Here is a 71,723-nt window from a genome sequence, read left to right as displayed (position 1 = left end):
CCCCTAGTTCAGAAAACAACAAGACATTTTTGAAAAAAGGGAGGGTGTAGTTGTTTACGAGTCTCCAATATCTGATTAGATAGAAGACCACAGGTCAGAAATCTATTCTCTGTCATTCATCTCATTATTTTAAAAACATGAATTACTTTGCTCTTGCCCCTTGTCAATTACATATCAATATGATGTATTACAAACCCACTCTTAAATAGATTGCATTCTTTCACATGTAGCATTTTAGAATGAAACACTCTCTCAATGTGTTATTAAAATGAAACCGATTTCACTCCAGAGGTGGCTGAATTATTTTGCTCTCATAAAACTGCCGGGAATACAACTGAACATTGCTCATAAAGTGTTATAGATGCACGATGGAGAAGTTATTTAAAGTGAGTGTTACACACATTTTTAAAAGGAAGGTATCATTGATGTTCAAGAGGCGCCTTGATCGAAGTGCAATTAACGTGGCCCAATTTGGAGCGGTCAGTTAGGCGTGTGCGACCTTGGCTGTCATGTTAGCAGGCCTTAGGCATCTGCATTCGAGGCTGCTTTGATATGCTTCTAGCTTCTCCATGTATGCATGAGCGACTTAAAGATTTCCTGCTTAGGTCAATCACACCAAAAGGCAGACTGATCGCCTGTGAAATACAGTTTCCCCCACAAGGCCGCGTGATGTTGAAACACGTCTCACTGCACCAAGGTCCGAGCTTGTGAAGGGTGTGTGTGTGTGCGTGTGTGTGTGTGTGTGTGTGTGTGTGTGTGTGTGTGTGTGTGTGTGTGTGTGTGTGTGTGTGTGTGTGTGTGTGTGTGTGTGTGTGTGTGTACGTGTGCCTATCAACGAGATCTGTATGTATATTAAAGTGGAGACATTCATTATTCACAACCATGACTGAATTCACACCGGTGAGCTTAGGATGAATCAGGGAAGGGGTAGATTACTTTGTGTTGGGATCTGATGTCTTTCTCTCTTAGATTTTGGAGTGTTTGATGCATTTCGTTGACTTGTTTCCCGAGGAGCATGCAGCACGCTGGGAGCCAACCATTAAGAGCCAACCATTAAGAGCCTATGTGTGTGTGTGTGTGTGTGTGTGTGTGTGTGTGTGTGTGTGTGTGTGTGTGTGTGTGTGTGTGTGTGTGTGTGTGTGTGTGTGTGTGTGTGTGTGTGTGTGTGTGTGTGTGTGTGCATCTCATCCACCTCTAGCAGCACTACAAAGATAACAGAGCTCAAATATGCCTACCATCAGACGTACGCCTCGGGTCAAGGCGAAGACACAGAACAGCATATGGTGTTGAAGTGTCTCCAAAGTGATGCGGAAGTGCTATGGTCCACGGGATCAGTCAGTGTGCAGTTCCTTTTAGTTTGCACACCGAGGCCCAGCACTCCCTCTGAATTCAGAAGGGCTTTGGGCACAGACAGAGGGGCTTACAGCCCGCTGTAGCGTCTAATTGCTTTTTATGGGCCCCTGCTTTTTCAAGTCGTAACGACAAATCAATAAAGCATCTGTAGTGATGGGCTATGTTCTCCCACTTTCCTTTCAGATAAACACTGGATCTCTGCAAATGTCTCCGTTGTTTCAATGTGCAGTGTCCATATTAGGACAGCCTTAACTCCAGAGACTGAGGAGGTCCTCATATGGACATCATACACACTGGAGGATGTTTTATGAGCAGGCTATTTGAACCAATCGCTTGAGGTATACTATAGATGCACGTCGGTTGAATGGCGCAGACAATGAATTTAGTGCCACTTTGTTGTATTGTGATTTGTTATACAAGTTGTGGTTCTATTACTAATGGCACCCTGCACAAACAATGCTGAGCTTCCAAATGCACGGGAGGGTATTCTGGGTTAAAAAAAACGTCTCCTGATGAAGTTTAGTGGAGCTGCTGTTTGAATGTTGATCAGTCCAGTTTTCATTTGATAGAACATAGAAGAGGATAAAAAATGGTGTTTTTTTCTCGACAGATTCACTGTACACAGGCCGATCAATATTCTTCGTAATCTACACAGCAGTGACTATTTGCAAACAACTTGATCATATTGATCGAGCAAACACGTGAAAGATGTGACATGTATATGTACAAGTGTCCATATTCACACCTGACTTGACAGTTCTATCTACTGACGGAAGCTCTTTATAAGAGGCAGGGTTTATCTGTCAAATTAATTTCTGGTTTGTTTGCTGTGTGAATGCAAGGAAGGGGGAGAAATTGATTGATATCCTTCAAGTCAACACATTACAGCAGCACAAACATGAACACTCCATTTTCTACAGATTGACACCAACCAAAATGTTAAAAAATCATGCCAACCTACGCAAAGGACAAACTCACAGCCTGACTTGAATATTCAACCTAATTCATGGGAAAACTCACAGCCCGAACTTGAATAGTCAAGTGTGACTGAGAGCAGCTTCCGATTACTACTCTGTGAATTACAAGAGCAGATGATCACCTGTTTTCATACCCATTCAATAACAAATGGTGCACCCACCTCTCCCTGCCAGCCCTCCTGAGCCATGTGCTCTTCGTATCAGCCCCCCTCAGCCTCAGCCTCCAGCCTCCGGCCTCACACCTCCGGCCATGCAGCGTCACTGCTGACCCAGCCACTATCTGGTCTGCTGGGTTTGATGGAGCCCGGCGAGGCAAAAACAGCACATCCCACCACAACACTCTGAGAGAGGAGGGGACAGAGGAGAGGACAGAGGAGAGGAGAGGACAGAGGAGAGGACAGAGGAGAGGACAGGACAGAAGAGAGGACAGACAGAGGAGAGGGAGGAGAGGAGAGGACAGAGGAGAGGACAGAGGAGAGGACAGAGGAGAGGAGAGAGGACAGAGGAGAGAGGAGAGAGGACAGAGGAGAGAGGAGAGGACAGAGAAGAGGACAGAGGAGAGAAGAGAGAAGAGGGGAGGACAGAGGAGAGGAGAGGAAGAAAGGAAGAGTGGAGATGAGAGCACCGGGCAAATTGTGCAGATGGTTTTTTAGAAAACGTGTACGCCATTCTGAATCCCTGAGCAGTTCTTTGGGAGGAAGATGTCTTATCTGAGATCTTAATAACCAGCATCTCTTCCTCTCTTTTTCCATCCTCCCCCGCCTGCTTGGAAGATGTCTTATCTGAGATCTTAATAACCAGCATCTCTTCCTCTCTTTTTCCATCCTCGCCTGCTTGGAAGATGTCTTATCTGAGATCTTAATAACCAGCATCTCTTCCTCTCTTTTTCCATCCTCCCCCCCGCCTGCTTGGAAGATGTCTTATCTGAGATCTTAATAACCAGCATCTCTTCCTCTCTTTTTCCATCCTCCCCCGCCTGCTTGGAAGATGTCTTATCTGAGATCTTAATAACCAGCATCTCTTCCTCTCTTTTTCCATCCTCCCCCCGCCTGCTTGGAAGATGTCTTATCTGAGATCTTAATAACCAGCATCTCTTCTCTCTTTTTCCATCCTCCCCCCCCGCCTGCTTGGAAGATGTCTTATCTGAGATCTTAATAACCAGCATCTCTTCCTCTCTTTTTCCATCCTCCCCCCGCCTGCTTGGAAGATGTCTTATCTGAGATCTTAATAACCAGCATCTCTTCCTCTCTTTTTCCATCCCCCCCGCCTGCTTGGAAGATGTCTTATCTGAGATCTTAATAACCAGCATCTCTTCCTCTCTTTTTCCATCCCCCCGCCTGCTTGGAAGATGTCTTATCTGAGATCTTAATAACCAGCATCTCTTCCTCTCTTTTTCCATCCTCCCCCCCCGCCTGCTTGGAAGATGTCTTATCTGAGATCTTAATAACCAGCATCTCTTCCTCTCTTTTTCCATCCTCCCCCCCGCCTGCTTGGAAGATGTCTTATCTGAGATCTTAATAACCAGCATCTCTTCCTCTCTTTTTCCATCCTCCCCCCCCCGCCTGCTTGGAAGATGTCTTATCTGAGATCTTAATAACCAGCATCTCTTCCTCTCTTTTTCCATCCCCCCCGCCTGCTTGGAAGATGTCTTATCTGAGATCTTAATAACCAGCATCTCTTCCTCTCTTTTTCCATCCTCCCCCCCCGCCTGCTTGGAAGATGTCTTATCTGAGATCTTAATAACCAGCATCTCTTTCTCTTTTTCCCCCCGCCTGCTTGGAAGATGTCTTATCTGAGATCTTAATAACCAGCATCTCTTCCTCTCTTTTTCCATCTCCCCCCGCCTGCTTGGAAGATGTCTTATCTGAGATCTTAATAACCAGCATCTCTTCCTCTCTTTTTCCATCCTCCCCCGCCTGCTTGGAAGATGTCTTATCTGAGATCTTAATAACCAGCATCTCTTCCTCTCTTTTTCCATCCTCCCCCCCGCCTGCTTGGAAGATGTCTTATCTGAGATCTTAATAACCAGCATCTCTTCCTCTCTTTTTCCATCCTCCCCCCGCCTGCTTGGAAGATGTTCACAAATATGTGAATCACTTGTTTCTTTTTCTGACAGTGCTGTTCAAGGATAGGATGACATCATCGTTCTATTCTTTCTCCTGCATACAGATACATAACAATATCCATCTTAATTAGTTAACCGTTCCTTTCTACAGCTTCTTTCTTGGGTGTCGCTTTATTTCTGTAAATATAGAGACGTGATATGGTATCTTAATTAATAAAGCTATCTAAAGCTCGTTCGGTTCCGTTTGAAATCTCCCTCACGATTCTAGCACTGGTTTATGCATGAAAAATCATTGTAGTAGAATCTGCAGTAGAATCACAACAAAGTTTTGGTTTAGCTTTCATACTGTATTATACTGTCCATATTAGAATAGTCCTGATACGGACACCGTACTATAATCTTATTCTAAAGTATAAAGTATTTCTGCATTTCCATTGCTGCCTTGACCGAAGCTTGGTTTGTGCGCCTCAGTATAGGTTTGGTAGCATTTCTCTAGCTCCAACATCTCAATCCTGATAGGTATTTTAATCATGTATTGTAGGTGCCATTGGTATGAGTGCTACAATGTGTAAAAGTGTATCTTTGGCAATCGTCTGTTTTAATGGGCTCTGCCAGTCTTCGAGTTACTGGAGGTAATAGAGTTGACTGACATGAGCGACAAGTTTAATTTACTCACACTAACTGTCGTTCATATGACTTACACATAATGCACATCTTTTCATCCTGTGTTAAAGGTAAATGTGACAGTAGATGTATCATGTTTGAGGAAATGAGCTGTGACTGATTGGTAACAATGTCAAAGAGAGCATACAATGACAAAAATGGTAGAAGTATGACAGAGTCTATTTATTGATTGATTGATAAGTTAGTATGTGTCAGATATGTCATAATGACATATTGTCAGTGAACCTTGCTTTTATGACCCCTAATGGTTTAAATGAAACCTGATTAAAGTGTCCTCCATTCCTCGAGTTTGAATTATCTCACTTTTGACACCATGCGTCAGCATTTCTTTCACATCATGAATTTAAGGAAATCATGGCCTCTCTATTGCAAAGTTATTGAATCTAGACGGAAAGGTTGAACAACACACTCTAGAAAGACGTTGAATAAGGGAGCGTGAGATTCTATTTACCTTAATATATCCCAGACGAGGGCAGGCTTTTTGCATTTGAATTTTGAACCGCAGAGAGCTTTCTATCACAGCTCTCTGCCCCCATTGCTTTGACTGGGATCAAACCAAATACCCTCCGGTTATTATCAGTCATGCCCCCGCATAATAGCACATCTATTTACAGCGCATGCACTCACAGACACACACACACACACACACACTTTAAATTGTTAGATTACTCTTTAGTCCATACAATTTAGAGAATGCAGAGTATTTCCCGTCACCGCAAGGACACAGCAATCAATATCTCGATACCCACCACTCCACATCTTTCCATTCCACCGCTTCCTGTCTGCCTGCCGGTGGGTAGTCTCCATGAAAGAGACAGGTGTCATACTGAAGCATTCGTAGGCTCTATCAAATTACTTATGCTTTTATATTCCAGTCAATTTTTTTCTCTCATTTTAGGAAACTCAAAAAAAAAAAAAAAAACATTTTAGGTTGCTGTGGATATCTAACATTCAGCTCTTTCTTCAATACTAAAAATGATTCATTCAACCTGATACACCAACTGTGTGTGTCCTATTTGCAGGTACCAGACCGGATTCATCCGATGGCATTGAGGAGTATACCAAGTGCATCGATAATGTCATCCCCACAGTGACAGTACGTACATACCCCAACCAGAAGCCACGGATTACGGGCAACATTCGCTAAAGGTTAGAGCTACCACTTTCAAGGAGCGGGACACTAACCCAGTCACTTATGAGATAAGTGCAATGCCCTCTGACGAACCATCAAACAGGCAACGAGTCAATACGGGACTAAGATAGAATCCTACTACACTGGCTCTGACGCTTGTCGGATGTGGCAGGGCTTGCAAACTATTACGGACTACAAAGGGAAGCCCAGCCGCGAGCTTCCCACTGATACAAGCCTATCAGAGGAGCTAAATGACTTATATGCGCACTTCGAGGCAAGCAACACTTAAGCATGCATGAGAGCACCAGCTGTTCTGGACGACTGTGTGATCACACTCTCCATAGCCGATGTGAGTAAGACCTTTAAACAGGTCAGCAACCTGTCCTTGACTGAGTCTGTAATACCAACATGTTTCAAGCAGACCACCATAGTCCCTGTGCCCAAGAACGCCAAGGTAACCTGCCTAAATGGCTACCGACCCGTAGCACTCACGTCTGTAGCCATGAAGTGCTTTCAAAGGCTGGTCATGGCTCACATCAACACCATCATCCCAGAAATCCTAGACCCACTCCAATTCGCATACCGCCCAAACAGATCCACAGATGCAGCAATCTCCTTTGCACTCCACACTGCCCTTCCCACCTTGAAAAAAGGAACACCTGTGTGAAAATGCTATTCATTAACTACAGCTCAGTGTTCAACACCATAGTGCCCTCAAAGCTCATCACTAAGGTAAGGACCTGGGACTAAACACCTCCCTCTGCAACTGGATCCTGGACGTCCTGATGGGCCACCACCAGGTGGTAAGGGTAGGTAACAACACATCTGCTACGCTGATCCTTAACACTGGGGCCCCTCAGGGGTGCGTGCTCAGTCCCCTCCTGTACTCCATGTTCAACCACGACTGCATGGCCAAGCACGTATGCAACACCATCATTAAGTTTTCCGATAAGACAACAGTGGTAGGCCTGATCACCAACAACGGGGAGACAGCCTATGGGGAGGGTCAGAGACCTGGCAGTGTGGTGTTAGGACAACAACATCTCCCTCAACGTGATCAAGACAATGGAGCTGATCGTGGACTACAGGAAAACGAGGTCCAAAAGGCTCCATAACAGCTTCTACCCCCAAGCCATAAGACTGCTGAACAGTTCATCAAATGGCTACCCAGAATATTTACCCCTATCTACATGTACATATTATCTCAATTACCTCGACTAACCTGTACCCCGCACATTGACTCGCAAAACCGATACCCCCAGAATATAGCCTTTAGTACATATTTTCGTAACTCTTATTTTTCTTAGAACTGCATTGTTGGTTAAGGGCTTGTAAGTAAGCATTTCTACACCTGTTGTATTCAGCGCATGTGATAAATACAATTTGATTTAGATTTAGTTAAATGTCAAACCTTAGTAGCTGAATTTGAGCTCATAGTATATTCAGAAATGCACTTCTCGTTGGAATCCTCAACACATGATCCCTCATGTCTACTCTTTCTTTTTTCTTCTTAGAAGACAAGTAAGCCTGTGTTTTCACTGTAAATGTATGCTATTACTTATCTCCTACAGAGGACGTTCAAAGCTACTGGTACTTATATGTTTAATTCATGTTACACACTGCACTCTGTCTCACCTCTCCCCATAAGGTGAAGACACAGCGTGTTAACTATTTAACACATTTTTTAAGCAGAGAGTACAATCCTTATACAACTCCCTTCGGGATCCTCTCCAGCCATCGCTGTGACAGCACAAAGCAGTGCCAGTCTTTTGTTAAAGGAACCTGCTGACGAAGGTGAAACTCTACACCTCCCCCTTCTCACTCTCTTCCTCTCGGTCTTTCCTTCCTTTTCTACCTACTCTGCCTGACAGATGAGGGTTCAGCCATCCTCCTTTGTCACCATTGACTTCCTGCTTGCTGCTTTTCTGAAAGTGACACAGAAACTCATACAATTAGATTGACGGTGGAAATGAGGATAAAAAGCCCCTTATCAGCACTTCTTCTGATTGCCTTCTCTCTCTATTCTCTCCTCTCATTCCCCTTCCCCCTCATTCTCCCCTTCTCACCCGCCAAGGGAACAATTGTTCTCAGGACATGGAGATGATCAATTACCCACGATGTGTGTCCTCCGCCTCATCAACCACACTCACATTGGATTAATACGGAGGAGAGACCTACTGGTGTTAGGACAGCGCAGTGTCCTCCTGATTTTACCAGTGTCCTGTCCTCTCCCACACAGTGTCAGAAAAAGAGAGCCTAAGGTGACATTACGAGTGTCCTCTCCTCTCACAGACATTATCGGGCAAAAGGAAAAGGCCTATGGTTCAGTGCCTAGATCATTGTTTTGGCAGATGGGAAAATGGTGGCAGGACTGACAGGTGCAGAAAGGGAAAACAATCTCCAGCAGTACAAAGAAGCAGAATATACCCATAATAGGTCATCATAGAACAGTGTTCGGGCTGCAAGCCCCAGCGAATCAGAAAGTCTAGATGAAAGATTCTGATAAGGTCAAACTGAAATGTGAAGGTTGTCTTTTTTATACCATTATCTCACAGTGAGATTACCTCCGATTACATTATACAGCCATAGGCTGTTTAGCTGAAGATCCATCAAGGATTTGGAGACATGGAGTGTGTCGTGGCAGCTGTATTCTAGACAGCATGGTGGTTGCCTGTGTTGAGGAAAGGGGATTTTAGGAGGTAATCTTACAAAAACTGCTCTATGCATTAACTCGTATTAACTGGGTTTTTTTAGGGCCAAGGCATGACATAAATGGGGATTTTGATAATATAAACTTAAATGCCCCTGAAAATAATGTGGATTCCCTTTGCAGCCTGGTCTCATAGACAAGACATAACACAGTAAGTGAAAATCTGGAACACTCAAATGAGTGTGATATGTTACATTTGGCATGGTTACATAAGACAGAAGTCCAAAATTCAAAAGGCACTCGCACATCTGAGCAATCTTATTTGCAGGTGCATGGCAACAATTGACCAAGATGAAGGAAAAAGGAAAGAGCAGTGTGCGGTTTCCTTTTTCCTACATAAGACAGAAGGAAAGGGAAAGGAAAGGGAAAGGGGATACCCAACTGAAAACAAAAGTAGGATACAAGTGGTGTAAAATGCGTAAGTATAAATACTTTAAAAAATAATACTTTTACTTCACTACATCCCCCCCCCCAAAAAAAATTATGTACTGTGTTTCCACTGACACCCAAAATTACTCATTACATTTTGATTGCTTATCAGGACAGAACATGGTCCAATTCACACACTTATCAAGAGAACATCCCTTGTCATCCTTACTTTCTATGATCTGGTGGACTCACTAAACACAAATGCACAAACACAAATGGTTGGGTGGGCGTAAAACACAAACGTCAAGCAACCCAAAGGTTGTGTGTTCGAATCTTATCGTGGACAACTTTAGCATTTTAGCTAATTAGCAATATTGCAACTACTTACTACTTTTTAGCTACTTTGCAACTACTTAGCATGTTATCTAACCCTTCACCTAACCCTAACTCTAAACCTACCTCTTTCATTCTTTAGAGTTTAAGACTAAAGCCCATTGAAATGCATGGAATAACACATTCATAAATGCTAAAAAAGACAGTCAAAAAATACATCTTAAGAAACAAGGTTTTGAAGTGCCTGTCCTAAATCTAGCGATATAAAAAAATCTTGGGAAATATTTTAGGTAGGCACAAAACTGCCTTCATACATCCATTTTTTTTTTTTTTTAAACCTGTACCAGTTTCCTTCAGACAAGGCTTGTGAGACTTGTGGGACTCGTAGGGCAAAACGGAAAGCACCATCGTGTTTGTAGCCCAAACTGTTTGGACACTACCAAACAGATGTTGGCACATCGACAGTACTGACAAGTCTCCTGACACTTGTGTCGTAGAGCAAAACGGAGAACACCATTAAGTTCGTGAGAGTCATAGTTTGTAGGTCTAACTGTTCAAACACTACAGACATTTACGTGAAAATACCAAATTTCGGGGTTTGTCATAGTCTGACAAACATCGCTCTAGCTCTGCAACTTTTCATCGCAGATGCGGATATGAGACACTAGCGGATGTAGTGGATTGAGACACATCCAATGCAGATATCTCTAGCTTAAACTGACAAGAGTTTTATGGGGATTTTTTTGTTATGTAACTTAGATTGACACACTGGTGCGTCAAAAGACTGTAGACGGTTAACCGAACTCGTAACCTTAACCCGAACATTAACCTTAACCCCTAGCCTAGCTAACATTAGCCAACTAGCTAATGTTAGCATTAGCCACCTAGCAAATGTTAGCCACAACAAATTGGAATTTGTAACATAACATACGTTTTTCAAATTCATAACATATTGTACGAATTGCAAATCATAGCATATCATACACATTTTTATTCGTAACATATCGTACAAAATGAACGAAGACATACCATACGAAAAGTAACATATGGTAATTGAAATGACTACGGATTAACATTTACTATGTTACGTCTACCCCTGAGTCCAGGTTGCCCGTTTAGAAGAGAGATGTAGTGTGGACTATTTTGCTTTCTGAGTTGAAATGAATATATAATGTTTAAAACATAGAAAACACTTGGTTGCCCTCGGAAACATTCAAATCAGGGTCAGAATCATATTTGTTTTAATGATAGGACGTTTGTAAATGTGATGAGGAGTTTACATTGGCCTTTTTTGGGCCTTCCTCCACCTCCTCCTCAACTGCTCCTTTTCTTTCTACCCTTCCTCCTCTTCCCTCTTCTCCTCAATCACCTCCTCCTCTATTCCTCTTCCTCCTCTTTTTTCTGCTTTATGAATGACAAAATAAAATCACAGTGTCTCAAAATTAAGTAATTCCTGTAAATTTCGCAAAGGTCGGATTATTTCTTATGTATTAGTCACGGCAACACTAAACATCAAGAGTACCGGCTGTCCTAATTATTTCCTAATCAAAATGAATATTTAATCCCACCGTTGTTGCTTCATCTGAACTCTTTTGGGGCCCCGAGCCATGATATTTTGTGAGGATAATTATTTGTAATTATGGGTTTTCGTTAAAGGCGTAAACAAAGAAAAGAAAATGCGTGAATTCAGCAAATTGCTTGGAAGCTCTGAGTGCTATTTAATATAATGTAATCACGCCAGCGTCTTACAGTATCAACACGTGGGATGGGATTACATGGAATTGTTTGGCCGAGTTAGGATAAATGTCAGGAAATGAACTGTTTGCTTTTGATTTAATCAAAACTTGAATCAGATTTGCTTTCATATTCAATAAAGGGTCAATTGGCCAACTTTCATAAAGCTGCAAAGAAGGAGTTTCATATGTTCTATGGGAATAGAAAAGTATGAGCAAATAGTTCTCCCCAAGTTACTGTTGTTAGGCCTTGATCATTTTGTTTGTTGAAATACTCCACTGAAACGTCCAAAGTGAATTCCAAATATTGAGTTATTGATGTACACACCTCAGGGTAACACCATGCCGTTTTTTTGGGGGGGGGATGGAATAGCCTCCAACTGGTTTTAATGAACAGAACAGTTACTTTGTCACACAGCTTCATTGTCATAGGACATAGAGACATTAACGTGTTCGCCATTCATCACCAAAAGACGCTACTGTTTTACACACTCACACACAAACCCACACACATGCACAACAGTCTTCATGATCTTCGTAGGTTTATGTTTAGCGCACAGTCACGGTATTTTCGTTCTCCAACCTGAGAGCCTCTCTGCATGAGGGGGCGTCAGGTAAATTGAGCAATGTGTACAGATTGAACTCCCCACGGCAATCTTGCTCAAATATGATCATTTGTGTTTCATTCTGCACTTTGATATGTTTAAAGTGGGTACAGTTAGCTAGCGAGGAGGATCATGCTTGATACAGTGCAGTGTCTGCGTGATTCTGCTCTAATGTGTCAGGTATCAAAGCTGTATCCACCAGCGATGAGGGATTCAAATTGATAACCCAGCAAGGGAACCTTTTTCCATCCCAAAATTGTGAGTGAGTTCAGTAGGGCCAGGATCTGCTGAGATTAGAAACTCGAGGAGCCAGGGTTGAAGAGTCTGAAGTGTTGTCTTCTGTCGCCTTTGTTTTGCTTCTTTCTCTCGCGTTTGAATCTTTCTCTCTCACTCTGACAGTCAAGCCGCCCAGTAGATGCTATTCTGGGTGGCTGGTTGGGGATGGGGACGGGGTTTAAGGAAAAACTCACAACATTCGGCTTCCAATTTCGAGATTTAGCCTGCTGATTAAGGCCAAATTTGAACCCCCCCCCGGCAACAGTGTTTTTAGTTGTATGATTTTGGGCTGCTATACATCCCTCAACAGCTTCAACAGATTTTAACAACACATTACAGTGCTCCAAAATCAATATTCAACATATAAAATGTCAGCCCTCGCAGACTGATTTTAGAGTCGTTTTATATGCACCAGAACAGCGTTTTACAGTTTGTAAACAACCCTATTTCCATCCATTACCCAACACTGAAAACATCTCCACTGCTCCACTGCTCTCTGGGTGACTATCCTACAGTACTATTGCAGTTCAGCGTGTCCCTATAGAGAAGAGGAAGGCAGCAGCACAGAAGACGGTTGTACATTTTTATACTTCATACTTTACACTTGTGAGTCCAGTCGATGTTGCTGTTCTTGTATTTCCGTGACACACGCACGACAACAAACACACTTTTCTACACAACAGCGGTATGTTAATGTTGTGTATGATAAATCCAGAAGCGGTGTCAGCTGAGCTCAGTGGGATGGTGGGAGGAGGTGATGGATGCAATTAGCGCCCCGTCACTAATGCATAAATAATGACTCCACTGGAATAGAGTGCACGTACTCTGTCAAAACGCTGTCACATTTCCCTCAGAATCAGCCCTGTTTATTCCCTAATACCCTCCATAGTTCTAACCTATCTTCTCCACATTATGTGATTAAGATGAACGACTGCACGCCACACCATTTCAGTGCACTCTCTCTCCCTGTCACATAGGCACACATACGAGACAGACTGCTGTTAAGCGTAAATGTCATGGTAGGGGGGAAATTACTGTGTGTGTGTGTGTGTGTGTCCTTTGTCTACAACTCCATATTCCTGTATCAGTGGCAGACACAATAGCCAGTCTAACCTAGTCGCTCGACCCTCCCCTCTTCCCCCATTCAACTACCTCTCCTCCCCTATGCCCTCAAATCGCCTCCTGAGCTAATCCCTCTCCCCCTCCTCCCCCTTTCCACTCTTCCCCTCGCCACCTGTCCTGACACACCAGCCTCCAAGGTCTGTCTCTCTGTCTCCCTCCCTCCACATCTTCATGCAGCACACGCACTCCACACAGCCTCTCCTGGCCTGGGTTCACACACACACACTGATTATGAGCCAGATTATCATGTCTTTTTTCCTCTCCTCCTCTTTTTTAAGCGAGAGAACAGACACAGAGCTGGTGAAAAGAGGTGTAAGGTCTTTAGGAGAGAGAGAGAGAGAGAGAGAGAGAGAGAGAGAGAGAGAGAGAGAGAGAGAGAGAGAGAGAGAATTTTCCTCTAAACATATCTCAAGGAACCATGGAGCTCTGGGCGTCTCCTTTAGGCTTGAAGGACAATCCACAAACCAGCGTTGTCCATAGACCATCACCTGCAAGGATTTCTCAATACTTCCTCAAACTGTAAGTAGGCTAGAGTCATTATGTTGACTGACTCAAGTTCTACTGTTTTTTTGTGTTTTTTTTACAACAGAATGTCATTGAAGCACAATAACCCTAATAACGAATGGACCAATCATATACCATGCAGTACGTTATACCACCCTTCACCTTCATATGGCATAGAAGGGGCTCACCAGCGAACAAAGACGAGTTCATTTCTCACCCTCTCCCCTGTCAAAAGGGAATTAATGGTTGTCTGTGACAAGCCCCTCTACAGCCTTAAGAGTACTTTTACACTGTGCTTTTAAGCTGCTTTAGTGATTGAGGAAGTCAAGAGGCCAGGCAGGTCTGTGTGAAAGGAAGTGCTGTGCATGCTGGAAGACAGAGGACTTTTTTTGATGTTACTATAAAAACAAATGACTGTAGGTGGAACAAGCTACTCTGAGAAGCGAAACAGTTGTAAGTTATTTGTGGTTAAAACGCAGATTGTGTCCGGCTTTTGTTTGTGCTACTGCAATATCCATACTTACAACAGACAGAGAAGGTTGTAGCCTTCATCCGAAATTAGCCTACAAAATATATATTTTGGGGGAACGTTCGTTAAAATCGCTGCAGTAGCCGTTCAGAAATATGAGGCAGAGACGAAGGCTACATCATCACGTTGATCAAATTGGTTGCTGGGAAGAGTTCGGGGTAAAGTAACACGTGCAGAATGGTTGATTCGGTTGTGTAGCTCTGGGGAAGAGGCATCCAGAGGGGTGGGATGAGGGCGGAACAGTGCAGTTTGTTTTGGTCACGCCAGCCTATGTTAAATGATTACAAACATATTAGATCCTTTAAATCTAGAAGAGTGGGCTTTACCAGAAGAATAGACTATGCTATACAGGGAAGAGCTACGGTACAGTAGTTATGGAGTGGCAGTCACATAGAGGCTGTTGCCGATATACACAGACTTGAAATCACTGGCCACTTTAAGAAACGGAAGACTAGTCACTTTAATCATGTCTACATATCTTGCATTTACCCATCTCACATGTATATGCTCTGACATTGCTCGTCCATATATTTCTATATTCTTAATTCCATTCCTTCCCTAGATTTGTGTGTATTGGGTATATGTTCGATATCACTTATATTATATTATATATTACTTATATTATATATTACTGCAATGTTGGAGCTAGAAACACAAGGATTTCGCTACACCCGCAATAACATCTGCTAAACACGTGTATGTGACCAATAACATTTTATTTGATTACAAGTATTTCCCTTTATACCTCCAGCTCCATAGATGCATTTCTAATGAAAGCTGATTCTGTATACCCTTACTCACTATAACAATAGCTTTAACATTGGCATCGCAGCATGACAATTAACCTCATCTCATGAGTGTTTTGATGACGGCTCAGCCTCTTAATTAGCTTTTGAATGGCCTGCCTACTATAGCTTTCAACTCAAGGAAATCCATTTGCCGTTAGCTTAGCATCGTGTTGTTACAGTTTATGTTATTTCTTTGGTACTATTTTCACAAGTACAGCATGTGGTAAAACTTCACAACTCTTTGTACAAAACTCAAAACAGATCATCAAAAAATGGCAGTTTTTCAAAACACTGAATCACACAGTAACTTTTTCACCAAACCTAATCAGTGTTTCATCTAGAAATACCTTTCGTATAAAGTCATTTCCTTTCACAATGCACTGCTCACAATACTTTTCATATGATTTGACCATAACTTAATCCAACTGTGCTAACTGGTTAATCACTTAAAGATTTTTAACTGGTTTGTCTACTATATGTGGATTTTGAGAACTACAGAAATAAAAATGTGTGTTTGTAAAGTATAAACATGTAAATGACATGTATGATGCATGATAACCATACATAATGACTACTCGTTATTGCTAATTGATTTCACATGGTGGTAACCACAATTGGCCATCAAATAGATGTAAAAGAGGTTGTGTGAACACATTTATTTCAACATGGAGCAGAATAGACAGCAAGGGAGAGGAAGAAATCAAAGAGCACGTGGACTAGGGGCCTGTCAGAGAGGTGGGCATGGGCCCCATCAAAGAGGTCAGAGAGGTAGGCATGGGCCCCATCAAAGAGGTCAAAGAGGTGGGCATGGGCCCCATCAAAGAGGTCAAAGAGGTGGGCATGGGCCCCATCAAAGAGGTCAAAGAGGTGGGCATGGGCCCCATCAAAGAGGTCAGAGAGGTAGGCATGGGCCCCATCAAAGAGGTCAAAGAGGTGGGCATGGGCCCCATCAAAGAGGTCAAAGAGGTGGGCATGGGCCCCGTCAGAGGTGAACATCAGAGAGAGGGAGGCAGACAGCAGGGAACTATTGTGTCTAATGAAGTCCGGGCCATCGTCGTTGACCATACGGTAAAGAGAGACCATGGTCGAGGCTGCCGGATTAGTTCACCCCAATCTGAAATTATCAACTGTCAATTCAATCATGAGAACATTTTGCCAGGATTTGCAGGATATTCCCTATGCTTTACTGTTACATTTACAGCAAATGACATATTGTAATGCATGTAAATTCATGTTACAGAATTCTTACAGTACTTTCTATTGACAGTATCCTCTGTTCTATGCTCAGAATTGACAGAAGACCCAATGGTGGTGCCTGTGGCCTTGTGCTGATCGACCAGAAAGAGTGGGAAGTGGTAGAAATGGTGAGGGCCAGGAGTGACATATCCTACCGATCCTCGACTTCGGCGATGTCATCTACAAAATTGCTTCCAACACTCTACTCAGCAAACTGGATGCAGTTTATCACAGTGCCATCCCGTTTTGTCACTAAAGCACCTTATACCACCCACCACTGCGACTTGTATGCTCTAGTCGGCTGGCCCTCGCTACATATTCGTCGCCAGACCCACTGGCTCCAGGTCATCTACAAGTCCATGCTAGGTAAAGCTCCGCCTTATCTCAGTTCACTGGTCACGATGGCAACACCCATCCGTAGCACGCGCTCCAGTAGGTGTATCTCACTGATCATCCCTAAAGCCAACACCTCATTTGGCCGCCTTTCGTTCCAGTTCTCTGCTGCCTGTGACTGGAACGAATTGCAAAAATCGCTGAAGTTGGAGACTTTTATCTCCCTCACCAACTTCAAACATCTGCTATCTGAGCAGCTAACTGATCGCTGCAGCTGTACATAGTCTATCGGTAAATAGCCCACCCAGTTTTACCTACCTCATCCCCATACTGTTTTTATTTATTTACTTTTCTGCTCTTTTGCACACCAATATTTCTACCTGTACATGACCATCTGATCATTTATCACTCCAGTGTTATTCTGCAAAATTGTAATTATTCGCCTACCTCCTCATGCCTTTTGCACACAATGTGTATAGACTCCCCTTTTTTTTCTACTGTGTTATTGACTTGTTAATTGTTTACTCCATGTGTAACTCTGTGTTGTCTGTTCACACTGCTATGCTTTATCTTGGCCAGGTCGCAGTTGCAAATGAGAACTTGTTCTCAACTAGCCTACCTGGTTAAATAAAGGTGAAGTAAAAAATAAATAAATATGGCTGTCCTAAATAAAGCGGGCCATTGAGGCGAACGATGACACCTTTGCCAACGTGGCATCCATCAGCATACTAACAATCGCCCGCCTTTTGAAGAGGCACCAGGTACTGTATCTATGAAACACATTTACCTGGTGCCTTTTGAGAGAAACAACGACTGGGTGAAACAACTGTGGGACAAGTATGTTCAGGTACAGCCCTGGTATTACTGTTACTTCACAATACCATATTGGAACTATACTTTAAAAATAACTAACCAAAATATATTTTTGGAGGGTGATGGTGCTTGATGAAGATGTGAACCATCACAAGTATATCTTTATTGGTGAAGCGGGCTTCAACTTGGTCAAAACTCGGCGCCATGGGCGGAACCTCATCGGCCAACGGACGACCATCCAAGTGCCTGGACAACATGGGTGAAACATCTCCATCTGTGCAGCTATTGCTGAAGATGGTGGGGTTGGACGTAGGTCATTACTTGGATCCTACAACACTGCACACCTCATTGTGTTTCTCAATTAAATTGAGCAGGCCTGTCAAGGTGAAGGGGACTCCAATGTCATTGTTGGGGCAATGTCACGTTTCACCATGCAGTTGGTTCAGGCATAGTTTGGGGCCCATCCCAGATTCGTGACCCTATATCTGTCCCAATTCTCTCCTTTCTTCAACCCTATTGAGGAATTATTTTGAGGTTGAAGGTGCACGATCGCCATTCCCATGAGCGTGCCACCCTTCTGGCCATGGATGAGGGATGTGACAATATCAATGAAGAGCAATGTCAAGCTCGGATTCGCCACGCCAAAATATTTTTCCAGCAGTACATGAACAATGAGGATATTCACTGTGATGTGGATGAGAATGTATGGCCAAATGCTCAAGACAGGCTTGATGCAAATTAATCCGTGATAAACAGTAGGTTTTATTTTCATTCATTACATTTTTTAAATGTAATTTCTTACATGTGAATATAGACAGTACACCTACTTTATGTTGCAATTCTATCGGAAAAGAAACCTATATATATTTGCATGAATGATTGTAGAGAATGTCTTCATTGAGCACACCATTGATTACACATTGGAGAGATATTATGGAAATCATAGATTTTCTGTCAATTTTGTTGGATAATGTAAGTGTATTGCCTGATGTGAAAACTGTGTAATCAACTGCAATTTACAGTACTGTTGCATATTACTTTCAGTACTTCTAAGGGCGATTTGAAACACGTATCTTGCATTGTTTGCTATTGGATTAACTGGTAGTTCAAACGACTACATTGAAAAAGATATCATTATGTTGTGTTTTGGTGATTAAACCAATGTTCTCATTACATTTCACAATCAACTTATATTTTGAATCAATGGTTGTGTGGTGAGAGTTTATAATCCAAATGAATACACAGTGACAGGTTTTGAATAGAAGACTGGCTGCGTTACAAGCGTGACCAGTTTGGAGTTTTGTATTAAGAGTTGTGAAAATGTACCACATAATTGTGAATATAGTACCAAAGCGATTATAAAAAAACTGTCAATCAGCTGCAAGCTCACCTCTGATTCTGCTAGCAGATGGAAATGGGTGTTTTGGAATGAAACGAGTCGTTATAGACTAAGAACGTTGTGGACGAGCCGTTTGTTTTGCCAACACACAGCCCTGTCAATGAGGTTCACTGACTGTCGCTGATGGGGATAGGACAGCAGAATTAAATGGTTGGCAGTGTACGTGTGGTCTCACTGGGTGCAGTAGTGCAAAGTAAAAAATACTTTAAAGTACTACTTAAGTAGTTTAAAAAAAAATCTGTACTTTACTATTTCTATTTTTGACAACTTTTACTTTTACTTCATTACATAAAAATAAAAAAAGTACTTTTTACTTCTTATATTTTCCCTGACACTTAAAAGTACTAGTTACATTTAGAATGCATAGCAGGACAGGACAAGGGTTCAATTCACACACTTATCAGAACTTCCCTGGTCGTCCCTACTGCCTCTGATCTGGCGGACTCACTAAACACAAATGCTTTGTTTGTAAATGATGTATGAGTGCCGTCTGGTTTGCTTAATACAAAGAATTTGCTTTTTCTTTTACTTTTCATGCAAAAGTATATTTAAAACCCAATACTTTTAGACTAGCTCATGTAGTATTTTACTGGGCGCCTTTCACGTTTACTAGTCATTTTCTAGTAAGGTATCTTTACTTTTACTCAAGTACTTTTTCCACCACTGTGTGTGTGTGTGTGTGTGTGTGTGTGTGTGTGTGTGTGTGTGTGTGTGTGTGTGTGTGTGTGTGTGTGTGTGTGTGTGTGTGTGTGTGTGTGTGTGTGTGTGTGTGTGTGTGTGTGTGTGTGTGTGCGCGCGCGTGTGCGGTAGGAGGATGAGAGAAAGACAGAGAGACGACTGGTTCCTGGCATTTGGGGCACTGATCTCTACATTCCGGGCTTTCTCAGACACACACACACACACACACACACGACACAGAGATGGATAGAACACGTCACCGTTTCCATCCTGTGCACACCGGGCAGTCTGCTGTGAGGAGGCCTGCACTGCAGAGAGCAGAGAAATAGTTTCCCTCGTCGCCCTATTATTTCACACCCACGAAAATGACTGAGTGATTTATACGATGCGGCTCCACTTGAAATACGAATTTTGTGACATATTGCAAATTTGGCAGGGGAAAAGGATTCAAAAAGAAACTCAAAGATGGTGAGAGTGCCAACAGAGAAGAAGCTCTTTGTAGGATTTATATTAGTGTGTGTGTGTGTGTGTGTGTGCATAGCGTGCGTGCACATGTGTGTGTGTGAGTGCGTGCATGCGTGCGTGCGTGTGTGCGTGTGTGTGTGTGTGTTTGTGCGTGGGTGGGGTTTATTTCATCAACAGACACTTGCCATCTTTTACCCATGATCCCGCTGTGAGGGGGAGCAGGTTTGTATTCACCTGGAAACACAGTTCATTTTGCTCATTGTTTGTCTCTTGCTGCTTTATTTACCCAAACTTGTCCAATTTAGTGGAGTGTAAATGCTGTGTGATGCTGTATAACGTTACGTCTTACTAGAATGTAACGGTTTGATGCTTTACTGAATCAAAGTGGTTTCCAGTACAACACGTGTCAGCCAAGAATTATTCAACCTCATGTACACCATGGATAAAGTATGTTGGCCCTGCGTACAGTGGCCCTAAAGGGAAAGATTTTGTCAATGGTTTCATTCAGGGTCACTCATCATTGCTTGATCCATATTGTATCTTCGGGATTTCATCGATGCCCTGAAGGCCTGAAGGCCATGCCTGGAAATGACTTCTCGTTATAAAATGGTTAGTTCCGGGCCACACATTTTGAGAGTGGTGAGGAGTCTGGGAGGATCCAAGAAAAATGAAATGTTCTTAAAAGTTTGGAATGTTCTGCAGCTGCATCAATAATAGTCTTTCAACAACTCGCATACAATTAATATCCCTTATTTCTTATAGTACTGATATATATTTCCTCTTCATTGTTTGTCATTGTATTTGGGCCAGTGAATATTCTTCCTTTGTGTTCTGTTCCGAAGCTGGTGGATAATTAGGCTTCATTAGTCTGAGTGTGCCAACAACTTTTATTGTTCTTATTTTTCAGACCATTAAACTGAACATTTTGAAATGAGACATGAGAAGATAAACTGGAATGCATCATCAGTTACCAAGTACATCATCTGCAAGGTTATTCAGAATAGCCCCTCAATGTCAACGACTCAGAAACTCAGAAACGAGAGAAACCTAACTTGAGATCCCCCACTACGTGTCTCCCCCTAATTCACTATTTATGATATTATATTCATTATGATTTCAGAGAGGTTCTGTACCAGAACTGAGCTGAGGATTGAAGTCACCTAAAGTCACCCAAAGGCAGCAGCAGATACAGTATACGATTTAATTAGAAAACCTGAAAGCTATTTCACCCAAATCTTTCTGACTAATAGTTCTCACTTCCCACGCTTGTTTTAGTTGAGAATAATATTCTGTCCCTGGCCTTTTGTGGCGCTAATGCTAGTGTAATGATCTGACATATGCACCCAAACCTTGTGACAGAAACTAAAGCAGCTGTTTTGATGTTGTATGACTAGGAAAGCTGGTGCTAGAAACGTGAGAATGAAACAGGGAAGAAGACGTGATGAAAGCAGATAAGGAGCACTAAAGGTTCACACCATATAACCAACTCAGCAGGCCTTGTGATTAGAGTGTCCTCCCTGAGATGAGCATTTTAGGGGTTCGAGCCCCGGTTGAGTCGTACCAAAGACTAAAATGAGACTAAAAAGACTAGCAACAGAAAAAAAAGGTTGCTGCCTTTCTGGCTCGGACAAGACTGCCATGCCGGACTATATCACGTCATTTTCTATGGAGCTTGTGTACTTTGAGGTAACGGTAAATACCGTATTCACTCAAACATGTATGCACACACACTGATACACAACAAAATATTTGTGATAAAATTCACGACATTATGTTCTAAAGCTAAGGATCAAAGGTGTTGAGTCCCACAGAGGGGGACATTCTAACACTGAATTCTGGTTCTTAACAGCCCTCCATCTCCCACTGGCTCATAGAGTTTACACTGAATGCATTTCACAAGCACAGCTGCTTGGAAAATAGGCCATGTAATAGTATTTAATATTCACTCTCTCCCACTCTAGAGCCAATACAAGTATTCTTTGTGTGGCTGCATGTGGCAGAATATCACAATTGCTGAGAGTCACATTGCCAGACCCACCTTGATGAGTCTTCTGGCTCGAGCTGTTTTTACTTTTTTTTTTAAACTCTGGAATGTATTAAAACGCTCTTTCATTTACATTTGATACCTAATTTTGGCAGCTGTGCGTAAAAAAAAAAGCTTTAAAATCTCAATCTTAAGTCTCGAAATGGGCAACGGATCACAGTTTTCCCAGTTAAGCTCATTTCATGAATCAGTCGGACTCTCGGGCTCTCCTCCACAGCTCTGCGAATTCACAATTCGGAACTTTGAGCCTTTTTAATACCAATCCAAGGATAAGAATGGTGGATAGTGAGTCCTGGCTTGATGAGTTCCGTTCTCTCTCTCAACAAAATAATACATATGTGGTTGTCCTCTACATCATATGTGCATGTGTGACAATCACCATACCCAGATCCATTTTTTCACATATATATATATATATATATCTATATATATATATATATCTATATATATATATATACATATATATATATATATATATATCGCATTGGCATATGGGCTCTTCACCATAACTAATGTATCTTCTTGCACCATGCAAGAACCCTTGATAGACGTGGTAATCTACTGAGAATGCACCGTGTTGATTAGAGCTACTCAATGAGAGTGAATGAGTATGTCCAGTCACTGATGGGATGTGAATGCTACAAAAGGAGAAAAGCATCTTGCCGTGATTCACCCTCGATCTGACTCAAGGGCTCTTTATTAGCAATCAAATAAAAATGGAATGTGTCAATGGAAGATTAAGGGGAGGGAGGGAGGGAGAGAGAGAGAAAGAGAGAGAGAGAGAGAGAGAGAGGGAGAGGGAGAGCTGTGCTTTGTCAAGATTTGTCTCCATGCATTTCAATGCTTAGCCTACCCTGCATCATTACAGTTGCATATTCATGAGATCAACATTGCAGAGGATACTTTTTGTTTTTCCCTTCCTCCAATATACATTTTAAAACTTCCTCCTTCAATTGCATTTTGTGTTATTTGTGTTATTTGTTATTTGTGTTATTTGTGTTATTAACACCCCCACTGTCTCTGTGTAAATGGATGTCCCTTTCCCTGCCAGGACAGCAATGCTTTGAACCAATTGGCCGGTAAGGAGAATGTTTTTTTTTTCTGGTTCACTAAAGGTCAATGAACTAAGTAGACCAGACCCAGTTGCTTTTGCATTGATGTCTATGGGAGACACACCCAGTTAAGTAGGCCAGAACTGACCTTTTAATTCTGAGTGAACTATCTCGATTCCTCCACCAACTTCGGTTTCACTCTCACAGCTAAACATCATATACCTCAAAGGGGGAGGAGGGATGGATGAAATGGAGGGAAGAGAAAAAAAAGAAGGGAGGAAGATCTCTGAGAAAAAGAGATCCACTTTAGAGAATGAGAACCACTATGGATGCCGTCCTACACTGAGTGGACAAAACATGAGAAATATCTGCTCTTTCCATGACATAGACTGAGCAGGTGAATCCAGGTGAAAGCTATGATCCCTTATTGATGTCACTTGTTAAATCCACTTCAATCAGTGTAGATGAAGGGGAAGAGACCGGATGAAAGTAACTTTTTTAGCCCAGAGACATTTGAGACATGGACTGTGTATGTGTGCCATTCAGAGGGGGAATGGGCAAGACAAAATATTGAATTGCCTTTGAACGGGATGTTGTAGTAGGTGCCAGGCGCAGCGGTTTCACTGTGTCAATAACTGCAATGCTACTGGGTTTTTCACACTCAACAGTTTCCCGCGTGTATCAAGAATGGTCCAACACCCAAAGGACATCCATCCAACTTGACACAACTATGGGAAGCTTTGCAGTCAACATGGGCAAGCAATCCCTACGGAATGCTTTCGACACCTTGTAGAGTCCATGCCTTAACGAATTGAGGCTGTTCTAAGCGCAAAAGCGGGTGCAACTCAATATTAGGAAGGTGTTCCTAATGTTTTGTCCACTTAGCGCAAGTAGTGAGAGCTAGCACTCTGCTCTCCTCCCACCATAGACAGCTCACATAGACCCATTTCACAACACCTCAGTGTGGTGTGCACTAGCCTTTAAGTATTTCCTCCATCTTGTGCTAAGGGTTTATAAAGAATAAGACAATACATAATGCATCCTAATTGATTACAGTAGGATTAGGGCCCTGCATGATTTGGTATGATATAGACTAAGAGTCTAGGACTAGACTGTTTCAAAATATTGGACTTCAGACTCCATTTCAGAACAGAACAGACAGTCTTATCTGAACAATTTAACGTGGCATTGTGGAACGATAGCATCAATACTGAGGGAGTTGCCGGATTTCAACATTTGCTGGAGCTGTAGTGACACCTACTGAACATGAGATGTATTGTCATAGGGGAGAAGACGCCTAAATCTTTCTGCTCCCATTCTGATCGTATAACCAGCAAATGTGGAAAAAGTGCTTGAAAATAAATGGCTTGTTAACGGCTGTCATCCACGCTAGATCAAACATTGTTAGGGTGACAAAAAAAAGTAGGGTGGATGTGTTATCAAGCATAAACACTTACAGCACTCACTCTGCTAAGTAGATACCTAAATTATGTTATGGTTCACTTAGCAGAAATATACTTAAATAGTATCTGCATTCACCAAACATTACGCAATACTTGGGTGGTGAAATCTCAGTAAACGACCCCGTTGCATATTTTAAGGAAGAGCACAGATCTGCATTGAAATTGGAGCAACATTAGACCCAATCATGTGTCCACAAGTGACATCAATTTCCCCATATTTTGTAGTTATAGACGGAAAATCCACTCCAACTTTCTGGAGATGACAGAATAAATTTAGGAGAAATTCTATACTAATAGTATTTAAATCTGTCTCCATATCATGTGTACTTAAATGCAAGAAGCTTTGTTCGTCTCTGACGGATCTAGCCAGGTAGCGAGCCTAGGCGTTGCCAGTTTCAGATACTGAAATTAACGGTTATGCAATCAACAATAGACTAGAAACAAAAAGCTGATCTTTGCAGTCAATGTTCTAGCATTAAATTAATTTAGTCAAATTAGAGCAGAGGTGCCAATGTAACAGAGTAAGAAATATGTCCTGTTTAATTTGTTCGCCAAAGTTCGCCAAAATTAGTTTCATAAGCATTGAATACATGTTCTTGAGTACATGTTTGAATATTTTTTATAGTTTCAATTATTCCTATTGATAGGTTTCTTTCATGGGTACTTGCCGGACATCCTGTCGTTGATTGACGGTATATTGCACCCTAAGTTTTGCGTACCATTTTCCCTCAAACTGTTTCATGCTAATAGAATTAATGGTAGGTAAGTAATGCTTCTCCACTTCAAGGCACTTCCTTTGTATATAATTATGTCCAAATTGTTACAGAATATGTATGAACTAATGTACAATGTAATGACATGTAGTTTGTCAAAATGTGTTGTTGTTTTTTTTTGGGGGTTCACCTTCATTTAACCATGTAGGCCAGTAAAGAACAAGTTCTCATTTACAACTGTGACCTGGCCAAGATAAAGCAAAGCAGTGCGACAAAAAACAACAACACAGAGTTACACATGGAATAAACAAACATACAGTCAATGTGAAGCAGTGGATGGCGTATTGCTGTAGAATGCTTTAGTAGCCATGCTGATTAAGTGTGCCTTGAATTCTAACTAAATCACTGTCAGTATAGCCAACAAAGCACCCCCACACCATCACAACTCCTCCTCCTTGCTTCACGGTGGGAACCACACATGCAGAGACAATCCGTTCACCTACTCTGCGCCTCACAAAGGCATGGCGGTTAGAACACAATTTTTAAAATTAAAAGTAAAAGTAGTCAAAAATACAAATAGTAAAGAAAAGTACAGATACCCCCAAAAACAACTTAAGTAGTACTTTAAAGTATTTTACTTAGTACTTGGACTCGTCAGACCAAAGGACAGATTTCCACCCGTCTAATGTCCATTGCTCGTGTTTCTTGGCCCAAGCAAGTCTCTTCCTCTTATTGGTGTCTGTTAGTAATGGTTTCGTTGCAGCAATTTGACCATGAAGACCTGATTCATGCAGTCTCCTCTGAAAAATGTATGTTGAGATGTGTCTGTTACTTGAACTCTGTGAAGCATTTATTTGGGCTACAATTTCTGAGGCTGGTAACTCTAATGAACTTATCCTCTGCAGCAGAGGTAGCTCTGGGTCTTCCTTTCCTGTGGCTGTCCTCATGAGTGTCAGTTTCATCAGAGCGATTGATGGTTTTTACGACTGCACTTGAAGAAACGTTCAAAATTCTTGACATTTTCCAGATTGACTGACCTTCATGTCTTCAAGTAATGATGGACTGTTGTTTCTCTTTACATATATGAGCTACTCTTGCCATAATATGAGCTTGGTCTTTAACCAAATAGGGCTATCTTCTGTATACCACCCCTACCTTGTCACAACACAACTGATTAGCTCAAAGGAAAGAAATTCCACAAATTAACTTGTAACAAGGCACACCTGTTTATTGAAATGCATTCCAGGTGGCTACCTCATGAAGCTGGTTGAGAGAATGCCAAGAGTATGCAAAGTTGTCTTCAGGGCAAAGGGTGGCTACTTTGAAGAATCTCAAATATAAAATATATCAGTCAGCTCCAAAATGTAGGTGTTTCAGGTTGGTAATGTTCTCTAGTTGCGCTGTGATTGGCTAAGTGTTCTGTCACTGATGGGGACACTAGGTCACCTCAAAATCTATGGGGAGAGCTCGAAAGTTCAAGCCCCTTGGGTGCTGCCATAGAGTTGCATTAGAAGTGCCTATCCAACAAGTCTCAAGGTCATTGGCCACAGATAAAATTTCATCAAATCACGTTATTACTGTAGCTTTGATTGGACTGATCCTGTCAACATCATACTTTCAAAATCGTAGCTAGCAAGCCAGCAGTCATCATCATGAATCAAATTGATAATCTACTGGCAAATCATTTTTAATCCTTTTCATATATGAAGAGAAATTATAGATAAAACGTATCGGTGCTCATCGGCCATTGGACATAACATTACACAACAAGTTGGAAATCGCAAATTCAACAATGTGGTTTGGAAGGAATCAGTGGATAACTGCAATCATTTTAAAGCAATCACTAGCCTGCTATTCAGTTGTTGGTGTGTGGTCCAAGCCTGTGTTTAAGGGTCTCTTTTCCAAATGAAAAAGGAAACACATTCAACATCGGCCATGATGTCAAACCAGCATGATTTCTGCCGCGTTCAAAACAACTGGACCTCGGGAACTCGATAATCTCAGATTTCAGTGAGTTCAAGACAACTAGGAACTCAGAGAAAAACGGGCCCCCCGACTGGGAAAATACGTTTTGAATAGCAATCCAACTCGGAATTCCAAGTAGGGAACTCTTTCTAGGGCGCCGACCAGAAGATCACTGAGGTCATGATTCGACCTTGTTTTTTTTCTCCAGAGTTCCCAGTTGTCTTGAAAGCACCATAAATCCATAGAATGACAGACGTTTTGATGACAAAAGTTACACAGGAAGGACTGCCGCGCCACGTTCAAGTGAGCACAGCAAGGTGAGTCCAAAAATGTCTTGTATGCTTCTGGATAAATGATGTAATAAGACATGGTGATATGTATACTGCAGGTAAGAAAGTAACAATTAGTGTATGTTGTGTAGTAAACTGTTAGTAGCCCATGTGCCTCACCCTAATCATTTTAATTGGGTAAGAACGTGGGCACCGTTTGTCACCGTTATAGTGTAATTAATTTATTGTTTAGGGTTGTGTAGTGTAGTGGCTTTGCCGGGATGCATACAATTTTTTTCTTTTTTACCCACCAAGATTTACATTATAAAATTGGCACTGATGTTAAGTGTATTTTGGTTGTTTTAACCGTTTTTTCATGCTAAATCGTTTGTTATGCTAGCTCTCGTCCTGTTCGCCATCTCACGTTACACTGTTCGCTTGTTTTCAACGTGTGCGCCCTGTCCAAACCTAGAAGGTTCAACATTTTTGTTGAATTTGTATCATTTTATGTTGTAGCAGTGTGCGAGAAGCCATCAGTCAACTACCACTGCGGTGTATGTTATTGTCTGTCCCAGGTATGTGCATGAATGTGTTGTCAATCGGGTATTTATTCCATGTGATTGCTATTGTACATTTTGTATTTGATAATTTTGTGTGGAGCGCATATGCTAAATTAAAATACTATACGTTCAGAACAAGAATAATATAACAGACTGTTTCATGCTGATGTAATTAATGGCGTGTTGGAAAAGTCACGTCAACTAACACTGCGGTGTAAGTTTTTGTCTGTCCCAGAAATAAATAAATAAAGATTGTATGAGCTCCAGTACTATCGTGTCCATGCCTCAGAAAGGATTTAGAACCGGAAGGTTACACACAGTTGGAAACCAAAGTATAAGATTGTGTAATTAACTGTACCATTAAACCATAACACCAATCAAATAATATTTCTCTGAAGTACGAGGACAACAGTAATCAGATTTATTACAGGAATGCAATAAGATACAATTATCAAAAGAGTACATACCATAAGTCGTCAATATAAAAAGGTAAAATTTTGTCTAAGTCTAGAACATGGCATACACCGTAACCGTGGGCGAAGTCAAAGTGTTGCCAGGAAATGTGTAATTACAAATGACTCAAATTGAATGGAGACAAACATCATTTTATCCTACCCAGGGCGGAACCCAATTTCAATAACCCCCAACGTTTATTAGCTTCACTTTGCCAGCCAAAACAAAGAAATCAAAGAGAATAAAAACATCACACACATCCTCTAATCTAATCATCACAACTCAATCTAAATAATATGAGCGCACAACCGGGCCGCTGCTGCTTTGATGAAACCAGTTTAGTCGAGCAACTCTGGAAATAAATATCTGCTCCACATACAGTACAGTGAGACATATGAAAATGTTCAGCTCTTTATTCGCTAATGAGATTACAAACCTCACAATTCAATTCATACAGTTACATTTCATATGTCAACTCAAGTTTGATCAGTCTTCACACCTCTGATGGCGCCAGGAACTATTCTGCGCAACGTGAGAGATGTCGTTCCGGAGGGAAGATGCAAGTGTGGGAGTGCCTCGCCCCTAAAATGTGAAAACATACGCCCTCCATCCGGACAACGGCATACATCGTGATTGAATCTCACGATGTGTTTTGGCGCCAGCATATCGTCAATGATGCCTCCGTCACAGGTCATCATTGGTTGCTCTATCATTCTCTACCCACTACAATTTGGGCAATTATATCATGTAGGCCTATATCCGTTATGTCTTCATGGTTTTTGATAGCCCTAAGCCCGAGTATGTTCAATCGCATTTATAGTTTTGGTAGTACATTATCATTTGGTCCTATGTCCATAACTGAGGGAAGTAGGGATGCTGAGGGTGCCACAGCACCCCTTGAAAAATCTTAAATAGAACTATATTCCTATGAGTGGCTGATGATAGAATGTAGTGGTCCTGTGTCGTGTGTACTGTATATGTTGCCCCCTACTGGATATATACAGGTATGATATGTATTATGGCACCAAATTCTCTACAATGATTAAAAAACAAAATAAACTGTTGATTTCCTTGTCACTGAGTGTCCTGCATCCTTTATTAATGCATTACATATGAACTAAGTAGGCCTGTAGTTAATATTGCATCAGTTATTTTAGACTGAGGTAGGAAGTATCTGAAGTATTTAGTGTGTGTGTGTGTGTGTGTGAGAGAAAACAGATCACTCACATCACAGGACAAAACAGAACAAATGTCTGATAAAACCATAGTTCCTCACAACGACAGCTCATTTTGGAAGTGGGCTGCTCATTTGATGGCTAGTTTCTTAAATACCAGCCCCTCGTGCTTGGACAGCCTGGGTGGAGGTGCAAGCTGGTGGCACTGATATTTGGCGGTCTCTGCCACGTGCACAGGCTTGTGGGCCTGGCAAAAACTAGCCAAAGCTGTTGGCGGCTGGGTACTCCTCTGTTTCAGCTGTCGTAGGCAGAAGAAGGAGATTATTTCTGTGCCCCCTGTACCCTTCAGTGACTTGCATACAGGCACCTTTGAAATGTTTGTATGCTTTTTTTAAATGTACATTCGATTGGTGGATTCAAATAAAGTATTTAATGTGTGCGTTACAGTTTAGCAGACCCACTTATTGAGAGCGACTTACAAGAGAAATTACGGTTAAATGCCTTGCTCAAGGGCACATTGGCTTATTTGTCACCTAGTCTGCTCTGGGATTCAAACCAGCAACCTTTTGGTTACTGGCCCAACACGCGTAACCGCTAGGCTACCTGCCTCCGTATGTGTGTGTGTCATCTAGAATCAACACTCATGGACAGCACTACTCTGTTTAGTAATGGTCTGGTTGTGTAGATGGTGATATAGTTATGGCTATGACTATGTTATGATTAAACTTAGTGTGGCACTCCACGCTTGTCCTCAACCTGCATTAATCCCTGTTAAGTGGTAATCACTAATTACTAGACTAACATTTAAAAAAAGTTATTTTCTAATCTGATTTAACACATGACCCCCACAAGAAGTCAGAAAGGCCATCAATTCATGCAATGATATTTAATCAATTAGCCAATAAGTTGGTTGGTTTATTTTCTCTTTGAGAAGCGCTTGAAGGGCCTGGACAGGCCTTTTGGAGATCGCCGAAAACATCTTGACAAGGGTATGCTTGCTTTCTCCTGTTGAGACGTGGAGGGAAGATCCTCTGGAAGTGCAGATGTGGCAGCATGTGGAACTATGCTGGGCACTACAAAAGACCGATTTGACATGTACTTTCATTTAGGAATGATGTTGTAATGTACAATGGCATCTATTCTCAGTTACAACGTACATTACATCGATACATGAGAACCAGCAACTTGAGTTTTACATAAGACATTACTAGACTAGATCATTTTTGTTATTTTCCAATAGCTTTTCTTTGTACACCAATATCGACTAGAAAATGTCCTGCTGTATGTTCTTACCAAGGCTACTCTCAGCAGTAGTCTGGTCTTCGGACTCTGAGAGGTGTGAATCCTTATTGTTCCTCTTCTTTGAGGATTAAGTGTTGGAAGAGAAAAAACAACATAACAATAATAACCAAATCTAACACACCAGAAAGATTCCTAAATTAATGGATGGTTTTAGATTTGGGACACTCGCAATTGAGTTATTTACTCACAATTTTGACAAGCCGTTGTAGGAAGGAGAACTTCACTTTGCTAGCCTTCGCATCCTCAGCCAGAGGAAGCACTTTAGATCTGGTGGCTTCAAACAATATTCTTGAGGCGGGCCTTATTACATTAAGGACTTGACAAGAATCCTATCAAAGGTATGGTCGTGTGTCGACACAGCCAGTTGGAGGATTTTCTCTGAGCTAAACTCCTCCAACAGATGTTTGTACTCTTTATGAATCCTCAGGCTCTCTGGATAAGCTTGGGTCTCAGAGGAGCCTGACATTGCACAGAAGACAGCCATTACCATCGGGATCAGGTCTTGTGATGTGCGTGCGACATCAACTGGGGTTTTGGATTTTGTACAGAAGCCTCACCCCTAGCGTGTTGACGAGGCCGGTAAAAGGCATCATCAATGGCTGAGTTGTCAGAGGATTGGGATGGCGGCGAGGCATATTTGACCACATCTGGGACCATCGACATCTGATCACTGACGATTTTCTGAGCTACACCAGTGTGTTATCTTCTTTCTCTCCATCCATGTTGGCTTCAAAGCCTCGGACTACTTTCGAGGGCTCACTTATTGCCACACCGACACAGGAGAGAGATGGCCGAGGGGGAGGACTTGCCACTCATTAAACTGCCTAGGTCAGTGACAGTGGACAAAGATACTTGGAGGGATTCTGGTCCCTCGGTTGAAGATGACACTCTGCTTTGGGCATCAGAAAGTCCATGACCTAGCTTACCATAACTTTGTTAAACAGACTGACTGTGCCACTCACTGAATACTGATGAAGAAGAGGATTTCCTGCTTCTATCTTCGGACGTGCTAGCCGACACACTGACTCCCTGAGCCAAACTCATTGATGCTAAAGAAAGCACAAGACTAGGATGGAGGAGACGCTTCACTGACTCCTCTGCAAACAGCTGAACAAGCTCATAAGCTGTTGGATTCCCAACCTTCTTGTCCTTTCTCTTCAGCTTAGTAAGAACTGTATCGGATGCAATCGTTCCAGCCGCCACTGTCACCGATGACGTTGACTTGGTGAGTAAGATCATGGGAGAGAGCACCAATCCTACTCTGATATATGACCTCCTCCAGTCTAGCTAGCCAAGCTGTCAGATCACAGTAACCTGCCCTTCTCCCTCTGGATATTCCTCCTTTATCATGGTATATGTTATAGCAGACATGGATTTCCTGGCATCACACACCAATGTTTCTGGCTTAGTGGATCCGCTCATGTCGATGACTGGACATCTCACAATGGGTGGAGCAGTCCTCTCTGGTTATTCAGAAGGGATGGGAGTGCCAGGGAGAGCAAATTCACTCTTTTCCATAATTTGGCTGATGACCTTGGAAAAGAGAAATGGATTTCAGGTCCTCACCACATCCACTGCTTACCTTCTCAATGTCCTCCAGCATAATTCCAACCACATTCCCTATTTGTGAAAGCTCTCCTGCAGTCACCGTTTGGTCAACATTTTTCTTTTGGAAATCAGAATATGGCTGAGGATTGCTTTGCCTTGAGCCATTGTTGCTTTGGCTTGTTTTTCTAGTTTGAAATAGTTCTTTGCTTTGACATGCAACGTGCCATTTGGGGATCTCTCTGGGTGCTTGTTGGCTTATCTAATTCAGCTTCCTTCACAAGATCTTTGACATCAACAACAAAGTCGTCAATTCTTTTCGACCCCTCCAAATCCACATCTGTCTGTATGAGCCCAATGGCCACGGAAATCAAGGATCCTGTCAGATGGGCCAGACGTATTCATTAAGCTGGGAGTGCCACTAAATGAATGGGAAGTCTGAACCAAAACAGAGGTAACGCTACAAAACCTTCTCGCTACCATCTCGGCCACAGCCTTTGAAACTTTTGTGTTGAACTTGGCACTTGACAGAGTGTCAAGATTTTCCACCAATGCCTTGCAATAAACTGTATGTTCAGGTTCTCTGGAACAGGAGTCTTCAGCATCCAGGTGCTCCAACGCAAGGTCACTGCCAGATGCCAACATTTTAACTTTCACAGCCACTTCTTAAAGCAGCTTAGACGATTCCCAGATCTTATTTTTTTTTCCATTTATCCAACATGTCTTCAAAAACAGTAATCACCTTGTCTGTCGCAGGTGGAATGCAGGACTCAACATCTATTTCGTCCTCTGGATTGGTGTGATCATTGAAACACTTCTGGACCATGTTGACCATCTGTTCGGTTGCCGGAGTACCAGAGGCAACAGGGGAGGACTGCCCAGAAAGGGTTCTGCTGATAGAGTTGAGCTGTTCAATCACCTCCTTGAAAAGACCAGCAGTCAGCTCAGGTGGGCAAGAGGACATAATCTCATGGTCAGACAGTTGCTCCTGGACACTGCTGATGATACTGTCCTCTGACATCCCTATGTGGACTTTCACTGAGCTCTGGGAACATCAAAACAAACAAGCAATGCATGATCAAATCATGCATGGGTAATCATGCGTGGTGCGTGGGTAAAATCACTGAGGAAGCCAAGCCAAGCCAGCAAAAAGCCATTTTACAACCTGTTGTGATAATTGCGTTGTTTGCTCTGTAATCAATTTGTTCATGAGCCACTGTGATGTACAATAAGGCCGTGACACCAAAAAGACAACAGTCACACAGTGGTGGAATAAATTCAACTACACATATGTTTGTTTCATCACAAAACCAGAGACCAACATCTGTCCGGTGAAATCCACAAAGCAAACGTTGCCTACAAAACAATTATCACCTGCAGCATGGTCAAACAAGTTCTATTGTTTTTCAATAGTTTACTAAACAACTACTGATTTAGAACCACAGCGTTACCGCAAGTCAGCACAAAGACAACAGGAGCACAGCTATTCCAGCACCTTGAGGAAGTAGAAGAAAATGTAAGAGAAATCTACGTTCTCTCTCAATACCATGTTCTGATAGTGATATAATTGTTTTATAGGTCTCTTTGAATAAAACTGTCCACGCAGCCTTTCATCCGGACTACAATATTTGACTACAGTTTCATTGACAACAGATTACAATTGGCCTGCACATCACAAGACAGATGTAGAGAACCAATGCTGTGGCTTATATCTCTACCTGCATCATTGTCAGTGCTCTGCTCCCCTGGCTTCCTGACACTACTATTCCTCTTCCACTCTCTGCAAGTCAAAACACAGAAATGGTCCTATTCAGACCCCTTTAACTTTTTCCACATTTTGTTACGTTACAGCCTTATTCTAAAATGGATTCAATTGTTGCTTTTTTTCTTTCTCATCAATCTACACACAACACCCCATAATGACAAAGCAAAAACAGTCTTTTAAAAAAAAGTTTGCAAATGTATTCAAAATGTAAAAATCACATTTATTCAGACCCTTTAATCAGTACTTTGTTGAAGCACCTTTGGCAGCCTCGAGTCTTCTTCTGTATGACGGTAAAAGCTTTGCACACCTGTATTTAGGGGTTTTCTCCCATTTATCTCTGCAGATCCTCTCAAGCACCATCAGGTTGGATAGGGGGCGTCATTGCACAGCTATTTTCAGGTCTCTCCAGAGATGTTCGATCAGGTTCAAGTCCGTTCTCTGGCTGGGCCACTCAAAGACATTCAGAGACGTCCCCCGAAGCCACTCCTACATTGCCTTGGCTGTGTTCATTGGCCTGTTGGAAAGTGAACCTTCGCTCCAGTCTGAAATCCTGAGCGCTCTGGAGCAGGTTTTCATCAAGGATCTCTGTACTTTTCTCCGTTCATCTTTCCCTCAATCCTGACTAGTCTCCCAGTCCCTGCCGCTGAAAAACATCCCCACAGCATGATGCTGCCACCACCATGCTTCACCATAGTAATGGTGCCAGGTTTCCCCCAGATGTGACGCTTGGTGTTCAGGCCAAAGAGTTCAATCTTGGTTTCATCAGACCAGAGAATCTTGTTTCTCATGGTCTGAGAGTCCTGTAGGTGCCTTTTGTCAAACTCCAAGCGGGCTGTTATGTGCTTTTTACTGAGGAGTGGCTTCCATCTGACCACTCTACCATAAAGGCCTGATTGGTGGAGTGTTGCAGAGATGGTTGTCCTTCTGGAAGGTTCTTCCATCTCCACAGAGGTACTCTGGAGTTCTGTGAGAGTGACCATCAGGTTCTTGGTCACGTCCCTGACCAAGGTCCTTCTCCCCTCAGTTTGGCTGGGCAGCCAGCTCTAGGAAGAGTCTTGGTGGTTCTGGTGGTAATGAAGGCCACTGTGTTCTTCGGGACCTACAATGATGCAGACATTTTTTGGTACCCTTCCCCAGATCTGTGTCTTGACACAATCCTGTCTGAGCTCTTCGGACAAGTCCTTCAACCTCATGGCTTGGTTTTTGCTCTGACATGCACTGTCAACTATGGGACCTTATATAGACAGGTGTATGCCTTTCCAAATCATGTCCAATCAATTTAATTTACCATAGGTGGACTCCAATGAAGTTGTAGATACATCTCAAGGATGATCAATGGAAACAGGATGTACCCGAGCTCAATTTCGAGTCTCATAGCAAAGGGTCTGAATACTTATGTAAATAAGGTATCTGTTTTATATTTTTAACATATTTTCAAAAAGATCTAAAAACCGGTTTTCACTTTGATTATGGGATATTGTGTGTAAATTGAGTGCAAAAATTAATGTAATCCATTTCAGAATGAGGCTGTAACGTAACAAATTCGGGAAAAGTTAAGGGGCCTGAATATTTTCTGAATGCACTGTAGCCTATGCCATCCTATTGTGGATTTGTTTTGGTAGAACATGTACGATCCACTTTTCGCTAATCACTGTCTTACGCTTTGAATTCGTCATCACGATATACTACGAACCCAAAAGCTAAGACAACCTCAGGAGGCTGAAGAAATTTGGCTTGTCACCAAAAGCACAAACTTCTACAGATGCACAATCGAGAGCATCCTGGCAGGCTGTATCACCGCCTGGTACGGCAACTGCTCCGCCCACAACCGTAAGGCTCTCCAGAGGGTAGTGAGGTCTGCACAACGCATCACCGGGGGCAAACTACCTGCCCTCCAGGACACCTACACCACCCGATGCTACAGGAAGGCCATAAAGATCATCAAGGACATCAACCACCCGAGCCACTGCCTGTTCACCCCGCTATCATCCAGAAGGTGAGGTCAGTTCAGGTGCATCAAAGCTGGGACCGAGAGACTGAAAAACAGCTTCTATCTCAAGGCCATCAGACTGTTAAACAGCCACCACTAACATTGAGTGGCTGCTGCCAACACACTGACTCAACTCCAGCCACTTTAATAATGATGGGAAATGTAAAATATATCACTAGCCACTTTAAACAATGCTACCTAATATAATGTTTACATACCCTACATTATTCATCTCATATGTATACGTATATACTGTACTCTATATCATCTACTGCATCTTTATGTAATACATGTATCACTAGCCACTTTAACTATGCCACTTTGTTTACATACTCACCTCATATGTATATACTGTACTCGATACCATCTACTGTATCTTGCCTATGCCGCTCTGTACCATCACTCATTCATATATCTTTATGTACATATTCTTTATCCCCTTATACACACAAATGTAAGACAGTAGTTTTGGAATTGTTAGTTAGATTACTTGTTGGTTATTACTGCATTGTCAGAACTAGAAGCACAAGCATTTCGCTGCACTCGCATTAACATCTGCTAACCATGTGTATGTGACAAATAAAATGTTATTTGATTTGAAGTGCAAGCACTTGTCTGTTTACTGTCTGCTACAATTCTTCACATGGCATTGACACCACAACACACACACACACCATTGTTTCCTATAATGGCTTAACCCTGTGAGACCCACTGTTGCAGCTATGCAAGATTTCTTAATATAATTGCATCCAATATAAACTCAAAAATAATGTCAAAACGTACATAGTTTATGCATCTCCTTAGACCCAGTTGTATCTTTTCAGATGAAAGTTTATTTTTTTAAGCTTCATATGTAGCCTACACGTTACACTCAAGCCATTAATTTCCACAATGAGCTCACCAAAACTCATCCAATAATGTGGCCTAATGCATCACAGTTTGGAGGTGTGTCTTGTGGAAGTCGGACGCCCCCAGAGTCTGAGTCGGCTGACCCCTCCATCTGGGGCGATGACCAGGCGCACGTGACTGACCGGCCCAGATTGCGCCAGCGAGTCACATGAGTAAAAGTGCCTGTGATGGGCCTGCAGCTAGAACAGACAGGAAACAGTTCTCACCAAACTGATGTTTTACTGTGGGAGTTTGGAATGGTTATTATCATCACTGGTTGTAGGTTATGAGTCGTTTTCGTACTTAAGCAGTTGCACAAGGGGGAAAAAGTAAGTTAGGTGGACTGTTGAATTTGGCAGATGTTTCACGTCACAGAAACTTGGGCACATTAAAGAGTGAAGTGTGAAGCACAACACCTCTCACAGATGAGACAGATATCCTCCTTACATTTGCCAAGACCTGATTTAGTTGTTATACATGCACATTCAATATTGTTTACCTAAATAATATGTTTTGAAACACACACACTTGAATTTCTCCCCATCTGTCTGGATGGGGAGAACATTTAAACACTGAATTGATTAAAATGCTGAAAAAAACATTCTGGATTAAAATGGGCTGATAAAGTCTCAGTAGGAGCGCTGAACTAGGATCAGGTCCCCCCCTACGCATTGTGAACTTACTAAAAGGCTAAACAGATCCTAGATCAGTGCTCTAACGGGCCCAGGCATTGGAGTGAATTATAGGGATAATGGTTGACATACTTTCTGAGGTTGCAGAAGCACCCGCCATTTGTTTCCTGGATCGCTGCTCCACCTGCCACTCACATACTTCCCTTCCTCCTCGGGGGTCAGATGGCACGCTTCGATCTTACAGGAGTCTGGGAAGTTTCCTGCGTGTTGTCATCACATGATATAGTAAGAGAAGCACAAAACCTCTAGTCTGTACACTGGACTGCCGTATTTACAACAGAGGCGAAAGATGTGGATGTCTCCATTGTGATCGCTTGTAATCTAACCTGTTACATTGTCATAACTAGAGAAAGGGGATAACTAGTAGTCGGTTGCATAGCTGAATGCATTCAACCGAAATATGTCTTCTGCATTTAACCCAACCCCTATGAATCAGAGAAGTGCAGTGGGCTTCCTTAATCGACATCCACGTCATGGATGCTCGGGGAGCAGTTGTTGTTGGGGGTTAACTGCCTTGCTCAAGGGCAGAACGACAGATTTTTCCACCTTTCGGGTTACTGGCCCAACACTCTTAACCGCTAGCCTACCTGCCCTAATCCTAATCCTAGTAACCAAGTCTTTAACAGAGACTGGAACAGACAATGTATGTGCGTGCGTGTGTTACTCTACCTTTGAAGTGGTTGGTGTCTATCTCAATTTGGCTGATGACTCCGGGATGCCCCAGTCTGAGAACGGCCCACTCATAACCTGGTACCTGTAGGATGCCCTTCCCATCCACCTGTGGAGCACAGTATCAGGTCACCAGATGATACATCAGTGTCGTGTTCACCAAGGAGAAAATGTTTTGCAATAGAGTGAAACGGAGGTACTACCTGAAATTGCCCAAAAAGAACACAGATTTTCTGTAGAAAACATTTAAAAAATGTCTACTCTGAATTGTCCTACTGAACACGATCCGGTGCTATTATGGCATGTGCCAAACTTAGCTGAATTTATTTTGCACTGTTGATGAAGAGCGGCAAGGAAGCATTTCACTGTACCGTTTACACTCGCTGTATCCTGTACACGTGACGAATAAAATGTGATTTTAAGTTACCTGTAGGTTTTTGGGTCTGTCCAGTCGACGGGCTGTCTCCCATCCATCGCCCATGTTTGCAGATCTTCCCAAACCTACAAGGGTATGACGTTTCCCGGTCAACCCAGTCTATAGACTTGATATGTTCATTACCAATGGTATGCACTTCCCTGTATATATATATATATATATATATATATATATATATATTAAGGAACACCTAACTATTCAAGACTCACACTGCTTCTTTCGACAACAATTACAAATCCCAAAGGTACATCATGAGATTGGAGTAAGATCTTTCAGCCACAAAGGCCCAACTGACTGGAATCATTTACCAAATAGATAAATAATGTGTGCACTTCATTAGTGAAAGATAGATCAACAAATGAGATGGACACAGCTGGTTGAAAGAATTCTGCCTTTGTTATATCTGTCTGTGTTATTCAGTATTTCCAAATGAATAGTGCGAAAATAAATATTGCCCTATTTGTTTTTACTTTATATTCCAGTGCCATCTGTACTGAAGTGATTGATTCCTTAATCAGTATGATGACAGAAGCCCCATTGAAATGTTTGCAGAATGACAGCATTGGCATACCAATCATATTCCGGGGGTGGCCAAAGTGGGCGTCGCTGTAGCCCAGACAGACCCCACCGTTGACCAGGGCCACCAGGTCCAGCTGGTCCTGTGTGGGCAGGGCAGACCAGTCTTTCTGCCCAACGCCATAGACCTTCAGTCTAGCAATCCCCCCATCTGCAACACAAGCATACGTACAGATCCTTTATCAGGAATATTGATGAGAAATGATGTAACCAATAGCAGAGTGTCTGACGTGGAGGTGTTACCTGGGTACATGTTGAGTCGTAGGTGGGTGACTCTGCTGGGGTAGTTGATTGGGAAGTAGTTATGACAGGTGTCGGAGTATCCAGGTTTCAGCTCTGTCACAGGAACAAGCTCCTCCCACGACTCAGAGTGCAACTGTCAGTCAAACACAATTGATCATTGATCTTCTCCAGTGTGTGTGTGTACAGTGTCAGTGTAAACGGTTGTACCTTAGCAACTGCTTCAAACTGACTGTCGGAAGCAGCCATGCCAGTGCGGTCTCCCTCCAGGGTCAGGGCTGGGGACTCATCTGATCAGACAGACAAAACACAGAAACATACATGACTATGACTTTTGCCAATTGTAACTGTAACAGTGTTGCTTCCGTCCCTCTCCTCGCCCCAACCTTGGGCTTGAACCAGGGACACTCTGCACACGTCGGTGACAATCACGCTCGAAGCATCGTTGCCTATCCCTCCACAAAAGTTACAGAAAATCTGCGTTCTTACTGGACAAGTACAGGTAGTACCTCCCTGTTTCACTCTATTTTAAAACGACTCCTTCAAGGTATCAGAGCAAGTGACATCACCGATTGAAACACTACTAGTGCGCACCACGAACTAGCTAGCCATTTCACACTGGTTAGTTTGCTGATGCCATGTAGAATGTGGGCCTTGCTAATTCACACCCCGAAACTGTTATTTTCTTGTCTTGTGAAAGCAAAACGTATTCTGTAGAATTCTGACGAACACTCCAGGAAACCAAACCAGGGTACTGAATTCCATATGTGAAAACACCCTATGGATCTTTCTAACCTATCATGAGGTATTAGACAGATTTTTTTTCTTCTCACAATTATTGGCAAAAGAGCTGATCTGATTGGTCAAGACCAATTAGTGGAAAAATATCAGAATTTTGCTGCCTGTGTAAACACAGCCTGTTACACAGTCATCCATACCCAGACATGCAGCCTGAACAGAGGCAGAGGGCGAGTAGTTTCCAGTAAAGAAGGACGTGTCCACATCCAGGCCATGTATGATGCCAGGTACACCCAGCTGGATGATGCACCAGTCATGACCTGGAAGAGAAAGCAGACAAGGTCAAGCTTCTGTATTCAGATTAGCTTACCTATGATCATTTAATTTTCCCACCAATGAAATGATTGTCATTTTGTGTGTCTTCAAGTTATACCAGGTATTCTTTTCCTTCTCGTCTCCCAGCCATCCATCCATTTTCCGTACTCGGTGAATGCAGACGCTATGAACTCTGGTGGCTCTCTCTTCCAACAACGTGCAGCGAACAAAGGGAAGAGGGTGGTAGATGTGAATGGTAGTGGATCAACAGATGACAGTGGATTAGTAATGTAAGTGTGCACAGTACCTTCAGAAGATTGCTAGCTGGTGCAAACCATTCGTCTGTCGCAAAAATAACCTAAGATGATAGTGAGCACGTAAACAGATGAACATTGTCTCATGTTGTGTAATTTACCGTTTTCAAAATGTCAAACTTGTGTCCATGGTGTAAGACTTACATTTCCTCCAGCTGTCTCACAGGCCAGGTTATTAAACTGCAGAAAGTCTGGTTGATCACTGACAATTTTCACTGCTTTTCGGTCTGCCATTCTATTGCAGACTATAATTTACAATCCCGACATGTAACTCGATCCAGATTGAGAAAATAATTCTCATTTATCTCATACAATAAGATAAATCTGCTTGTATATATTACAGCTTCCTGTACTTCCAAGTTTAAAAATGCAGTCCACAACCACTAATGACTAGATTCTTCTGGTGCCTGTTTTCTTTCAATCAATTCACCAGGGCAAAGTCCGGTGACTGGGAAGTCATTGACAGCAGTGTTAACTAAACTAAACGAGATAGGTGGTGGGGGAATGGATTTTTTTTGTTTTGAATACTGAATATCTGTTCAAGATTGTTGTGCTCTAGCTTCCTTTTGTGGGAAGAAAGCGAGAGCACCTTGTACAACCACGATGGGGTTATATTAAACTGGCCAGAGTTGCACGGGGCTATGGTCCGTCACGTGAGGGAGGCGCGCCCTGCTAAAATCGAACAGCAATCTGAACCGCTTGGTTATGTTTTTAGAAAGGCAGCATGATCCGTCATTCAGAAACCTACGTCTCTTTTCCATAAAATGCATGTTCACATTTTCTAGCCAGTTGTCATTGGGAAAGCAGATAAAGCGTTTTCATCAAAAGCAATCACTTTTGCATGTGAAAACAGAATCCTACTCATTACTCCACGTGCTTAACCTAGTGTCATTCTTGTTTTGAGCTGACTTCACCGTTGGGCAGAACAGGTCACTCCTGTCTAGGGAGCTATCAGCTTTCATCAGCTGTCCAGGTGGCTGGTCTCAGACGATCCCGCAGGTGAAGAAGTCTGATGTGTAGGTCCTGGGCTGGTGTGGTTACACGTGGTCTGCGGTTGAGGCCGATTGAATGTACTGCCAAATTCTCTAAAACAACATTGGAGGCAGCATGTGGTAGAGAAATGAACATTCAATTCTCTGGCAACAGTGCTGGTGGACATTCCTGCAGTCAGTATGCAAATTGATATATGTGGCATTGTGTTGTGTGACAAAACTGCACATTTTAGAGTGGCCTTTTATTGTCCCCCGCACAAGGTTCACCTGTGTAATGATCATGACGATTAATCAGATTCTTGATATGCCACACCTGTCAGATGGATGCATTATCTTGGCAAAGTAGACATGCTCACTAACAGGGATGTAAACATATTTGTGCAAAACATACTGGGATCTTTTATTTCATATCGTGAAACCTTGGTCCAACACTTTACATGTTGCGTTTATATTTCTGTTCAGTATGCAATACGAATCGTCTTGATCATATAAAGGAGGCACTGTAACTTCGTTGACAATTTATTAAAAGCTAGCCAATGTTAGACTAGGCTAGTCAACTGTAAATGTCAATTTGTGGTTCATTAGCCATCTGTCTGAATTCAGTTGTTGTATCATGTTTTGGCATGATTGTCTCATTTCAAGTAACTAGCAGCAGGCTTAAAGAAACGTCAAATCATACACTTAGCATGGAAACACATAAAAGCATGTTTTGAGAAAGATATCTGTCATGCTAGACTGGAGGTTTTTAAAAAACGACAGCTGCATATGCATATTAGCCAATACATATGGTATAGCCTAGCACTTATAGCATACCTCGCTTTACATCTTCTCTAAAAACAGTTGTACAATGTGATCTGCAATAAGATAACCAGTTTGATTTCCAAACCATTTGAGTTCTCAAATAGCAGCTGCCCAATACCATGGTGGGCCTGCATAATGTTGGATGCATTTGAATATAAATTATGGAGAATGATAACGAGCCTGCAGGATTATAGAAACAGCAGTTGGGAAATTAAGCTTTGTTTCAAATACTCAATGTTCATTGAATGGGAGTATATTAACTTTCCTACTAACCTTCTAAAAGTTGACGGTGCCAGAACCTCGCCAATCCATTCGTTCTTCTACTATGACTACGAGAAACATTTTCAATAATGTGCGTTTCACGCATATAGATACGAACAAAATCACAAAATGTTTCACCATTTGAGTATGGAGAAAAGTAACAAAAGGTGTCTCGGGCAGTATTTGACGTATGTAAATATATTGTAATCTACTGAGTATACAAAACAGTGGGAACACCTGCTCTTTCCATGACAGACTGACCAGGTGAATGCTATGCTATGATCGCTTACCTCTACTTCAATCAGTGTAGAAATCCATGCCCAGCCAAATTGAGGCTGTTCTGGGGGCAAATGGGTGTGCAACTTAATATTGTGTTCCTAATGTTTTGTAAGGAGGGCACAATAGTATCCCGCCCCGGTCAACAATGTAACTGACCGATGTAGACATTTCCATTTTAGTCATTTAACACTCGTTTCCCAAGCAAGTTACAGGAGGAATGAGTGCCTTGGTTAAGGGCAGAGATTTTTCACCTTGTTGTCTTTGAAACCTGCAATCTTTCAGTTACTGGCCCAATGCTCTTAACTGCTTGGCTACCTAACACCCTGATGTGACTAAGACAAAACACACAAAGACATGGTCTCCGTGTTTATATAGTGACGGCAGGGCTAGGTGAATAGATCATGGAAGACTGAATAAAGATGCTCAAACAAGCAACTGTATTGGGTGTTCCAACTCTAAAATGCACGACTTAAGACAAAAACGGGGAAATACATGTGGTCCCAATGTCTAAATAGTTACATTAGGGCTAATTCAAACTGCAGTCGGATGTTTCAGCGCATGCTTGGTGAATAGCACTTGGTTGATCTCTGGGAGCAGGACACATGAACAAGATAATGCGCGAGAAATGTGAGAATGAATAAATAAATCACAGCAAAGGAAGGTAGTTTGTAAGCTAGAAAATGAAACACCCCGACACTGGGCTGCAAACATCCTACTCCTATTGATAGGATTAATGTGGTATTCGTCAGTATAAATGACATTTGTGGGTCCTGCCTTTGACTATTAGATTTACACTTGTCCTATACACGTTTGTAGTCTTGAATACCCTTAAAAGCTAAATCTCTCCTAGTCCCAGAATGACTAGATAGCTCGTGATAAATATGTTCATGCTAGCTAGCAACAGATCTTGTTGCAACTACAGTAGTTAGCTACATTAAAAGGTTGCAGTGTTCAGCGGTCATTTCACAGCTTGGAATGATGGTATCACATATTACAAATAATATTTGATAGCATTTTGTCGGATGGAGATCCCTCTCGATGTCACCAGCTTTCTACTTACTACCTAAAATGCACATAATATGGTGTTCAGAGATTCTATACAACTTGATTGGTTCAGTTTAAAACTTGGCAGCAATTACCTGTCCAGCTAGCAAACATTAGTATTTTGAAGAAATGTGCAAGAGTTGACATTACCAAATGGAAATGTGTTGAGCAGAAATACACTATGTAAAAACCAGCTCCTCCCTCGACAGTGATCTTTCTCACCAACTAAAGCAGATGGCTTGCTATGGCCCACCACCAGAATACATTGACAAATAGATTACCAGTCAATTTCATTCTGCATCAGTGAATGTGCAAAAACAGTGAATACTACCATTTCATGGAGGTACAAAAGCAAGTCTGAACAAACCCTCTTAGCAGTTGTTAGATGTCAATTATCAAAGCTGCTCCATGTGTAGTTATTTGAGGTAACGGTCCTACTTTTTTGGATATGAAGTTCTTTCTGTCTGAAAGGCCATCAGTCTTGAACATGTATGGACTAGCATGACTAACCCCCCCACCCCCAGAGAACAGAGTTAACAGTAAACACATTTATTTTGTCAACTGCACTTTACAGTTGGAATTCAGGGAACTCAAAAACAACATCTTTGCCTGTAAGCTTCTTGTAGACGCCAGAGAAGGTCTCAACCTAGAAAATAGAAAAGCAACCACTGGTTAACCACTGCATAGACTAACATTTATAGGTCATAATGATTTTGTACAAAACACTAAACTGAGACGTCAAAAAAAAGGTTGTACACTGCATGGTTTAGCCCCCCAGTCATGGCCCAAAGGGCTCTGGGAAGATGTAGGAATATACAGAACGCCGTTCTCAACAGCCCGAAGGCCGGGGACAAAGCTTGCTCTCCAACATCGTGGAACGGGACTGTACATCACAGCACTGTGAAGCGCTACGCTCCCATACGCCACAAGGACAGAGCCATGTGAGAGCAACCTCACAGGATGTCCACGTTGGAGTTAGGTTGGGTGAACTAGCAAACTGCTACACGACACTCACTTTGTGTTCAACGTTGTTCTGCTGAGCCTTGTCAAGGTGGACCTTGATGAGCCGGCTGCTGTCCAGTTTCACCCGGATCCTCTTGCCAACAATTTCACTGGGGAAGACCAGGTCTTCAAGTATGGCGTCATGCACAGCTGTCAGAGTACGACTGGAGAAATAAATCAACTTGCATTAGACATATGGCAAATTTAAAAAATGCAATCCTTACAAAAACAAAATTCTCCTACCACCTGCCTCATTCAAAATTAAAGATTCTTTATACATGTCTGAACGCATGTATTGGAAAGAGAAAGTCAATCTAAAACGCCATGCAGATGTCTCAATCACATCATTGGAGACAAGCAGAGTCTGCTTTAGATAACGCAAGGTAATACGAGGGAACGTTGATTTAGCATCATACGGTCAGTCTCCGGGTCATCTTGTAACCGTATCGATTTATTCAAAATCCCATCCGAAGTTTCAAGTTGTCACATGCTGAAGTAGAGAAGCGCCTTTCTCGTGAGCTCTTTCCCAACAACGCAATAACAAATATCAGTATTACAAATAAAGATCAAAAACACACGAGAAAAAACGAGCAAGTAAGCAAGCTATAGACTGGGTACGTTTCAGGGTCAGTGCCAATACCATATTTACAATGTGCAGGTTTACTGGAGTGGTAGAAAGCATATACAACATGTTAGTAAAATTGTACACTGCATGGTTTAGCCCCCCAGTCATGGCCCAAAGGGCTCTGGGAAGATGTAGGAATATACAGAACACCGTCCTCACCAGCCCGAAGGCCGGGGACAAAGCTTTCTCTCCAACGTCGTGGAACGGGACTGTACGTCACAGCACTGTGAAGCGCTACGCTCCCATACGCCACAAGGACAGAGCCATGTGAGAGCAACCTCACAGGATGTCCACGTTGGGTCCAAAATTGGCGAGCAATTATGGCAGCACCAGATATGACAAACAATTTGAAGTTCTAAACTAGTACCCATTCACACCAACTTTAAAGCCATTTAATTGTCTCTTCCAAACAGTATGTAGTCGTGCACATGCAGGTATGATAATGTAACTCACCTCCTGGGACGCTTCTGCTTATTCTTGATACGGCTTTTCCTGGTTGGTTTGGGCAGGATTCTCCTCTGCAAGTTTAATGAAAATATTAAGGATCACTAATTTACACAGGCAGACTTTAAAAGCCCAAGAAGCATACTTGATAACTAATGTACACTGCATGGTTTAGCCCCCCAGTCACAGCCCAAAGGGCTCTGGGAAGATGTAGGAATATACAGAACACCGTCCTCACCAGCCCGAAGGCCGGGGACAAAGCTTGCTCTCCAACGTCGTGGAACGGGACTGTACGTCACTGCACTGTGACGTGCTACGCTCCCATATGCCACAAGGACAGAGCCATGTGAGAGCAACCTCACAGGATGTCCACGTTGATAGTAATGTTACAATCACAGCATGTACACCACATGACCAAAAGTATGTGGAGACCTGCTTGTCGAACATCTCATTCCAAACTCATGGGCATTAATATGGAGTTGCTCGGCGGTCCCGTCCGGTGAGCTTGTGTCGCCTACCACTTTGCGGCAGATCTGTTGTTGCTCCTAGACGTTTCCACTTCACTTACAGTTGACCGACCGGGGCAGCTTTAGCAGGGCATACATTTTACAAACGGACTTGTTGGAAAGGTGGCATCATATGACAGTACCACATTTAAAGTCACAGCTCTTCAGTAAGGCCAGCCTACTGCCAATGTGCGTCTATGGAGATTGCATGGAGGTGTGCTCAATTTTATACACCTGTCAGCAATCGGTGTGGCTGAAATAGCCAAATCCACTTATTTGAAGGGGTGTCCACATACACACAAAAAAAGTAATAAATATATATATATATATAAATAAACAGTCTCAAAAATAACCCATTCTGTTAGCTTGGTTCACAGCAACAGCTATGCAAACTGCCCCTGCAACTCAGAAAACAGGACCGCTGCATTCTTACCTGTGCAACGAAGACGACATGTTTGCCGCTGAACTTCTTTTCCAGCTCCCTCACGAGTCGCACCTGAATTTTCTGGAAAGATTTCAGCTGGGGCACTGGGACAAAGATGATGATGGCTTTCCTGCTACCACCAACTTCAATTTCCTGAGGGAGAGGAAAAGATTTATTTGAACTTACGGAGGCAAATACAAACATTTTAGTAGACAGTTTTTTTTTAGCTGTCTGGATGAAAAAGTATACACTGCATGGTTTAGCCCCCCAGTCACAGCCCAAAGGGCTCTGGGAAGATGTAGGAATATACAGAACACCGTCCTCACCAGCCCGAAGGCCAGGGACAAAGCTTGCTCTCCAACGTCGTGGAACGGGACTGTACGTCACAGCACTGTGAAGCGCTACGCTCCCATACGCCACAAGGACAGAGCCATGTGAGAGCAACCTCACAGGATGTCCACGTAGGGGTTTAACTCAAATAACCCAACACAGCTCGGTAAGTACAACACATGCTCCATGTGGTGCCGTGCATGATCCTTACCTTTGCAGCAGTGATGTTCAGCTCCCTCAGCTGAGCCTTCATGTCCGAGTTCATCTCCAGCTCGAGAAGAGCCTAGAAAGGCAGACATGTTGAATACTGCAAACAGCATTAGCCAAGTGACTAAGTTAAAGGAGTTGTTTAAATTAGCCATACATGCAATAGCTAACATATTAGCCATTGGTTACCTGGGAAATGCCAGACTCGAACTCATCTGGCTTTTCGCCATTGGGCTTCACGATTTTGGCGCTGGTACTGAACATGGCCTATGTTTCTGGAAAACAATACAGACCAGAAAGCCATTTGAGCATGTTGTACATCTTTGGGCATAATTGAATGTTTCAGATGACCACTTTTCTGCAGTTTAGTTTCCATGCTGAACGCCATCTCACCATACATACATGCAGTTACTAAGTTGACTAGTCAGTATAACGACAGTAGTTTGGCTAAGGTTGATCAAACGAAGCCGACACTGGTTGGTTCCAATCTACACATTCAACCATATGATCTCGCAAACAACCGAGCAAGTAATTGCATTGAATCAATATAACTTACGGTCGCATGTCCCCAAGCAACATTGTTGGCTAGTCAGCGTTAGCCGGCTAGCAGTGTCTTTCAACCCATGTTCCTTATCATATGGCTAACTTTAGTTAGCAGCTAACACCAGGGAACACAGTACTCAAACATACACCATATTTCAAGTCTACAAAGTAAAATACTAAGCTACGCGGTTAAAAAACGGACACGTCGATTGACCACAAGCAATTATTCCAGGAACACATGGGCCTCAAACCGCGCCAGTTATACTACCAGTCCTTCCTTCCGAGTCATTCACATTAGGTCTATCCTGAAACACTTCATAATTCACTACACACCGGCCATCCAAAAGCTGAAATATAACAATCTAACGCATCAAACGTCTTGCATGCACTCTGATACAAAATACAGGGGATTTGATGCACATGTACAACATTTTGAAAAGAAATTCCGAAATTGAGAGCATGATCATAACCAACCTCAGTCAACAACGGCCAGGGAAGAGGCCGGAATCTCGCGAGAGGTAGCTACAAGTACATCGCGCTAGGGAGTCATGGGATCGCGGAAGTAGCTGTGATTTTGAAGACTTGTTTTTCTCCATCCCCCAGCAGATAGTCTATTTCGAAAGCAAAAGTAATTAATTCATGCGAATACATAGGCAAAGGAGAATCATAAGTACGTCATGTTACAATGTATAGCTAGCTAGCTAACTTTTATATGTTTATATGTTGACATTACGCTTGTCACACAGAAATAACATCTTTGCTTGTCAGATAGCGGCTAGCCTAACGTTAGCTAGCTGGCCAAATATGTTTTTGTGTTAACTAGCATGCTATCTGCACTGTTTACGTGCCTGTACTAGTTCCAATGACAACTAGCTAGTCGTTTTCCTAGCATTTCAACACATAGAAAGTTAGTTTGTTCACATTGCTCAAGTTAAGTTAAGTGCAATGACCGGTGCCTCCACTTTCAAGTAATTGCTGGTCTAAGTGATGTTCAGATTGACTGGTCTGTATAGTATAGTACGCAGGGCAGTCTGCAATGGCACAGAGGACATCGTGAAAGGCAAATTCTTCTACGCTGTGAGGAAAGGATTCAAACCTGGCGTTTACGAAACCTGGTGAGCTGTGGTGTAGTTGACTAGCTAGCTAATTGCAGCTGTGGTGTGTCTTAAAACTCACAGACATTTATTTTCATAGAATTGCATGTGTCTACTTTTTTTTTAGGGATGAATGTAAGACCCAAGTCGACAAGTTCCCATATGCCAGCTACAAGAAGTTTGCAGCAGAAAAGGATGCATGGGCATTTGTCAGAAGCCTAGCAACCTCGATAACGCCAGACCTGTCAGAGGGTAGATACATTAGATGGCTATGTTCTTTCTCTATAGGTCGCTATACTGAAATGGCAATACGATGGGTGCTGATGTTACTGGCTCTAGGAATGGGCAAGCACGTCTAATCATTAGACAACTAGTAGACCATTCAGGCATGGCAAAATCAGACTTGCACTCAGATCACAATATTATCTTTTAGGAGCCAGCTATGAGGCAACACTCCCTAGAAGAGCACCGAAGGCCCTTGAGTACATACCCATTGGTCAGAAGAGGCACTATGATCACATAGACGAGGAGGAGGTGTCCCCTGCCAAACAGAGTCAATACAGCAGCCCATCTTCAAAAAGCTCTGATGGATTCACCTACATTGGTACAGACATTCTCATTGTGTTGTTAATGTTGCAGATTGAAATGGTCACTGTCAATGTTTTTAGGGTGAATAAAGGGGGGGGGAAACAAAGTGTTGTCTTTTCCTCCAGGTGATGCAGTGGTGGTGTACACAGATGGTTGCTGTTCAGGCAATGGGAAGGCCGGGGCCAGAGCTGGCATCGGAGTGTACTGGGGACGTGACCATCCTCTGTGAGTTGATTCAGGCCTGTAGGAAATTATACTTCAAGAGAGCTTGACACAATAGAGTCCAGAAGTGTTCATGTTGACTGTCTTTATTGTAGGAATGTAGCTGAACCACTGGATGGAAGACAGACCAACCAGAGAGCTGAATTACAGGCAAGTACTGTGTTAATGTCATATTTGCTTTAGTTGTGAACTCTAAACCAGATTATTATTATTTTCGACTCATTGAATTGCCACAGTTCCCTTTAGATTGTAACTAACCCCACAAGATGTAATCTCATGTTTTTCTTCTAAATAACAGGCAGCATGTAAAGCCTTGGAGCAGGCCAAAGAGATGAACATCAAGAAGTTGGTGCTCTATACAGACAGCAAGTTCACCATAAACGGTACATATGTGCTGCTTACAACACTACCAACACTATCAGCAAGGGCCTGACTAAATGTGGCATGGCATCATGTAATGCTGCAGGCTTGATGCTGCAGCTAATGTTACTAGCTAGGCCTACTGTGACCATTGGATGAGAAATCCAGAGGTCCCTCCCCTCTGACCTTCTCTTCCAATGGGTTTTGAGGAGGAGGTGAGGTGTATGCAATTAAGAAAAGGCATATGTCTGTGTTTTTTTCCATCAGGTGTCACCAGCTGGGTGAAGAACTGGAAGCTGAACAACTGGAGGCTCAACTCTGGTGGCCCCGTCATCAACAAAGAGCACTTTGAAAAACTTGACAAGCTGAATGAAGAGCTGGAGGTTGTATGGGTAAATATCAATGTTGCTCTACATATTTTCACTTCAGAGATTCAGTACGCAAGTGTTTTGAGTTTGACTAGAGCAGTGGTTCCCAAACTAGGGGTCACGACCCCATGAGGGCTCACCTGATTTGAAGATGTGATGGCAGGAGAAACTCCCAAAAGCCTGGTGAAATATTTTAATAATAAAAAAATATATAAACGTTTATCATTATAAGTAATGTTTGTACCCGCATCTCAAAAACATTTGTGGTTCACCACACAAAAAAATGAACTGTGATGGAGTTGCCTTCACAAAATACTTTTATTTTGAAATGTATTTGTTCAAAGTATTTGTAAAGCAAGTTGGATGTCCTTAGTTCATTCAGTATTCCAGTTTCTATGTCGGTCCTCTTTGGGATTGGGTTGGCAGATCGCATCCAACTTTAAGGTGCATACACCGCCACATACTGTACTGTGTGAGACCAGTCACAGCCTACCTATATTACATTCTCTTCATTAGCACCACCAACTAACCCTGCAGTATATACCACCATTTCATAAAAATCACAACCCCATTAACTTCTGCAGTAAAATCTTATATACCCAGGTACTCCTCTGCAGCTGCCACCTACTAATTAAAAACCCACTACCCGATTCCTATACTTTGATCCTATCTGCTCCTGCACCATGCAAACGGCCTGGGAGGACAGGACACCTACACACTAACTCTTCTGAAGTCAGATCTCTTATAACAAAATACTTCTCTGCTATTTTTTCTATTTTCTGTGATTTATGTTAAGTTTCTGCAATACAGTTGGTAACCATTGCTATGAACACTCAGAAGCCAACCTTACTGAAGCATAAATCACTCATTGCCCTACTCCTCTGCTCTGACACAAATCTACTACACATCCTCTCAGGATCCCTCACCCTTGACTCCTCGCCCCATCCCCCTCTACTTTCTTCACTGCCTCAGCAAACGACACCTTCTGCACTACTCTGACTCTGGCCACTTCATCCAGCCTCTCTCGCACCGGATACCTCCGATCCCCAGCAACATGGGCCCCCCCTAAAGTTGACACACACAACCTTTCCCACCAAAACTACACAATCCTCTTTCCCATACCCTCCTGCACACTTCCCACATCTTGGAATCTCCCTCCTACTGCTGCAATATGACCATAAACGTTGTACCTCAAACAGTGCAGTGGATTCTGCACAAGACCTCTAACAGTATAACTGATATATCCAAACATGACTTTGTCTGGTAGAGACTGGTAGAAACTCAAAGACTGACAGTGACAGTTTCACCACACTCCCCACCGGGTGTGCGTCTTCCGGTGCTGGTACCCCTTGCAAATCTTCCGATGTAAAATCCTTGAGTCCCAAAAACGTTTCTGCCGGCAGCCACAGTAATGTCCAGTTTCTTCAATTTCTTTGAGACTTGTGCTGTATAGTTTATAACTGTGGGAATGAACGCAACCAAATCCACCTTTTTAACACACGTTATCTTTTATCTGACAGCAAACATTTACTACAGTCTGTGGTGTGTCCACTACCATCTCTTCACTAGCATCACTAGTGTTCTCAATTATTTTAAGCGCCCCCCGCATAGGAGATTCGATTGACCGCTCTAACTGTTGCCACCTCAATTTCCTTCACCCTTACCGGGCACTCCAGGAACTCAGGATCATGATCCCCACCACAATTGCAACACCATCGTTCTTCTACACACCGTTCTTCAGTATACTCTTGTTCGTCTGCACACACTTGAAACATGGCCATATCCTTTACAATTTTTACACTGCAGTGGTTTGGGGACAAAATCTCTTACGGCTTATTTTACTTAACCAAGCGTCACATACAGTGCCTTGCGAAAGTATTCGGCCCCCTTGAACTTTGCGACCTTTTGCCACATTTCAGGCTTCAAACATAAAGATATAAAACTGTATTTTTTGTGTGAAGAATCAACAACAAGTGGGACACAATCATGAAGTGGAACAACATTTATTGGATATTTCAAACTTTTTTAACAAATCAAAAACTGAAAAATTGGGCGTGCAAAATTATTCGGATGGGAAGCCAGCTTGGATTTGGCGATTGTCCTATCAAATACGTTGTTAACAGAAACAACTTCAATTGTTGCATCTCGTGTTGTTGTCCTCCGGTGGCCAGCTAGCTAAAATTGGCCCTTTCCTAAATTAGCTATGGATGGAGACAGGGATTTGGACTTGTGGTTTTACTGAATTCTCCATACTGGCCAATGATTATAACGCCAATTCTGATACAACCATTAATTCATACATTGTTGTGCCCCTGTCCTGAGAGGATCAAAGTTCAACATGTACAGTAGATGGATGTAGAAGGCTAATGTTAACTAGCTAACGTTGCCCATGAATGGAAGTTAAGCAAGCAAGCAGGTAGCCTAGGACAACAAAAAATAAAAACGTGGTACTACATGACAGAGTGATAAACTGTTTCGTCAGCATGAAAGAGAGTGGTATCCTTTGCCAGCTCATATCTATGTGAAGCAGGATTCAGGGCTCTTGTCTGCGTCCGATCCAAACACTGAAGGATGAGACAGCAGTGACGAGGTGTGCATTATCGACCACGCGCCCCCCTGACTTTTGAGAACCTCCCCAGGACATTTATGTATACCCATCTCCATAGTGGTGATTTAAGAAGATCATAAATCCTCTGACTGTTTTTGAAATCGACTGTCATAGCCCCAAATAAAGGTTGGTTGGGGTTGCAATACATTTCTGATATCGAAGTTGGGTCGTGGCCCAACAGACATTTGGGAACCCCTGCACTAGAATGTTCAGTCATGGATGATGCACAACTGAAATGACTAACAGTCCCCTTTTGCCTCTGACTATCTTCTCTCTCTTCTGTCTCCAGTTGCACATCCCGGGCCACGCTGGGTACCCAGGGAACGAGGAGGCCGACAGGCTGTCCAGAGCGGGAGCAGCGAAACACTTAGATTAGCCAAAGGAAGATGATCTCATTTACTGCTCCTGGGCAGTTCATTCAACATTTGGATTATGGTTTTGAATGGAATATGGGAATTATATATTGTCTGTTCTGTTGGGCTGCCATGTTCTAAATGTTATGAAATAACATCTACTTCCATCCTGTTTGACATGTTCTAAATGTTATGAAATAACATCTACTTCCATCCTGTTTGACATCTTTATGGTTCTTTCTAAGTTAAGGAATGAATTCAGCTTGTGCTTGTACCGTATGAACATTTCTCAATATTCCAAAATCATTCCATTCTGATTGATGAAACGGTTCTGTAACCACTGTGTAATGTACACTTCAGACAGTAGATGGAGCTCTAGCTCATCAAAACAAATCCAATACCTCGGAATAGGACTGGCTCTCTGAATTACATTCCGTACTAGGCTCCTCTGTGGAAAGAGGATTCCTCACATAGAAGATGGATTTCTCTGGTTTCTACGTGAGACATGCTGCATGCTGTAAGATAACGGCCACTTATGACATTTGTATGTGTGATCTAAGGATTATTTGTCTTGCTCAAAAGCCCGTCTGTTACTTGGGCTAGTGGTCACATGACCGTTTCCCTCTTCTAGAGAGAAACAACACACCCTTCAAAGATCATCTATTCATGTATACTCTGACATGAAATGATCTTGGTGATATTCTCTTTGACTAGTTGGTGCACAATTCCATCTTCTCCACTTTACTCAGTCAGCTCTTGGCAGATACTACTTAGTCTTTCAGTACGTGTCTCATCCATTCAGTAAGCTGGTGTCTAGACAGTGGGCCTATACGTGTGCGAGGGAAAATAATGACAGCTCTAGCTGAGAGAAATCTCCATATAGCCTTTCCCCTCTGTGAGGTTGGTGATTGTAGAAAACCAGAGCACCAGGAATGAGTGTGCCGGTCTCTGACCTTAGCTGGCTGGCTTCTCCACGGCACGCTCCCGGCTTGTCTGGAGATGTGAAGTCCTGCCTGGGGCTGGGTGTTGGGAGATACTGCGGCTGCAGTCGGAGGTCGATGCGAGACGGGCTGGAGAGGGGTCACGGCGCTTCACCACATCAGACTGAAGCTCGTTAAGGGCTTCGTCTCAACACATTTGCTCCATCAGCAAATATACTGCTCAGGCATTCATCTGTTTGACACCGCCTCTTCTATTTGGCTCGTGTGGCTAACTAGCTCTTGTCGCCTAGTTGTTTCGCTTGCCAAGCTCAGGGCAGGTCAGTCACGGCGGGTGCCCGAAGAGACTTCTGCGTTGGTTACTGTTGTCTGCATGAGTAACTCACAATAAAATCTAGATTTCAAGATGGTGTTCTATCAGGGTGTTGACTGCCACAGTGAAAGATATTGCAAAGCCCTGTGGTTATACAGATAATCCATTTGAATCTGTTCTTGTTTTTGGTGTAATATTGAGTTCTCTGTGTGTGGCTCGAGGATAAGTATCTAACGCTATTCATCCATGTGAGATGCAGGGGAGGAGTAGTAGACTGAGTCCTGAGCCCTAGTCGTTACCGCACATCTGGTGCCGACGCAGTTCAGAGACTGCTGGCAGCTGACTCTTGTCATGTGCATTAGAAGATGTATGGAGAATGATTCTCTCCTAACGAATCCAGCAATCGTGTGTGTGTGTGATGGTGGGAAACATCAAGGGAAGCCACTCTTTGTGGAAGGCAGAGGGAGTCACAATCAAACATCGTGGCAGCAGCCTCTGTGGAGCAAAGCGGCACCTCGGAACAGAACTGACATCTGTTTCCATGACAGCTGTCTGGATCAGCCTAACTAACCCCTGCCTTAGAACTAATGTGACCGTTTGATTTCGCAGTGAAAGGAAAGACATTCTGTCAGCAGTACTCACTCAGTATTGTTTGGTTTCCGCGAATCGAGAGGTAGTCGAACAACAAGTTTGTTTTTTATCATCTCAACAGGGTGAGCTAATGCCTTTCAACCTGCTGTCGTCATTGGACATTAATTGGAGGTGGGGAAATAAGGGACCGACATGAAGGGAATAGGAGGTGAACAATGTTGAGAGAGACTCTTCATAAGCAAGAGAAGAAAGGAGAAGTGAGAAGAAGAGAATGTGCACATGCAAAGAAACTTGGAAGCTAAAGTCATTGAAAAGTATGAGCAGATGAATCTCGCCACCCACTGTGCCACGGGAGGTTACTTCATCAGCCTCATTAGTATCTCTCTGTCCCTCTCTTTACCGGCATTCAGTCTCTCCCACCGTCCCTCTGTTTCTGTCTCCCGGCCTCTCATGCTGTCTCTCTCCCACCGTCCCTCAGCAACCTACTCCTCTCCTCCTCCCCTTCTTACCTCCATCCCCTCCTCCCCCCACACGTCTTCCTCTCGCCTCATCCTCCTCCCCTCTCTGGTAAGTGTCGACACTGGCAGACAGGCATCCAGGCCCTGTCTTGGCATGGTGCCCCTGGAGTAGACCCTGTGAGGCTGGGTTACTGTAGGCAGTAGTCAGGCCCAGTGTGGTCACCTCAGAGCCTGACGGCTCACTCCCAGAGACATGCACCGCTGGCAGAGGGGGGAGGGCAGCGCCAGCCTGCTGTCTGCATGTGAGCCATACCCAAGAGGGTGCTTGACAAGGTGAGAGGCTGGCACTGCGGTACTCTGCAGCTCCTCCTCTCAAGGCTGCCTCCAGACCCCCCCTCCCTCTTCGGAACACACCTGCTCAGGAAGAGGAACACTCTCCTAACTCATCCTGTAGCTTGTCAAAAATTGCAGGTATCAGATGGGGTTTTGTGTCCATCTGAGAATAGCAGACAGGTGGTTTAGCCCAGTTTCTTACTCTCTGTAGATTAGACGTATCGATCAATTACAGCAAGTCTTCACTTTCTACCATCTAATTACACAAGATCCATAAAAAGTAACAGGGTTCAGTTGATAAAATGTCGTCCCCCCCCCTAAACCAGTGTTTGTGGGTCCTCATCGAGATAATATTTGGAGACTGAACACTGTGGTCATGAATTTTGAATTCTATAAGCACGTTAGCTCTATTGTCTAGCTGAGAGGCAGAGTTTTCTCCACTCGAGCTAGGAAAACTCCACACTGGTAAACTGTCAGTCTGTGTCTTAGTCCCGCTGTTCAACCCATAGCTTGATGAGGAGTCTGAGAACAAGGCATTAGCTTGTGCCAGCATAGAGACATTTTTAAGTCTCTCTTCTCCACAGGCTGCTTGGGATGAAAAGCTCCAGTTTGTGCCTGTGGAAAGAGAACGGCCTTGAAGTTGTACTGTCCCCTGCTGGCTTGTATAAAAACATCTACACAGACATACCACAGTAAGAAATAACTATTATGAGAGTATTACGACTGAGTTTTACCTGGACACAGTCTAGAATAGCAAGGCAGCAAAGTTTGGTCTAGAATTGTTAAAAATTGTAATTACTTTCATCACAGATAGAGGACACATTGTGAACAGGGGTTTCTTTGTAATGTTCAGGTCTGAGGCAGTTGGACTGGCAAGGTTACTGAAACATTAGAACATAGGGATCAGTGCTTTGGGCAGAATGTGTGCATTGACTTCAGGGTCACAATAACATTTCTTTAGATTAAAGGGGCAGGGCAGTTATGTGATTTTCCTTTTTTGATATTTCCACACTGAAATCGAAATAACACTGACATTGTGAAAAATGATGCCCTTTCTGTATAAGAGCTGTTTGAAACAAATGCCTGGATATTCAGTCACTTCAGGTGATATGAAACCTCCCACATCATGATGTCACAATGTGATCTGTTTATAATAGACCAATGTCTGTTCATCTGGCTAAGGATGGTCTAAAGCACACCCCCTATCAGCCAATCAGGGCGGTGCATGTAAATATCTTAAAATGTGTTTCATAACGCCCACACAATCAGACTGAGCAATTCAAGGGCCAAAGGAAGTTCAGGGAAATAAATGCTAAAAAAAAAAAAAAAATGAAATAAGCACACACACTGATTAGACATGCAGTGATGATTTAAAACATAAAATTACAAAGACTGCGTGGGTTCAGCTTATTATTTTCCTTTTGTTGGTTTCTTATGTTGAGTCAGAGAGAAAGATAGCAGTATGATATGTTATGTGACTATCAAATGCAACCTTCATGTTGCCTTGGAGATATGTTGTCCTGCCAGCATGCAACTGTGTCAATGGAACTGTGTTTGTACCAGTCTTGTCTTTCTCTTTGAGAGAAGGAGAAAAATACACAGAAAGAGAGGATGACAATGATCTGTTCGCCTGTCTGGGGGACAAATGGTCCCATTAAAGTACCCTTCAGCAGCTGCTTTGCACTCCTTCCAGAGCCTGTGCTCGAGAAAAAATACACAGAAAGAGAGGATGAGGGGGGACAAATGGTCCCAGTCGGCCCTGCCGTCCCATAATGATGCCAAGGTCAGGCGGGCCGTGCAGCGCGCCGCTGCAGTGCCATCCATCACCCGCCAGGGCTCTAATTATCCTGCAGATCCCTAACCAAGCGTGAGATGTCATTACGCAGATGGGAGCTCCTCTAGCTCTCTCTTTCTCTGGCCGTGTTTGTGTGTGTGTGTGTGTGGGGGTGTGACAGGAGGGGGTGACAGGGGAGGAGGACAGGGTATCGGAATTGTCATTAGCCGGGGCAATGTAGCTCAAAATAGCAAAACAAAAAGCTGCATTCTCAGAACATAATGATTCAATATTTCTGTACGGCATTTCTACACAAAGCTGATGTCGACAAGCTTAGCCAGACCAGCAGAGCATCAAAATGATTGTAGGACAAGCCTGGGTCCATAATCCTAGTACTTTCCCCTCCATATCTCATGGCAGCGTTTATTCTCAGCACCAGAAAGAAAACACCCCCCAAAAACGATTTGTTGCTGTGAAAACATTGCGTTGAGTAAGTCAGAAAAATCTTCGTAATGCTTCTCTCACGGAGGCTAAAGAAAGAGATTTAATTGCTGCTATCAGCTTTTGAACCTAGGTTACCGTCACGCCCCAGGCTTTCCCTGTGCAGCACCTAGAGCACATATTTCATCGTAATGAGAGGTGAATTCAGGGAAGAAACTGTGGGGTGCAGGAACCCAACTGAGAAGAACTGTGTTAGGGGGGAGGGGGGGCGTGACAGGAAGGAGCAGAGGAGATGGAGAAGACAGACTGAGGGAAAGATGTGAGAGACCCAGGGAAATGGAGTGAGGCACTGAAAGAGAGAGAGGAGGGGCAAGAAGAAGTGAGAAGAAATCGGAGCGACGCTAGGAAAAACCTGTGAGGAAGTAGATGAGAAAAGAACAGACAGGGTAGAATAAGAGGAGCAGGAATGAGTGACACAAAGAGAAAAGACAAGCAGAGGTGAGAAGAGACTTGTGCAAGAGGGAGTGTTTGAGGAGGGTGAGGAGACAGTAGGTCATAGGAGAGGGTGAGGTCACAGGGGGTAGAAACTGGAGAGAGGAAGGGGTTGTTGATAGGAGAGGTCAGGAGGAGAGGAGAAGGCTTTTAGTCATATTATTGGCTGCAACAGTACTCACCACTCCTGTATTCACTGTAGCGTTAGACAGACATGGGAGTTGCTCCATAGGTCCCCCTGCCAACACCCATTTCTATTAGATGTTATTGGGATTCAGTGAGCGGCTTCCCTCCGTCTCTTTCTCTCACACACGCCCTTCCCGCGCACACACACGTTTGGTCTCAATCTGGGGTTTTAAAATGTTGGTCAGACATCACACACATGAGGTTTAGCAGCAATACAGCACGTCCAGACAGACAGACAGAAAGGGGGGGTTACTAAGCAATATGGAAGTGTTTTAAGGTCATTCCAAGGATGATTTTGATATTGATTTTTGAATTTTAAGTATAATTTGTTCTTTTTTTTGATGATGAAAAAGAAAATTGGCCTTTACACACACTTTAAGTAACAGATTAACTATATGGAGCAACAGATAATCCCCCCCAAAAATCTAAAGAAAGTGTCTGTCTTATATCTGAGAGACATAAGAAAGATTGGTCCCATGTTTCATGAGCTGAAATAAAATATTCTAGAATTTTTCCATAGGCACGAAAAGTGTGTTTCTCTCACATTTTGTGCACAAATTTGTTTAAATCCCTGTTAGTGAGCATTTCTCCTTTGCCAATATCATCCATCCACCTGATAATATCGACGTATACACTGATTCGGTGAGTGAGTTTATAAGGAAGTGTATAGGAGATGTTGTAACCACTGTGACTAACTATTCAAACCTACCCTAACCAGAAACCATGGATAGGCGGCGGAATTCGCGCAAAACTGAAAGCACGAACATTTAACCATGGAAAGGTGACTGGGAATATGGTTGAATACTAACAGTGTAGTCTTACCATCCGCAAGGCAATCAAACAGGCAAAATGTCGGTATAGAGACGAAGTGGAGTCGCAATTCAACGGCTCAGACCAGATATGTATGTGGCAGGGTCTACATACAATCACGGATTACAAAAGGAAAACCAGCCATGTCACAGACACCGACGTGTTGCTTCTAGACAAACTAAGCACCTTCTTTGCTCGCTTTGAGAATAATACAGTGCCACCGACGCGGCCCTCTACCAAGGACTGTGGGCTCTCCTTCTCTGTGGCCGATGTGAGTAAGACATTTAAACACGTTAACCCTTGCAAGGCAGCCGTTCCCGACGGCATCCCTAGCCGCGTCCTCAGAGCATGCGCAGACCAGCTGACTGGTGTGTTTCCGGACATATTCAATCTCTCCCTATCCCAGTCTGCTATCCCCACATGCTTCAAGATGGCCACCACTGTTCCTGTTCCCGAGAAAGCTAAGGTAACTGAACTAAGGTAGCACTCACTTCTGTCATCATGAAGTGCTTTGAGAGACTAGTCAAGGATCATATCACCTCCACTTTACCTGTCACACTAGACCCACTTCCATTTGCTTACCGCCTCAATAGGTCAACAGACGATGCAATCACAATCACACTGCACACTGCCCTACCCCATCTGGACAATAGGAATACCTATGTAAGAATGTTGTTCATTGACTAGCTCAGCATTCAACACCATAGTACCCTCCAAGCTCATCATTAAGCTTTAGGCCCTGGGTCTCAACCCCGCCCTGTGCAATTGTGTCATGGACTTCCTGACAGGCCAGGTGGTGAAGGTAGGAAACAACATCTCCACGTCGCTGATCCTCAACACTGGGGCCACACAAGGGTGCGTGCTCAGCCCCCTCCTGTGCTCCCTGTTCACCCATGACTGCGTGGCCATGCACGCCTTCAACTCAATCATCAAGTTTGCAGACGACACAACAGTAGTAGGCTTGATCACCAACAACGACGAGACAGCCTACAGGGAGGAGGTGAGGGCTCGGAGTGTGGTGTCAGGAAAATAACCTCTCACTCAACGTCAACAAAACAAAGGAGATGATCGTGGACTTCAGGAAACAGCAGAGGGAGCAACCCCCTATCCACATCGACGGGACAGCAGTGGAGAAGGTGGAAAGTTTTAAGTTCCTTGGCGTACACATCACGGACAAACTGAAATGGTCCACCCACACAGACAGTGTGGTGAAGAAGGCACAACTGCAGCCAACTGATTAAGGACTGTTGTAAGGGGTTTTCAGGGGTTTTACTCCTGACAAGTCATGTATATTTCACCTTAATTTCCCTTAAATGCAAAATTGAAAACATTAAAAAGAAAAATCAAGGATATTGGGTATGTACACATGCTTAAGTTTTCCAAGTAAGAATTAAGTCTGAATTAAAATATTTGGAATGACCCTGGAGAAACACCAAACTCGGTTCACTTTAAAGAAGTTAAACCACATCAGCGATACTCTATCCTTTAGATTCTAAGAAAATAAAAGACACTGTCTCAAATTGAATTCATCAGAATTTATATAGCAGGTGAAAGCCTTATTATTAAAGCCGTATTTATTTATTTTTCGCATCCCTCTAATGGGCTTAAATACTTTTGCCCCCCCATTGCTCACTCCAAGTGTATCTTCTCTCTCTCACCTCACCCTCTCTCTTGTCTTCTCCTCTCTTTTCCTCTATATCTGCACCTTCCTCTTCCTCTCTCTTCCCCCTCTCTGCTATTTTCCTCTCCCCCCTCTCTCAATACTTTATCTCTCATCTTCCACTCTCTCTCCTCTGTCTTGTCTTTCCCTCCCTCTCCTCTCTTCCCCCTCCCTCTCCTATCTTCTGCTCTCCTCTGCTCCACTCTCTCTCCTCTCTCTTGTCTTTCCCTCCCTCTCCTCTCTTCACCCTCCCTCTCCTCTCTTCCCCCTCCCTCTCCTCTCTTCCCCCTCCCTCTCCTATCTTCTGCTCTCCTCTGCTCCACTCTCTCTCCTCTCTTCCCCGCTCCTAGTTCTCTCTTCCACTCCCTCTTCCCTTCCTTCAGGGTGCACACAGGTGCTTTTCCACCACAGATACCGGCCCTCATATAAAACAGACACAACACAGATACAGTGGTTGCATGACAATATGTAGCCTTGTTCACATTGCTTTACAACTGTTAGATGTATCATGAAATTGAATTATTTCAATCAAATGTGCTGACTTGGTCTTGACGTATGGCAGTCGATACTGTATCTCGCTTAAGATAGGGTAGGTAAAGGTCTGTGTACCAAACTTCAGATGTACTCCTGAAGTCTGGGGTGACATTAATTAGCCTCAGCTCTGTGGAGTTGTCTTTAGTGTATGAAACAAAATGGAAAATGAACAGAAAATTACAGGTTACTAAAAGTAGACCCAGTGTTTCCTCCACACTTATTCGGTAGCGGCGGCGTTCAGACCCCTAGACATTTTTCACATTCTGTAACATTACAGCCTTATTTTAATTGGATTCATTCAATTGCCCCCCCCCCACCCCATCAGTCTACACACAATACCCCATAATGACAAAGTAAAAATGGGTTTTTAGACTTTTTTGCTATGAAATATCACATTTACAAACGTATTCAGACCCTCTACTCAGTACTTACAGCCTCGAGTCATCGTATGTATGACGCTACAAGCTTGGCACACCTGTATTTGGAGAGTTTATTCCATTCTTCTATGCAGATCCTCTCAAGTGTCGCTGCACAGCTATTTTCAGGTCTCTCCAGAGATGTTAGATCTGGTTCAAGTCCGGGCTCTGGCTGGGCCACACAAGGATATTCAGAGACTTGTCCCAAAGCCACTAGTGCGTTGTCATGGCTGTGTGCTTAGGGCTATTGTTCTGTTCGAAGGTGAACCTTCGACCCAGTGTGAAGTCCTGCTCTGGAGCAGGTTTTCATCAAGGATCTCTCTTTACTTTGCTCCATTTATCTTTCTCACGATCCTGACTAGTCTCCCAGTCCCTCCTGCTGAAAAACCACCACCATGATGCCACCACCATGCTTCACCGTAGGAATGATGCCAGGTTTCCTCCAGACTTGACGCTTGGCATTCGGGCCAAAGAGTTCAATCTCGGTTTCATCAGACCAGAGAATCTTGTTTCTCATGGTCTGAGAGTAATTGTAAGTGCCTTTTACTGAGGAGGGGCTTCCGTGGCCACTCTACCATAAAGGCCTGATTGGTGGAGTGCTGCAGAGATGGTTGTCCTTCTGGAAGGTTATCCCATCTCCACAGAGGAGCTGACAGAGTGACCATCGGATTCTTGGTTCGACCACGGCCCTTCTCTCCCGATTGCTCAGTTTGGCCCGGGCGGCCAGCTCGAGGAAGAATTTGGTGGTTCCAAACTTCTTCCATTTAAGAATGATGGAGGCCACTGTGTTCCTGGGGACCTTCAATGCTGCAGAAATGTTTTGGTATCCTTCCCCAGATCTGTGCCTCGACATAATCCTGTCTTGGAGCTCTACGGACAATTCCTTCGACCTCATAGCATGTTTTTTTTTTATCTGACACGCACTGTCAACTATGGGACCTTATATAGACAGGTGTGTGCCTTTCCAAATCATGTCCAATCAAGTTGTAGAAACATCTTAAGAATAATCAATGGTACAAGATGCACCTGAGCTCAATTTCGAGTCTCATAGCAAAGGGTCTGAATACTTATGTAAATGAGGTAGTTTTTTTATATATTTTATATATATATATATATATATATATATATATATATTTGCAAAAATATAATAGGCTATGTTTAATGGATCCCCTTTTGCCTTTTAAAATTAAGGGAAATTTAAGAGGCCAATTGTTTAATTTAAGGGCAATTGATATGTTTTAAGGGAAAATGAAGGTACATTTAATACTAATTTAAGGCAGTCCTGTTCCCTAGTGCATGCACAAATACTTAAGTTATGATTAGTAAATGGTTTGTAAGGGAATATATTAGGCATTGTATGAAGGATCTAATGTCACGTATACGCAAGGAGTCAGGAAGCAGGTGCAGAAGGAGAGTTTAAAAACAATGATGCAAGGCAAATGAACAGAATGCAAACGGAATGCGTAGTGAACATGAAAACAAACCAATACTGCCTGATGACTGAGGCTGCTGAGTGCTAAATAAAGGGAAGGTAATCAAGGTGATAATGGAGTCCAGGTGTGTGTAATGATGGGGAGCAGGTGTGCGTAATAATGGTTGCCAGGGCTGGTGGTTAGTAGACCGGCGACGTCGAGCGCTGGAGAGAGAGAGCGGGAGTAGGCTGACATCTTATGAATCATTATTACATACTTTTTTTCTATAAATGTGTGACTAACGGTAACTAGCTTAATAACATTTACAAATTTGGGAGTAATGATTAATAATTAAGTGAAAATGCCCTCAAAGCTGGTGTTTGGAGGATATATTGGCACGGTTGTTGTAAACCGTGTGTCATGTTCTGACCCTAGTTCTTGTGTTATTTGTTTGTTTTAGTTGGTCAGGACGTGAGTTGGGTGGGCATTCTATGTTTTGTGTTTCTAGGTTGGTTTTCTGTGTTCGGCCTAGTATGGTTCTCAATCAGAGGCAGGTGTCGTTAGTTGTCTCTGATTGAGAATCATACTTAGGTAGCCTGGGTTTCACTGTTGTTTTGTGGGTGATTGTGTCTGTGTTTGTCGCCACACGGTACTGTTTCGGTTTGTTCACGTTTTTTTGTTTTTTGTATTCATAGTGTTCAGTTTGTTTTTTAAATAAACAACCATGGACACTTACCACGCCGCATCCTGGTCCGATCCTTGCTACACCTCCTCTTCAGACGAAGAGGAGGAAAACCTTTACACCGTGCCAATATATCCTCCAAACATCGGCTTCGAAGGCATTATCACATTTATACAAGGGGTTACCAACATATTCAAATAATGTTTTACATATTTTCATTCAAAATGTTATTTTGATGAATTTATTCATATTATTTCATCCTTCCACAAGACATAATCCCGACACAAATCTAGGGTTGCTACCCAAGCCGGCTGGTCGTTCATTCTTTCGGTTCTGTTGTCAGAGACGCGACCCAGTCGTTAAGTCTTTTTGTTCTTTATCTATGGAAGTGACCCAGTCGTTTGTTCTAAATTCCCTATTGCCGTACTGGCTGGCAACATTCTTATCCCTTGATTGTTAGTTAGCCAACTATGGCTAAATTACAGTCACGTCAAACAGTGCAGCGAGATTAACAACAAAGTAGCTGCATTTGCGTTTGTTTAAGATGTTTTCTAGTGACATTTCTTTTGTATTACATCCATAACAATTATGCCGATTCATGATTTCGTCTGGCTGAGAAAAGCTGCCTGCCTGTCTCATCCTGACTCCCGACACATTCATTACTATGGGACAGCTGGAGGTCGAATTTCAATACGGAACATTTTTGAAAATATAAGAGAAAGACGGCAAGGTTTTAAAAAAAATCTCCGCTATTGAAAACCAATTGCTAGTCTAAAAGGAATGGAATATAATGTCTAGATGCTTTTTACAGTGGAGATCAAGTTTATAAATTGCCTGGCTGGGCTGATGAGACAGCGGATTGCGCAGTGAGATGGAATAGAGTAGATAGGCATTTCACGGTGGTAACTTGTGGAACAGACACAGTCTGAAATGCGGTTTTAACCAATAAGCGTCCAGGATTTGACCCACCCGTTGTATAAATTAATCAAATATTTACTAATCCATTATAGATGCTTTATTACAAGGTGCTATTATAAAGTGCTTCCCTATAAGGTTTTAGGAATACTTGAATTACTTTGATTTGAGGATTTAAATCCATTTAGGCTATTACATTAAATTCATGTTTAAAACAGTGAGTTGGACTTCATGTGGAACACAAAAGTGTGGCAGGTGTGTGGACAAGCAAGTGGCCTGGACTGGAGAATTCCCTTTACTATTCCACAGGGGTTAACTCTGTACAAATTCCAATCCCATAGCCTTTCCCTAGTGCCTTTGGAGCTGAGATGATAAGACCTCTACAGAAGGATAATGTGGACTGGTTGGTTGAGGACATAGCCAGACACAGACCATAGCCAACCAAGGCTTGACTTCCTCTGTTGCTCATCAGTGAAAAGTAGGGGCCTGCTGTCAAGTTAATTAGGTCCCTGAGAGATTCCAATCTGATGGCACCAGGCCAAGCCAGTGTGCGCCATGCAGCGCAGGCCCACCTGCCTGCCTGTCTCACTTCCCGCCTGTCTCCCTGCCTGCCTGTCTCCCTGCCCGCCTGGCTCTGGCTCTGAAGGCAGGTGGTGGGTTATGGAGGCAGGGGAGAGAGAAGGAAGGAAGACTCTACCTTGGGTTTGTTGGGCGGATATCAAGGAGAAGCCCCCTACGGTCTCTTTGAAATGGTTGCGTGTTTTAGATCTTAGATCCTGGATCTCTCTCTCTCTCTCTATCTTTTTCTCTCACACACGTACACTGACGGTGGAGGCGCACACAACCTAGACCACAGCAGGGAGACTTAATCTGGGAGGATTTGCGTCAGTCAGTCTGTGTGTCTGACTGCCTGTATTGGGAGTTGAGTCAGAGCAAAGTTTTTTGTTGTTGTTGTCATGCCTGAATCTCTTTCTCGTTGAAGTATGAACGCTCTCTGCAGGAAACGCAGCTCTGAAATCCCTGCAAATAGCATAGTATTTTCCATTCTGAACATAAATTGTCCACTGTGTCCCATGCATGAATAGAGAGCCAAGGACAGGATGTAAATAGTGAGCTTCTTTTTTTTTGTTGAGTGGTTTAAATGAGCCTTCATGAGTAGGCAGCAGTTCTGGTGAAGGGGAGAGTAACTAAAGTTTCAAATCTGTTCAGATGCCTCCCCAGCCTACACTGTGTGTTTGGTTATGCATATGCATGTGCTTCTTTGTGTGTGTGTGTGTGTGTGTGTGTGTGCGTGTGTGTGTGCGTGTGTGTGTGTGTGCGTGTGTGTGTGTACACTACTACTTTGTGCACGTGTGTGTGTTCAATCCTATGCCCATTGACTGTGAGACTGCTGCAATGCTTTTGAGGCACACCAAACCTTCATGGTCATACTGCAGTTTGAGTCACATACAGCCACCCCCTCTACCTGTGGCACCAACCCACTATCACTAATTATTGTGAAATAGACACAAATTACTTACGTGAAATTATTTTTGTATACAGTGCATTTCAATAACAGATGAAGGCAGCAGTTTGCTTAAGACAGAAACGATAGCAGGGAGGTTTTTCCGGGAGGATGGTTAGGCGCATAATGCAAAGGTCTAGCAACCAAAACATCCTGTGTTTAAATCACAGGATTGACGACTTTAGCTAGTTAGCAGCTTTGCAGCTACTTACGACTTTTTTTTCAACTACTTACCTAGCATGCTAGCTAACCCTAACCTTAACCCCAACCCTAACCTTAGCTCCTAACCTTAATCCCTAGCCTAGCTAACGTTAGCCACCTAGCTAATGTTAGCCACAACAAATTGTAATTGTTTAAAAAGAAAACATTTAACGTTACTGGCTACAATTGTATTACGAATAAAATCATGTGGCGGACATGAAAATCGTGTACTAGACACGTATACCCTTATGAACAAAATTGTGTGTGCCTATCGCAAATTTCGAGTAAGCAATTAGTGTCTATTTCACAATAATCTGTGATAGGGTGTTAATGGGCACATGCCACACAGTCATGCCAACTTGGCAAGTAGCCCCCTGGAGAGGTCCACAGTGCCCCCCCCCAGACCCTGCTCAACATGGCACAGGCGTTTCATCATCAGAGAGAACCCATGGGTGCCAGCGCTGGTGCCAAGCTGAGCAGATGGCATGAACACATTGCGGAAGTGTCAGTCACATCAGTGTTCTTCTCTCTTACTGTCTTTATCTCCAACACATAAGGCGTGAGAGCACCATCTGTAGACCATTTTTTGGGGGAGAACAGTTTAAAGATGTACAGTAATAGTACATCACATTTGATCAAAAATCAGCACAAGATGTTGCAAGTATGCAACTTGTTTTGAACCAATCGCGTATACATGATCGTATGCTTTTATATGATTCACTGTAATGTCAGTCAAATCTCTGTTGAGGTCCGCAAAGTACAGCGCGTCCGTATCAGTCGGATCCCTTACGACTGGTCTGGCCTCCTGCCCCTCCTGTAATGCATGGGTGTCCCTCCCTTTGGCAGCGTGCGGTTAGCTTGCGAGCATAGCCTGAGCATACCCAGTGGAGCCTACCCACAGCCGAGCAGTAGAGCAACCAACCCGCGGATCAGAGGGTCATTCATCCTCCACCGATTCATCACACATCCCACAGAGCTCCCAGCTCCTCTGTCACCTTGACAACCCAGCCCGCAGCCCACATCTACATGCCCTGGCTGAAACCTCACTATTGATTTAGAGCCTGGTGCTCTCTCTCTCTTGCGCACGCGTGTGTGTGTGTGTGTGTGTGTGTGTGTGTGTGTGTGTGTGTGTGTGTGTGTGTGTGTGTGTGTGTGTGTGTGTGTGTGTGTGTGTGCACATTGGTATCCATATAGGAGCCTATATTATTTCATGAACCAGTACTTTTATCAATATATTGAATTTTCAAATCACACCTCCAGATTCCTCCTGGCCCACCACATGACGCCAGGGATGTCCAGTCTGGGCTGGTGTGCAATGCATCTGTCTGGCTCTCTGTCTGTCTAGCTCTCTGGCTCAGTGGAGGCTGAGGTATAGTGCAGATTTGGCTCCTCTCCAGCTCCGAAGTCAGCCTGGCACAGCAGGCGGGGGCTGTGGAGTGGCACTGCCAACTGAGGGCACTGCGGCATTTCAAATAGAAGAAGAGGATGGCAACCCAGTCATTTTCCCCAGTACTGATGGGGATGCAAATATTATGCATGTATGCTCACACACACACACACACACACACACATTTTTTCTCTTACGCTATAAAGCAGTCTCCCTTTCCCTCAGCTCTGCCAGACATACTGTAACTAAAGCACAAAGTACTCTCACACAGGGCCTAAAATCCACTTATTAGCATAATTTAATTGAACTCATAATGAAGCCTACCTGGGCTGCCTTTTCTCCCTTGTATTTATTGCTCAATCTCTCTGTCTTCTCTCTCTGTCTTCTCTCTCTGTCTTCTCTCTCTGTCTTCTGTCTCTGTCTCCTATCTCTCTCTATATAGGTGCTGCTGCTCCAGTTTCAACTGTTCTGCCTGCGGCTATGGAATCCTGACCTGTTCACCGGACGTGCAACCTGTCCCAGACCTATTATTTGACCATGCTGGTCATTTATGAACATTTGAACATCTTGGCCATGTTCTGTTATACTCTCCACCCGTCACAGCCAGAAGAGGACTGGCCACCCCACATAGCCTGGTTCCTCTCTAGGTTTCTTCCTAGGTTTTGGCCTTTCTAGGGAGTTTTTCCTAGCCAACGTGCTTCAACACCTGCATTGCTTACTGTTTGGGGTTTTAGGCTGGGTTTTTGTACAGCACTTTGAGATATCAGCTGATATACCTGTCTGTCTCCTATCTCTCTATATATCTCTTTCTCTGTCTCCTATCTCTCTCTATATATCTCTCTCTGTTTCTGTCTCCTATCTATCTCTATATATCTGTCTCTGTCTCCTATCTTTCTATAAATATATATCTCTGTCTCCTATCTTTCTATAAATATATAGCTCTGTCTCCTATCTCTCTCTATACATCTCTCTCTTTCTCTGTCTCCTATCTCTCTCTATATATCTGTCTGTCTCCTATATCTCTATATATCTCTGTATCTGTCTTCTATCTCTCTATCTCTCTCTCTGTCTCCTATCTCTCTCTATATATCCCTCTCTGTCTCTGTCTCCTATCTCTCTATATATCTCTCTGTCTCTATATATATATATCTGTCTCTGTCTCTTATCTCTCTCTATATATCTGTCTCTGTCTCCTATCTCTCTATAAATATCTCTCTCTGTCTCCTATCTCTCTATAAATATATCTCTCTGTCTCTGTCTCCTATCTCTCTCTATATATATCTCTCTGTCTCTGTCTCCTATCTCTATATATGTCTCTGTCTCCTATCTCTATATATATATATCTGTCTCTGTCTCTTATCTCTCTCTATATATCTGTCTCTGTCTCCTATCTCTCTATAAATATCTCTCTCTGTCTCTGTCTCCTATCTCTCTATAAATATATCTCTCTGTCTCTGTCTCCTATCTCTCTATAAATATATCTCTCTGTCTCTGTCTCCTATCTCTCTCTATATATATCTCTCTGTCTCTGTCTCCTATCTCTATATATGTCTCTGCCTCTGTCTCTGTCTCCTATCTCTCTCTACTCTCTCAATCTTTAATTATTTCTCACTCTCCCCCCCACCCTCTCTCCTCTTTCTAAGTTTGAATTAGATTAAAGTCTGGTGTGTCCTCAATGAGATACAGAGACAAGACAGCCTTATTGCTTTTTGGCTCCTGTCCGTGTCGACTAATTCGCGCTGTAAGGACGCCCTGTTACTCTGCCAGTGAGAGGCATTCCTAAAATCCCCAACTTTCTCTTTTGTCTCACTAATGAATTCACTTGACTGGCAGTGGTTCCAGCAGAGGAAGACTCATCAGATGCCAAGTAAAGATTCGACATGAGGAGGGAAAGGCATAACCATAGCAGGTGCAGAGATGTTGCCGATCGATATCTCCACCATGAAACAGCCTTCCTTCGCTATGCATGTGATGAGTGCTTGTTTTGTCAAAGGTCAACGAAGATCTGTTTTCTCCTCAGCGCCATCGATTTTATTGGGTCACACAAGCGAAACATATTTTTGTGGGTAAATGGTAATTCCTCTCTATTGACGTGGACCCGGCCCGGTTTCTGGGGGTGGGTTGACGAGGAGATGCATGGGGATGGTGTGGGTCCGCGGGGAGCGAATGATAGCGGATGTAGGCTAATCTTTGCCCCGTGAGTTACGACCTTTCCGCTTTCATTAGCATTCCGCCAGCGTCTCCGTCCACACTGGCGCTCCAGCGGTCTGGGCGTTCTCACCGTTCCCCAGTGATTGAATAGAGTTCATGGATCTTTATTAAATGTTAATCAACCTCCTACTGTCTCAGACTATTCA

General features: G+C 43.1%; 3 protein-coding genes, 1 long non-coding RNA gene and 4 other non-coding genes across 8 annotated transcripts; 1 reads left to right on the top strand and 7 right to left on the bottom strand.

Annotated features, from left to right (window-relative positions):
• Positions 1 to 29,020: 29,020 nt before the first annotated feature.
• On the bottom strand, positions 29,021 to 33,402 carry LOC112250521. The gene is made up of 2 exons (XR_002953533.2): positions 31,092 to 33,402; positions 29,021 to 30,871 (listed from the first exon to the last, which is right to left on the bottom strand). It is a non-coding gene; the product is annotated as an uncharacterized LOC112250521 (long non-coding RNA).
• A 3,811-nt stretch (positions 33,403 to 37,213) lies between these two features.
• Positions 37,214 to 42,291, bottom strand: allc (allantoicase). The gene is made up of 11 exons (XM_024420740.2): positions 41,413 to 42,291; positions 41,262 to 41,312; positions 41,073 to 41,160; positions 40,840 to 40,959; positions 40,112 to 40,191; positions 39,905 to 40,037; positions 39,657 to 39,812; positions 39,077 to 39,150; positions 38,650 to 38,758; positions 38,053 to 38,180; positions 37,214 to 37,488 (listed from the first exon to the last, which is right to left on the bottom strand). The coding sequence occupies exons 1-11, from the start codon at positions 41,500 to 41,502 to the stop codon at positions 37,333 to 37,335; spliced, it is 1,185 nt and encodes a 394-aa protein (XP_024276508.1). The 5' UTR covers positions 41,503 to 42,291; the 3' UTR covers positions 37,214 to 37,332.
• A 2,887-nt stretch (positions 42,292 to 45,178) lies between these two features.
• On the bottom strand, positions 45,179 to 49,315 carry rps7 (ribosomal protein S7). Its single transcript, XM_024420739.2, has 7 exons — positions 49,201 to 49,315; positions 48,373 to 48,458; positions 48,188 to 48,259; positions 47,656 to 47,799; positions 46,726 to 46,790; positions 45,661 to 45,811; positions 45,179 to 45,291 (listed from the first exon to the last, which is right to left on the bottom strand). The coding sequence occupies exons 2-7, from the start codon at positions 48,445 to 48,447 to the stop codon at positions 45,214 to 45,216; spliced, it is 585 nt and encodes a 194-aa protein (XP_024276507.1). The 5' UTR covers positions 48,448 to 48,458; positions 49,201 to 49,315; the 3' UTR covers positions 45,179 to 45,213.
• Positions 45,394 to 45,618, bottom strand: LOC112251874. The gene has a single exon (XR_002953743.1). It is a non-coding gene; the product is annotated as a small nucleolar RNA SNORA73 family (small nucleolar RNA).
• LOC112251873 lies at positions 46,347 to 46,571 on the bottom strand. Its single transcript, XR_002953742.1, has one exon. It is a non-coding gene; the product is annotated as a small nucleolar RNA SNORA73 family (small nucleolar RNA).
• Positions 46,870 to 47,094, bottom strand: LOC112251875. Its single transcript, XR_002953744.1, has one exon. It is a non-coding gene; the product is annotated as a small nucleolar RNA SNORA73 family (small nucleolar RNA).
• LOC112251876 lies at positions 47,888 to 48,112 on the bottom strand. Its single transcript, XR_002953745.2, has one exon. It is a non-coding gene; the product is annotated as a small nucleolar RNA SNORA73 family (small nucleolar RNA).
• Positions 49,316 to 49,329: 14 nt separating the features above from the next.
• Positions 49,330 to 54,491, top strand: rnaseh1 (ribonuclease H1). The gene is made up of 8 exons (XM_024420738.2): positions 49,330 to 49,841; positions 49,948 to 50,072; positions 50,254 to 50,424; positions 50,534 to 50,633; positions 50,726 to 50,780; positions 50,929 to 51,013; positions 51,258 to 51,382; positions 54,256 to 54,491. The coding sequence occupies exons 1-8, from the start codon at positions 49,714 to 49,716 to the stop codon at positions 54,340 to 54,342; spliced, it is 876 nt and encodes a 291-aa protein (XP_024276506.1). The 5' UTR covers positions 49,330 to 49,713; the 3' UTR covers positions 54,343 to 54,491.
• Positions 54,492 to 71,723: the final 17,232 nt, after the last annotated feature.

Source organism: Oncorhynchus tshawytscha, linkage group LG05 (genome assembly GCF_018296145.1).
Source record: "Oncorhynchus tshawytscha isolate Ot180627B linkage group LG05, Otsh_v2.0, whole genome shotgun sequence".
Taxonomy (NCBI): Eukaryota; Metazoa; Chordata; class Actinopteri; order Salmoniformes; family Salmonidae; genus Oncorhynchus; species Oncorhynchus tshawytscha.
Note: the sequence above shows the minus strand (reverse complement) of the source record. Positions and strands in the feature narration are given on the sequence as shown.

Coding starts and splice junctions, on each gene's coding strand:
- rps7 (XM_024420739.2), bottom strand. CDS start 48,447: ATGTTCAGTACCAGCGCCAAAATCGTGAAGCCCAATGGCGAAAAGCCA. Junction 48,260..48,372: donor TCGAGTCTGGCATTTCCCAG/GTAACCAATGGC, acceptor CTGCCTTTCTAG/GCTCTTCTCGAGCTGGAGAT. Junction 47,800..48,187: donor TGAACATCACTGCTGCAAAG/GTAAGGATCATG, acceptor CCTCTCCCTCAG/GAAATTGAAGTTGGTGGTAG.
- rnaseh1 (XM_024420738.2), top strand. CDS start 49,714: ATGTTCAGATTGACTGGTCTGTATAGTATAGTACGCAGGGCAGTCTGC. Junction 49,842..49,947: donor CCTGGCGTTTACGAAACCTG/GTGAGCTGTGGT, acceptor CTTTTTTTTTAG/GGATGAATGTAAGACCCAAG. Junction 50,781..50,928: donor ACCAGAGAGCTGAATTACAG/GCAAGTACTGTG, acceptor TCTAAATAACAG/GCAGCATGTAAAGCCTTGGA.
- allc (XM_024420740.2), bottom strand. CDS start 41,502: ATGGCAGACCGAAAAGCAGTGAAAATTGTCAGTGATCAACCAGACTTT. Junction 39,813..39,904: donor ACGACTCAACATGTACCCAG/GTAACACCTCCA, acceptor CTTGTGTTGCAG/ATGGGGGGATTGCTAGACTG. Junction 38,759..39,076: donor ACAGACCCAAAAACCTACAG/GTAACTTAAAAT, acceptor TGTGCTCCACAG/GTGGATGGGAAGGGCATCCT.